Source organism: Pygocentrus nattereri, chromosome 22 (genome assembly GCF_015220715.1).
Source record: "Pygocentrus nattereri isolate fPygNat1 chromosome 22, fPygNat1.pri, whole genome shotgun sequence".
NCBI lineage: Eukaryota > Metazoa > Chordata > Actinopteri > Characiformes > Serrasalmidae > Pygocentrus > Pygocentrus nattereri.
In genome coordinates, this window is record NC_051232.1 from 10,148,071 (window position 1) to 10,200,521 (window position 52,451).

A 52,451-nucleotide genomic window follows, 5' to 3' on the forward strand; every position below is an offset into this window, starting at 1 on the left:
ATGTAAATTGACAGAGCGGGGTCAGCAGATGCTGAGGGGCATAGTGCGCAGAGGTCACCAACTTTCTGCAGAGTCAATCACTATAGACCTCCAAACTTCATGTGGCGCTCAAGAGCGTAGAGAGCTTCATGGAGTGAGTTTCCAAGGCCAAGCAGCTGCATGCAAGCCTTACATCACCAAGTGCAATGCGAAGCATCGAATGACTGGCCTGCACAGTTGAGTCCTGACCTCAACCCGAAAGAGCACCTTTGGGATGAATTAGAGCGGAGACTGCGAGCCAGGCCTTCTCATCCAACATCAGTGTTTGACCTCACAAATGCGCTTCGGGAAGACTGATCAAAAATTCCCATAAACACACTCCTAAGCCTTGTGGAAAGCCTTCCCAGAAGAGTTGAAGCTGTTATAGCCACAAAGGGTGGACTGACATCATATTAAACCCTATGGATTAAGAATGGGACGTCACTCAAGTTCACATGCATGTGAAGGCAGATGATTGGATACTTTTGTCAATATAGTGTATCTGAGTAGGGCTTAATATTAGCTTCTTTCGCGGAACCGAAATTGATAAAAATTAGCAGAGCTTATTAGAAAGGGCTGGTTTATTGAGATTGTAGATGATTTCATAGAAAGCACGTGTCTAACTTCAACAGTACAGTGAATGAGTGTTCAGTAAAATTCTAGATTTGTCCTGGCTACAGGGGCAGTGGTTTGATCTTTGAGACAAAATGGCTCTTAACTTTTGGGTTGCCAATCTCTAAACTGTTCCCTGCCTTCACAAACTTTACCCAGTCTTCAATTGATTACAAGTCCGTTGTCAGTTGGATCAGGTTGTAGCAGACCAGACTTTGTGACCCATACATCTCATAGCCTCTTACTGTCCCATGCCTGCAGCAAGCATCAGTCTCTTTAAGACTAGATTAGGCTGTTTATTATTAGAGTTGTGTATCGAACATATTTGCATTTACCATCTGCAGAGACACAGGGATCAGCTTTTCTCTACAGAGATAACAGTTAAGCTGCACATCTGGCTGTATGCTGCACAGAGCAGTTAAAGTGGGCAGGCTATTCCAAGTAATCTAATCTCCTAATCACTATTTGAACCAGGAGGTATATTTCTGGCCGTGTCACCAGGGACTAAAAACGACACAGTGACAGGACTATTCTCAATAAAACAGCTGTGTACAGTATTAGAAAAATGGCCCCAGACCACCCTAAAACACGCTTAGCCCCCCCTGTCCATGAACCTATAGTGATGCCCCTAGATGGCAGGCTGCTTAAACTGTTTGTGAGTCAGAGTTCTTCCAGTCTGGTCTTGGAAAGCTGGGTTTTATGAGGAAAAACAATGAACCACGTACTGTTGGGCAACAAGTGTTACACTGAACATACATCAACGTTACCATACTAAAAATAAGGAAATTAAATGTGGGAACTTTCAAAATCTAGCTTGACAACAAAACAATGTTGAGTTTATTCGCAGAAAAACAAACAAGCTACAGCTGAAACCTATGAAAGCCATGCTGAAGATTATAACCATTTTTTTAATGAAAAACCTGATGATTTAACTTCCTAACAGGAATTGGCTTGATGGTTGCCAATACAGGCCATTAAGACACAACTGTATCTGGAATCAGTTCCAGGACACCTGATTAAACGATCAGAATGATCCTTTACACTGTGATATTCACCCACCAGGAAAATACAGAACAGCATCAGAGAGTACTGGAAACCACCAAGAACCAACAGACACTTTTACTGGATTCTATACATTCAATGGAATTCTCTAGCTTATAGACAGAAAAATGGATTAAGTGATGTTGTCGCTAAGCAGCAGCCGCCGAAAGTTAACATGCCAGTGTGGCAGAGAGGGCATGTGCACGTGACGCCACTGGGGCTGAGAGTGCATGTCTGCAGCCAGACTCTGTTGGTACTTAAAGCTTTCATCTTTGGGAGAGAGGAGTAAATGAAGCTGTTTCTGTCAGGTGTTTCTGTCCATCTTTCCATTGTGAGAAGAATGACTCGGCACCATCAGTCTGAAAGGATGTGTTGCTGGTGTTATTCACTGAATGTGTTTGGGATTACTGTAATTGTGGAAGCAGAAAATCCAACCAATTTCTAAGACTGAACTATGTGGAAAAATACCCCTGCAGGTTTCTTCAAAAAAAAAAAAGAAAAAGCAAGGTCTCCCAAAAAGAACTGAAGTAGGCAAAGTCTGGAGTCCCTAAATACTGATGAAACTGATTTCATATTTAGTTGTTCAGGCTTTTGAGTATGTTTTGTAAAACAAACACCAAGTGCTTGTAACGCCAGGGAGTGATGAGGTGGACGCACGTGCTGAGTAAAACGAGTATTTATTACAGGCAAATCCAAAAACAGGGTCAAGACGGTCCAGGTTCATGTAGCCAACACGGAGAGATTGGGGTTCAGACATGATGAAAGAAACGCAGACTGAAATACACAACGGAGAAACCCATCAAACAAATAAAACAACCAAACGTATCAAACAAAGACCAGCAAACACAGGGCTTAAATACAAACAGGTGGAACGAATAAGGGGTGGAGTCAAGAAAACAAGGGGGCAGCACTGTGAAAAGCAAAACAAAGAAGCATGTGGACGATAAAAAGTAAACAAAAAGCACACGAGGAGAGGGAGGAGCCAATCGTGACAGTGCTATATTAGGAACTCCTGTATACCTACTTGTTGGCAACAGACCAGCGGTTTGAGTATGTCTATGCTTCTGATCTTCTGAGATGTACAACAGTCTCTAGAATTAACTCAGAATGGTGTAAAGAAAAGCACCCAGTGAGCAACAATTCTGTGGTGACCAGAAAAACATCTCAAAATGCTTAACACATCAAATGCGAGGCAGATGGGCTACAACAGCAGAAGACCACATCAGGTTTCCCTTCTGTTAGCAAAGAACAGAAAGCTGAGGCTGTAGCGGGCAGAGGCTCACCGAAACTAGACAGCTGAAAACGTAGCCTAATCTGATGAATCCGAATTTCCGTTGAGTCACACCAATGACAGGTTGTGAATTTGGCGCTAACAGCATAAATTCATGGACCCAGTCTGACTAGTATCAACAGTCCAGACTGGTGGAGGTGATGTAATGATGTGGGGAATGTTTCCTTGGCACACTTTGGGCATGTTATCATCAACCAATCATCACTTGAATGCCTCAGTCTTTTTAAGTAATGTTGTTGACCTTGCACATCCCTTCATGGACACAATATACCCATCTTCTAAAGGTTGCCGCTACCATGATAATGCACCATGTCACAAACTAACTGTCTTAAACTGGTTGAACATGGCACTGGGCCTCATTCACCAATTTCTACAACAAGTTTTCTCTACATTTTTTTTTTTTTGGAAAAAGGTCCTTAGAAAAACTCTACGGCAGATCCATAATGTGATTTAAACTGCAGAATTGTTTGCACCTTTGTGCTCTTGAGAGTGTGTAGATTCTGTTCTTACTTAAGAACAAATCCCAAACAAGAAAACATTGTGAGAATCAGAACAGGAGATTCACAGGATAACAGTGCACCTGAAAAATCATCAGGAATTTCATGAAGCAGTCATGTCCACATGGACCAACATCTCAGAAGAATCTTCCCAAAATCTTGAGGAATCCATGTCACAAAGAATTGAGGCTGTTTTGAGAGCAAAGGGGCTGACTACCAAGTATTAGTATAGTGGTCCTAATCAGCATTGGGATAGCTACTGGAAAATAACTAGTTGTCCCAAAATTCCCAAAAACATCAGCACATACTGAGACTTATTTACAGCCAAGACGGTAAAAAGGACATAAAATGTTGTGCCTCCCAAGATGGTTTCAGTTTTTGCTGAAAGGACAAAATGGCTCTTCTAAACATTTTGGTTGCGACCCCTGAGCTAAGCTTCCTACTAAGGGGTGATCAGTGTGAGCCCGTTTGCTCGAACTGTCCGCGGCTCTGTCTTAGTGCAGTCACCTCCAGCCCAGTTAACGACCGCATTCTGTGCTTTAGATTTGTGCGGACTGCCTGACGACTGTAGTGGAAATTGCAGCTAAAATGATCACTACAGCTGCACAACAATTGTAGGCGCTACAGCTACTAGCTACATTTGATTGAACTGTAGCAGCTACAAAAATTTGTAGTTACCTACAAAAAGTAGCACACCTCTTAGCTTCTGTTCCTAATATAGTGCTGTTTCTGTGCTATTCTCTGACAAAAAAAGAATATCTTTAATTAATAGCTGTCTAGTCTGGAAGTTAACTAAATAGAAGGGTGTTCTTTGACATTTGCCCAGTACTGAGGTGTAATAATGTAAAATGTAATTTTGCTTGAACAATAATAACTTTAATCAGGAGAAAAGTACATATCTCTGAAGACCACCGCTACTCTGCAGCAGAAGTTCCTCTGCAACTTCCTGCCATCATCTGCATGGCTGCACACTACTTCATATCACCGTTATCACCACACACACACAGAGGCATTTATAGAGCTCAGCGTGTCAGATAGACTTACTAATTGCTCAAGGTTTTATCAGAGCAGAATGGAGATGATGGAAAATATATATGAAAATACCGGATATGTTGTAGATGGCTATGAGAATTCATTCGACAGTAATAAAGGCAAGATACAAACAAACGACCCAACAGTAAATTCAGGAAAGAATGTACAAATCCAAAATGAAGCTGTTCCTCACAGGAATGCTGAGAAAGTGGACAAAACCTCCCATTCACATTCAACAGGTCCTCAATACACAGGTAAGTAGGTTACATCTACCTCTGGATATGAAGGTTGACATGCAGGTTCGTTGGTTGTTTTGGATAGTAACTAAAATAGCTATGTTTGTGTTGTAGACGTTCCTATCACCACCCCTGTAAAGAAATCCAAGTCTGAACATTTCTCTACAACTGAACGCCAATGGAGGGCAAGTCCCTCAAGACTCTAAACGCCAGAGTGGTTAAATCTGTCCAAACAGGGTCTAGATTCAGCGATTTGATGAAACTTAACTCCAGATCTAACCTGGGTGCAGTAGCCAGTCTCAAGTTTCAGATATTCACAGAAGAAATGAAAGATTTATGTTCATGTAATTTACATGTCTTTCTGGAACAGCAGTCTTTTATGTGAATAGTGTGTAAGTCTATGTTTAGTGAAGGAACTTTTGATGACTTTATGAAACTGCCTACTCATGTTAAGGAGACCGTTGCCAATTATGAGTGGGCTTTATAACCCTTTTCCAGTAGAAGAATCTTTGGGGAACGCCATAATTATGGCCGTTCTTCCAACCTCTGCAAGACATTCCCAGAGAGGCCTGCTGATCCAGTCTCTGTACCAAGGCTACAACCTTCTCGAATAGAAGGGAAATGCATTGATCAGTGCAATAATTGATCAGTGCATTGATCAGTGCAATCAGTTTGCCTACAACCTGTAGGCAAACATTACCCAGACTCGGGGCAGTGTCTAGACCAGCAAAGGGGACACGGGGAAAAACCAGGATCAACATGCATTATTAATATCATGACATTGTACATCATCGACATGGCATTATAGATCAGTGATTGTGAAGCATTTGGCTTAATCTAAGCAAATAATGTAGCCATATACACTTCAGAATTACATCATCAACAGGGGGAAAAGGTCCATTGGCAGCAATGCATACCCATGCCATAACACTACCTCCAGATGAGGTGGTATGCTTTGGATCACGAGCAGTTCCTTCCTGTCTCCTTACTCCCATAATTCTGGTACAAGTTGTTCATTGTCTTACCTGTCTGTAAGATGTTTTTTTTACTTGTTTCTAAACTCTAATTTGGTCACCCTGATTTGGTTCACGTTTTGTGATGAACCCTCTGTATTTACTGTATTAATTTTTAATAATCTTGATGATCTTGTTGATGTGGCCATCTGCTGTGAAGGATTTGTCTTCACCTGGTAAAGATTTCTTGTGTTGTTTTCCATCGTATTCTGGGTCTTCATGCTTCTGAGCTTCTGACCAGTGCAATTTCTCTTTCTAAGAATGTCCTAAATAGTTGGTCACACCTAATGTTTTTGCTATCTCTCTGATGTGTTTGCCTTGTTTTGTCTCATGATGGCTTGTTTGGCTGGCAGTGAAGCTCTTTGGACTTCATAGTGAGAGTTAACAGCAACATATTTTAAATACAAATACAACAATTGAAATCAATTCCCAACCTTTTTTTCTGCTTTGAGCCCCTAGAAATGGGCGGCTATGTATGAAAGTGGTTGTAATTCGATTCCAATTTGGATGTAAACAAGAGCTAAAAGTCCACACTTTGCTGTGCTGACCAGCCAAAATAACATACAACTTTGTCAACCTCCAAATATTTCTGGACCTAATTGTACCTAATAAATGTGAGTAATTGCTTTGTCTGGCTGTAAACCTGGAGTAGAACTGTGGTTTTGTTGCATTTTTGGTATTGTTGGTATGTATTGCATTTCTTTTTTGTTTGTGTTAGCCATGTGGCATGCTAATGAGTCACCTAGCAGAGTACAGTGATGAAGTTGTATCAGCAGTGACGTATAACAGATGTTTGTAACTTGAAGTCCAGCAAATCAAATGTTATCATTTTGAAATGTTAAGCATTTTAAAGCAACTGATTACAATAGCTTATAAACAGCTTTGTCCAGCATTGTTTTCATGTTTTCTGGGCAAGTTCTGCTGCTGTAAGTGATTAAGTGATACTTTTTTGATCCCACAACCGGGGAAATTCCACCTCCGTGAAGTGAAACACCACATACACACACTAGTGAACACACACACTAGGGGGCAGTGAGCACACTTGCCCGGAGCGGTGGACAGCCCTATCTACGGCACCCGGGGAGCAGTTGGGGGTTAGGTGTCTTGCTCAAGGACACCTCAGTCATGGACTGTCGGCCCTGGGGATCGAACCGGCAACCTTCCCGTCACAGGGCCAGATCCCTAACCTCCAGCCCACGACTGCACGTTTTGATAAGTAGTACAACCCCATTTACCAAAAAGTTGTGATGCTGTACAAAATGCAAATAAAAACAAAATGCAATAATATGCAAATCATTTAAACCCAATTTCAATGGAAATAGTAAAAAGACCCAGTAAAAAAATGCCCCATTCAAACTTTTTTGGAACGTATTGTTGGCATCAAAGTCATAGTGGACATATATTTTTCAAAAAACAATACAATCTCTCAGTTTCAACATTTGGTCTGTTGTCTTTGTAGTATTTTGCTTTAAAAATGTAGTTTTTTTGATTTGCACATCATTTCATTCATTCATCTATTTTTATTCACGTTCTGCATAACGCCCCAACGTTTTTTGGAAATGGGGTTGTAATAATGGACAATACAATAGACTGTACAATAGATTAGAAGTAAGGCTGAAGTTACTATGTTATAGTAATAATATGGCCATGCTTGCTTGATGGTTAGGACAAATTAATAGAACACCAGTCTAAGTCATTAGTGGTGCACCCACACACTTTGTTTACACTGGAGACTCTAATGGCTAAATATAGATTTCAACACCACCATCTAGCAGTTGGGGGTTCAAAAGAAAACAGAAAATGAACCATGGTCTGACACAAATCTTTGCATGTAAGCTATTATTTAAAAATCAGTGCTTTTTTTTGAGAATTGATACAATATCACAGAACATAATATCGTGATACTCAAATGTATCAATATTTTCTTACATCTCTATGGTGGTACAGCCCATAAGATGGGGGCTTGACGAGGCCAAGTGGATGAAGGCTAGATAAAACCAATATTAAAATGGGGGGCTTCATTTATGGAAAATACTGGCATGTCCCACATCACTCCACCTCATTGAACAACAAATAATTCACCTAGATTTTTAGTATATATGTATCTAACTGTGTTTTCAGGATTCTACAGACTGGCTGCAGTGTGTCTGGGGCTGCTGTGTGTTCTCCTGCTGGCTGCCATCACAGCACTGTGGATAAAGCTCGCTGCAGAGAAAGACCAGTTACAGACCAGCTGCTCCAGCCTGACTATAGAGAGAGACCAGTTACAGACCAGTTACACCAACCTGACTAGAGAGAGAGACCAGCTTCAGCGTCAGCTTCAGAATCAGAGAGAGCGTCTTCAGAAGTTCTCTAATTTGGGTGAGCAGATCATCTCTAAATTGGTTAACTAATCTTTGGAGAAACTCAGTCAAATTCCACTTTTAATCACACATTACATATTATTACAAAAAAGTTGTGGAAGTTATGTGGCGTTTGTGTCTATTCAGTACTGTACAACAGTCAAAGATTACCTTTCATTTATTTAGTTTGCTGTCAAAATGTCCTTTAAGTTATTCATTTCTCAGCATTGGGAAAAAAGAGGAAACCTATGTAACAAGAAGTTTTTTCCAGACTCCCAGGCCGCACTCTCTCTCAGCCACAACTTTGGGTAAAGAAAAACATCTGAATCTGAAGTCAAAAGATCTGCTTTTTCCAGAAGGTTCTGTTCAGTTTATGACTGAAAATAGCCAGAGTCGCTATAAGTTTTGGGAAATCCTACTTTTTTACTCATTTTCCTTTGCCTTTCCCAAGCAGACCTTCGTATGCTTCTGGGAATGCTCCTGTCAGTGTCCCTTGAAGAGGAACATAATGTTAGTGAGATGTTTGTGAGCAGCTTTTGATGGAAGGACAGAGCTGGAACTGATTTGCATTAAGATTGGAAGGTTTTTTTCTGGGAAATATGGGTTTTCTTTTTTGTTAAATATATGTCGACCTTAATGGCTGTTTTGACAAGACATTGAATAAATGAAAGGGTGGGCTCTGAGTTTTTCACAGTACCGTATGTACAGTATGTGTTCTGTGTTCAACGCATAGAGAAGGCAATGCAGCAGGGGTGGAAGGTTTTCAAAATCAGTGTTTACTACTTCTCTACTGGAGTGATGAGCTGGAGTGAGAGCAGACAGGACTGCACAAAGAGAGGAGCAGACCTGCTGATCATAAACAGCAGAGAAGAACAGGTGAGAGAGAGAGAGAGAGAGAGAGAGAGTAGAAAAGGGACCACAACCCACTGTTATTCAGCATATTCTAATATCAATGGCAGGAGTTCATCCTTAACACTCTGGGCAGCAGTCAAGCTTGGATTGGTCTGACTGACGGTGAAAAAGAGGGAGTTTGGAAATGGGTGGACGGATCAGCGCTGACCACTAGGTAGGAAGCAGATTAAATGGGTATTTTCACCATTTCAAGTACCAAAAGTACCTTTCAACAGATAAAGGCATGCGAACAGTACCTGTTTCTTTTGGTAACTGATAGTGTTGTAAACTGTATGAATTTGACTGAACACAGAGAGATTTGAGCTGAAGGAGTAAATGAGCACTGATCAGAGACTGATTGTAATTCTCTGGCTTTCAGGTTCTGGAATCAAGGAGAACCAAATGATCATCAGAAAAATGAGGACTGTGCTGAGATTTTAGGTAGTATGAAGAGCTGGAACGACATTCCATGCCATTACGCATTTCAGTGGATCTGTGAGAAAAGCGTCTTAGTGGTAAACTGATACTTATAAAATGATCATCATTACATCATTGGTCACCAACCCTGATCCTGGAGGTCCACCTTCCTGTGGACTGTATTTTAATCACAGTCTGTCACACCTGCTCCCACTAATGGACTGCTTCAGAATTCTCTGACCGACTAGATCAGATGCAGTAATGTTGGGTAACGGGTGCAGCAACAGACGTAGGTTAGAACTAAACTCTGCAGGAAAGTAGATCTTCAGGAGGAGAGCTGTGATCACTGATTTACATTTACAGCATTTAGCAGATCCAGAATGACCTAAAAAAGTGCTTTGCTGTCCACTCAGATGATGTATATTAGCTTTAATATGTTAAGAGTCTAAACACACAGTTACTGTTTCTTAGTGTCTATAATTGAGTCCTCAGTATGAACTTGGAGCCCTCGTGTCCAGATACTGTTGTGCTAAAGAGGAGGGTCACATAACTGCAGTAACATTTGAGTCTGAGATCCATCAGGGGTCAGTAGGTCAGTTACTGACCATGTGAATTTTTAGGTAAGCAACATGACCATGTAAATATGCTTGGGCTATCATTACAGATATAAAGAGCATGGAATTAGTCTGCCCCCTGGAGGTGACGTTCAACCATTGCAGTACTTTTCTATGGTCTGTAGTTCAGTGTCTATATTTTATCTTTCATAGAAATCAGATCATTTCATCCAGTTTTATGTTTTAGCTTTTTAGAGCTTTTTTCTGAAAAATGAACCAAAATGTTTCTTCATTTGTTCTTTTCACATTTACTATATTTGCATAAATATCCTTTAGAATGTTTCTGTGCAAGGAATTCAAATTGAAATCTGACTATCATCTAATTAGTAATAAATCTTGACCCTGTGTTAGTGAGGCATCATTTTTTATTATAGGAATGTGTTCAATTTCTCTGTTGATGCTGATAATTGGATTTTAGTTGCAGTCGGTGCCTTTGCAGTCTGCATTATTACAGAATGTAGCTTATTAATAACTGCATTAAAAATTCCTATTAATAAAATAAATCCTTAAATATCTTTAATGTGAGTATGTGCATTCATTGAAACGGTACCACAAGTGGCACCAGAAAACACAGCCCCTTAATTTTCAAGTATACTTGAAAGTATAATTTGCCAACTAAAAGTAAGATTCTGGACATTTAAAGAGGGAAACGTATCGGGGGCCGGACATGGATTCAGGATATTTCCATATTTCCGTTAAAATGCTTTTATTACATTCTGAGGATTATAATTCAGTAATTTCTTGGAAAACCATGTGAATTGGCCGAGTTAGTCTTACAGTAGAGAGGAATTCTAGTTCCATACTAGTTTACCTGGTTTAAGCGTTTAAGTGCAAAAATTCCCATGAGCGTTAACTAGACTACATGTGAATCAGGATGTATAAACAATGTAGCTACACCGGTTCAATGGATTAATGTCCACACTCACACAGATGTCCTTTGAAGATATACAGCGCTGCTTAAAAGTTTGTATCACAGTTTGAGGCTATTTTGCTGCTACTGAGCCAGGACACCTTGCCCTTGTTTGATTAAGCTATGAATTCTGGATTGTATCAAGACGTTCTTTTATATTGTTTGTATTTGTTGCACTTGCATTATATTTTTATGCTGTGTTTGTTACACTGCATTTCCTTTTAACTGTTAGTGTTAGATTTCACACTGTCCCATTTTCACAGATGTAGTTCAATTAAAGCAACATTTGTTAAATGCTCTTGCAGAAGACTGAGATGTGATCTGGGAAGCTCACATGAAGTTTGACTACCCCCTTGTGGAAGAATTAAAACTCTGCAGTACTTATCTATGATCTGAAGTTTACCCTGTCACTATATTACCTTTTGGCAGCACGGTGGCGTGGTGGGTAGCGCTGTCGCCTGACAGTGAGGAGGGCCTGGGTTCAATTCCCCGGCCGGGTGACCAGGGTCCTCTCTGTGTGGAGTTTGCATGTTCTCCCCGTGTCTGCGTGGGTTTCCTCCGGGTTCTCCGGTTTCATCCCACAGTCCAAAGACATGCAGTCAGGCCAATTGGACGTGCTAAATTACCCCTAGGTGTGAGAGTGTGAGTGACTGTCTGTGTCTGTCTGTCTGCCCTGCGATGGACTGGCGACCTGTCCAGGGTGTATCCTGCCTTTCGCCCGAAGACTGCTGGGATAGGCTCCAGCACCCCCCCGCGACCCTGCCGGAGATTGATGGGAATACTATACTATACATACTACACACAGGTGAATCACATTAGAATCCAGGAGACCGTGAACGCTGATAGGTGTGTGAGCGAGACTCCAAAGTCATATGGTCTTGTACAGACTCCTGGGAGATGGAGTCTGAGTGGGGGTTCTCTGGATGTGTGACAATGGGTTATTGATTACTTGAATGTTGTACTGAACCTTCCCATCAATTCCGAAGTGCTTTTTTGTCTGTTTGAGAACTCAGGGAGAGGAAAAAAAATGTTTGAACTGAACACTAATGCCGATAAAGGTGTCAACGTTAATGGTGCATGGAGCTCCAAGCATTAAAAATGAGCAAAAGCACAGCAGTAACTATGACGCCTCGGCTCTGACTGGTCAGCCTGCTTATTAATGCTTCCACCAAACACAAAGCTGAGCTAATCTAAAGCTCTGTTTAGAGCTTTTTCACAGCCAGTGAACTTCAGGCTTCATGCAAAGGACAGTGCTAATGTTATAGTGACGGCCACGGGGCACACAGCCAACCAGGAGCATGCAGGGCAGAGGCTCATGGGAGGCGTGCGCCCCAGTAAAAATGTTGATTTATGTTGTTTATGTGGATGATCCAGCAAAAAGGCCTTAAACTCACCAGACAGTTCACTCTCATGTGACTTGTGTGATCCACATTCCTCATCATGTGGCACAAAGACGCAGAAAATTCAGTCAGGACATCGTTAAAGTTTACACAGTTTATCCTGGAAATGAATATTCATTGCCTTTTTTTTTAAATATTGAAACTTATGAACACGGAAAGACTCTCTTCCAGCAGCAGCTCTGCGCTCCCTGTGTGTGTCCAGAGCAATCCAAGTGGGAAAGCAGCCACCACACACAGAAGCGTCTTGTGATTCCTCATAACCGATGGGCTTGCCTTGTGAATGAATAACAGATTGTGTTTTGCCACTTGGCTGGACATAGGTGTTCATAGGTCTGCCTCTGGTTACTGAAAGGGCCACATGCCAGTCAGTAGTGACTCAACAAGTCGTGATTCAGATTATGTAACAGTTCCCACAGATCCAGAGTTGGGCCGTTTGCAAATATGCATGAAGTTGACCCAACACACGTTTCTTTTAAAGTTATATAAGAGTGGTGAGCATTCTAATTAGGCTAAATCTGTGCAACAGCATTACAGGACAATTCCAATATGTCTGCATAACTCAACGGTTAAGATGTAAACAAAGTGACTCACAGTGGTTTGATGTGAAATGCTCCATTTTAGGAAACCTACTTAGTGGTGGTGACCAGATGTCCAAGTGTTTATGCCTCTATAAGCCCCTCACAGAAAACCATTACATGAAATGTTTATGAATACGCCACGTGATGTCTGAAACGTTGCTTTGTGATACTTTTGAGAGAAGCTTCTTACCTAAACCGTGTGTTTTTAGAACGATTCGTGGCAGAGAGGTACATGCAGGATGAAAATAACAACCCCAAACACACCATTTTCCAGATTTACAACTATTTCACCATTATCAACCATGACTCAAAGGTTTACTGGAAGTTTTAGGAGTTTTAAAGAGTGAAGAAAATCATTGCGTATACATCACGACCTCTGGTTCCTACCACCACCACTGTAAGGAAATCTGGGTACACACGTTTCTCTACAATGAGTCACTTCACATCAAACCACATCTCAATGACTTTGTTTACATTTCAACCACTGCATTATGCAGAAATATCCTTCATTATTTGAAACGGACACATTTATCAAATTTCTGTTTCCACATATATCCTGTCCTACAGCACAAGGCATAACATGGTCAGAAAATATTCCACTATCTGTGTATCCGAAATTTCAAGGAATGTTTTGGTAATCGGTTGCACAACACTATTACTGCGAGCCAGGGATTCTTTGAACTGCAGACTGCTTTTATATTGTGATCTCCGGGAATCCTTGCCTGTTTTCCTGTGATGGGCTTTAATGGGGAACAGACATCTTTGGTGCAGTCTTTACAAATAAATGCTTTGCACAGGATGCTTGAATGATAGACAGTTAGTGAACTTATGAGTAATTCAAGATACTATGCCTTGTTTTTTATTCAGAAGGTCAGCAGGGGATAACTAGATGGGCAATGGTTGTGAATGAACTTTACGCTGGTTTGACAAGCTGTTATTATGAAATCCTTGGTGGTTGCTAAGGTTTTGCTAGGCCAATTTTATAGCATCCCAAGTGGTTGCCAAGATGTTGGTAGGCCAATTTTATAGCATCCCAAGTGGTTGCCAAGGTGTTGCTAGGCCAATTTTACAGCATCCCAAGTGGTTGCCAAGGTGTTGCTAGGCCAATTTTACAGCATCCCAAGTGGTTGCCAAGGAGTTGCTAGGTCTTTGCTACGACATCTCAGGTGGTTGCTAAGGTGTTACAAGGCCACTACTATATTGTCACAGGTAGTTGCTAAGGTGTTGCAGGGCCATTGCTATGGTATCTCTGGTGGTCACTAAGTTGCTATGGAACCTTAGATGATTTCTATGGTATCTCAGATGTTTGCTATGGTGTTGCTAGTCCATGCATGAGGGTTGTTGTACTTTTGTGACATCATTTGTAATAGTTAGATTTGAACATGAGAAACGTGATTTGTAATTATATATTAGCATTGAAAAGAGGAAAAAGACAAGTGAAAAAATCAAAACAACTGCTGATATACAACAGCTCATGTACAGCAACCAGTAGGCCTCTGTAGTAGTGCTGTTATTCTGTATTGTTGGTATCATGCTCATATCAGGAACACTCGGTCTAAGATGGACCGATAATTTTTGTCCTACATACATTTTCCCTCTGAATTATAAGATTGTTAAGGAGTCGAAAAATATGAAATTTGCAGAACGTAATCTAACAGTGGTACACACAACTCACAAACTTACCAAAATACCCCAAACAAACCAGCAAGCTTCGTCAAGTGTGTGGCAGTTAAGCTGTAGTAGCAGAATACATTTTAGCCATAGTTGGGATAGCTATTGAAAAATTTGTAGTTGGCTATTTTAAAGCTATTCTCCCAAAATGTGTAGCACGCTACAATTTAGCTATTTTTCCAGAAAAAAAAGTAGTTGCTACTTTTTAGCTACTTTTTGAAAAAAAAAAAAAAAAAAAAAAAAAAAAAAAAAAATTATATATATATATATATATATATATATAATACTTCTTGGCTTGGAAATAAGGGTAGCATACCCTTTGATAGGAGAAAAATGATGATTCTTATGTTTGGGAATAAGGGTATTCTAGATTACTGTGACCTTTAGAGATAATAGTGCAGAAATCAAAAAGTCTTAAATATCTGGAAGGGGCAAGGAGGAGCCAAGTGTTGACCCCTCTTTGCCCAAAAAGAGTATAAAAGTTGATCAGTTGTGCCTGATTAACATGATTAAGGCTGAAAAGAATTCTATGTCTTTTTCTACCAGTCCTGTTGTTTTGAATTTTATTTGAGTTCTGTGTCTGGAGCAAAGCTGCAAGACATTTTTTCCACAACATTATAAGCCGTCTTCTCAGTGCTGGCTAACAGATCCCCTGATGACACAGAGCCTCCGAGTCTGATAACTGACAGGTTAAATGTCCGAATACGGCTGGAATGCGACCAACATCCAGCTCTCCTTCACTTTTCTGGGCTACTGGCTCAGATGCTGTCTGCTATGAGCTGTTGCGTAACATGAGCATGCCTTATATTGTCCAATGATTGTGAAACAGAAGGTAAATAAATGGAGAAAGAGCATCATTTGGATTTTTTACATCTTGGTGATTCATGAGTGGGTTTGGATTGTCATTGAAGTGTTTACAACACATGGCACATCATTTTCAGTTTTTTTTACTTTTATAAGAATATTGTAGAGGTAAGTAGCAGAAGATTAATCCAGGTCCTAAGATCTGACTGGCTGAGCAGTGCTCGAAGCTGTAATAGAATACATGATATATGCACGACTTTGATGGCCTCACAGCGACTGGACTGTTTCACTGCACCACTGAGTGCACTGATGAAGTAAGTACCCATATTTTTGTTTAAACTGAGGGGCTGACAACTTAACTACAACTCACCTGGTGAGCTTACAGGCTAAAAGCTTAAAGAACTCCATCAGTAACACCACAGGCTTGAATTAAAGTATTTATGATGTGATTATATAAAAGACTAAGCAATGTCACTTGAATGTCACATAGGTTTTGGTTTAAATTAGTGTCAACCCCAGAATGAATTCCAAACAGCTCCGTACTGTTTGGGATTCTCCCTCTAAATAGCGAACTAGTTCTGGTGGTTTAGAAATTCTAGTGCACTACTTGTCTAGTGTGGATGTGGCTGAATCCACATCCATTCCTCAGCTACAGTACTTAAAATTCTATGTAGTGGACTAGGGAGCAGGGAGCCGGCTGAGGTTCAGCCCCAGTGTGAGAGGAGGGGCGCTGTTGGATTGGTGCTACATAAGACTCACGGTGGTAATTTGGTGGTATAAAGTACTTATAAAACAAACATTTTTGCATTAAACAGCACTGTGTTGTCATATATGACAACAGCAGTCTATGGTCGCTTGGCAATGATGCCATACTTTAACGGCACTACATTTTTGGCACAACTCTTGTTTGTCAATTATTACTAATAATGACTTAAATAGTTTTCTGAAAAAGTTTGTTTTATCACAATTTATGTGGGCCACCCTTTTAAAAAACCAGTAAGCCTCTTGAGGCCATGCATTACTATGATTTTACCACTGGTATGGGTGTTGTTAGGCCTCACATGAAGCTTATTGCTTTAGTCTAAGTTGCTGACATGTCATAAATGAACCCTAAAGCCAGAACCATACTCAGTGCAAGTGTGTGGACACAAAGGCTCCAGTTCCGTACTGCCATACAAACTCATCATGCAATCTTACGTTGATGTGGTGGTTGAAACACTCGAAACTGAAGGGGGCGATAGTGGACAAATCAGAGAGGGATCTACTGTTACTCCAACAGCCCCAATAATGGACAGTAGAGGAATTCGAGCTACTTTACCTGCTCTTTTGTAATGGAAAGGCAGTAATGTGCCATATTATTTGTTTATGTAAGGCATCTCTAAATGAGACCCAACTGACTTCTTAGACAGGCTTGGCTGTTATTATAGCGCCCCCTGCTGCAACACTCAGAATGCAGCATGTACTTGCGTTCCATTATCAAATGCACGATAGAAAAACGTTTACATTTGTATCCATAAAACAGCAGTTAGTTCAGGACACACAGGCATATTTCTTCTGGCTCCTCCCATTCATTCACTCAGAACCTCTGGTCTCCCTCCTCGCACCTCCCCTTACTCCTTACATCAAGGACTGCCATCTCCTCCAGAGGGAGGATCTCTGGCAAGTCTTTGTGAATTGCTTTGTGATCCTCACTCTTCAGTCACAGACAGAGAGCAGGATGGAGATGAGGGAGAACAAAGATGCAAGTTCAGAGATTATTGCAGACAGTAAACCTACGTCAGATGATGGTGACGTTTCGTGTGAAAACATTTCCGCAAATGAGGAGAACCTGAAGACTCGCGCGACCAGAAGCACCGAGGAATCTGAGACCACAGGTGCAGTATATTCACTTGGATTAAAGACATTTTCCATGAAGTTGAGTTTAGCTTCCATTACCTTTTTTTAAAGCATCTAAAGGACTGTTGTTGTTTCTGTGTCTGTAAAAGTTAAAGGATCTGTACTTTAACTTAAAAGCTCATTTTAAATGCTGATTTTAATATTTTTATCACAGAAACAACTAAAATTTCTGTCCTACCTTTAATATTTGAGGTGTCCCACCTCATTGGCATTGAAATACATCAACATCTTAGTTACACCATAATTATATGGTAATTTGGTCAGTAACACTTTACTTGAAGGGTAACATTCGTAACATATATAAAGAAAAAAACATAAAAATAAAAGCATTAACTAAAACTAACAAAAATGACCTTGCTTTACTTGCTTTTTGGTCTTTAAGTGCTTTGACACTTATTGCTTATACTTTCACCTTGTTTTCAAGGATTTGCTTTTTCTCAAGCATTTGGTTTTTACATGCATTTTTACTATATGGAGAGTAAATTATTCATAAATTTGGGCTTATTGCATGAAAGAATTTTATACCCATAAAATTGATACCCATCCATTCCTTGTAGATGCTGGATCGCCACATGAATGTAAATACACTACTTTACATTGCAATTCAAAGGTCAGTATAACATGCACTTCAGTCTGGTTATGTTCCGGCACTTTTGAGGAGAGGCAAAACAGAATTTATTAATCCTGAAAATGTGTGAATTAAGACAGGAAGAACATCACTAAAAATAAAATAAAACATCCTCAGGATAAAAATCCTAGCATTTAAGCCTTCGGCACAATACAATTTTAAAGAAAGTAGAGTAAAAGAGAGAGAATAACATAAAAATACAAATGCTTAAGAAATAACTAATTATTAAAAGAAGCTGGATGTATAGGCAAAACGTGTCATAGCATTTAATGACCAAAGGGGTAAAGTGAGGTCATTTTTATTTTGGCTGCATACGCTGCTTTTACATCACGATCAGTCAGGATACACTCTGTAGCCAAAAGTTTTTGGACACTGTTCTTACATTGAGATCATACACCACAGTATGGATACGCTCTGTAGCCAAATGTTTTTGGACACTGCACTTGCATCTTGATCATACACCACAGCCAGGATACACTCTGTAGCCAAAAGTTTTTGGACACTGTTCTTACATTGTGATCATACACCACAGCCAGGATACACTCTGTAGCCAAATGTTTTTGGACACTGCTGCTACATTTATCACACACACTCACACACTACTACTTATACACCACACACACACACACACACACACACACAGAAACACAAGTAACACATACACAACACACACTAACACTCTATACAAGACAGATTCCACACACTCTATACACGCCACATAACACACTCTACAAACACACAGGCCTTAGCAACTACCTGGGACACCACGTGTTAAGAAGAGGGGTCTTCTTGGACCGTGTTCTCCCTCAGAAACCAGTGAATGAAGCGATAAACCAGCTCGGCAGAACCCACTAAGGCCCAAGTTAGAGCATGCCCAGTGCAAAAGCCTAGCAGGACCATAGCAACCACTTTAATGTTTTGATGTTAAATGTTTTCTTCAAGCCAACTTAAAGTTCAATTACTTTCCCTTCTAGTTGTATTTTCTCTATTTACACACAAAACCTTGATTTGGCTGCATTGATAAAGCTTGATCATTCAATCCAGTTGCCAAAATTGTTAGGAAAAACAATACATCTTGTTTCAATTCATGTAAACTATATTAGTATATATTAGTAGTTAGCAACATGTCAAGCCAACCACTTCTGAATGGTAACGGGTAATATGATCTCTCTGCTCAAATCTGTTACTCACTTCAACCCTGTTACCCAGGCTTCAACCCTGTTATTCAGTCGTTTTTGGTGAAAATATTTGATCCGGTAGGTTATTTCACCAGAGGTCTCAAATTGGTAACCATTAGTCATTAGTTAACATTAATAATGCAATAAATAAATAAATAAATAAATCACTATATTTTGTTTAGAGAAAAAAAAAACTTCAAAGACAGGTATTGGCTTGATACCGCTCACTCATATTCAACCTCCTAAAAATTCAACAGTACTAACATCTGATACAAGCTGATGCCATGTGATGTAAGCTGCCTGCCCACTCATGAACAAATGACTCAAAATGACTGACTCAGTGGTGGTCAGACACAAAGTCACTGGTCACTTTAAACATTCCTCATTGGCCGATTCCCAAAAGGGCCTTTTTAGCCCATTTTTAAGCACACAAACACAGTCACAACCAATTCCCCAATACAGGTGGACAAACTTAGCAAAAAAGAGACCAGACATTTCTCTGTTTGACTGAATATAATAGCAAAGTGTAGACATTATAAAACAATGTAATAAGCTGTACAGAGACCATACTGTCATACAGTGCATGTTTCACTCCACAGTGTGGTTAACCAAGCTGTTTAGTTTCTCAGCATGTTTGCTCAGTACTGGCTAACCATATATGGGGCTGAGTGGAGCTAAATGGCTAAAAACAAAGAGGTAAACAGTTTCTCACCACTTGTCCAGAACTTTACTTTTTTAAATGAAAACATTCATTTAACTTTAGAAGGTAAAGGGAAGAAAATCTACCTGTACATTTCCTCTACCTACCTGTTCTGGGCAGCATGTTACTAGTGTTACTGCTACTGAGATCTGATTGGTTGGCATTACTGCCAATGACTGCTGATTGGTTAGTATAACTGCTAGTGAGCACTGATTGATTAGCATTACTGATTGGTTATTGAGCTCAACAGCCCATTGGCTGAGTATAGTGGTCTGCACTCACCGACCACCCTTTAGGGCATTTTTTCCAGAACTAAATTCAGAACTGTGAGAAAAGTTCTGTAAAGGCCATCATCACTGCAATCTTGGCATAAGCTAGGCTAATCAACACTCAACCTTACATCCACTGCAAGCTATACAGCACTGTGAAAATGTCAGGAACCACCCTTCATTTATTACTTTTCCAGTCGTCACAGCCATTAAGTACAAATTATTCATTTTTTAGCATCAATTAACAGAACATTACCCCACAACCTTAGAGTACCAACCCTTTGCCTTTATTACAGCTTCCATTCTTTTTTGAAAACTCACTTTAAAATCTGGCAAGTACAAAAGTAGATACATCAAAAATGACTTGTTGTAATGTAATCTCCCTCCATTACAGCTAAAATATCAAAGAATACTTATCTGAATTTCAAAAGAGAAGTTGCTGTACACTTGAGTCAGAATTAAATGAATAACACCAGACTAGAAATGTGCAGCATGACTAGAGGACCAAAAAGAATGCACAACAGATGCAGAATTTGCTTGACGAAAGAAGCTGGTATCAATGTCCTTACAAAATCTGGCAAGAAAGATTAACTGAGTAATAATAAATTTAATTGGTAGTGCCCTCAATTGTCCAGGGTATATTTTCCACCATAAAATGCTAGTAAAAGTTTGGACCACCTTCTGCATTCAGAACTGCCTTAATTCTTCATGGAATACTTTCAACAAGGTGCTGGAAACGTTACTCAGAGATTTTGGTTGGTTATTTGAGTTCCTGTTACCTTTCTGTCATCTGGAACCAGTCTGCCCATTCTCCTCTGACCTCTCACATCAACAAGGCGTTTTCATCCACACAACTGACCGCTCACTGGATATTTCCTCTTTTTCGGACTGTTCTCTGTAAACCCTAGAGATGGTTGAGCGTGAAAATCCCAGTAGATCAGCAGTTTCTGAAATACTCAGACCAGCCCGTCTGGTACCAACAACCACGCCACGTTCAAAGTCCCTTAAATCCCCTTTCTTCCCCATTCTGATGCTCGGTCTGCACTTCAGCAAGTTATCTTGACCACCTCTACATGCGTAAATGCACTGAGTTGCGGCCATGTGATTGGCTGATTAGCTATTCATGTTAACAAGCAACTGAACAGAAATCGAAAGACTCCCAAGATTGGACTACTTTTGATTCTAAGCTGGAGATGTGATCAATCACAAAGCTGTACAGATGTTGTGACCAACAATAAATAATGAAACTAAACACAAAAAGGAATTAATAACTTAATATGAATGGTATGTAACTGAGTTAAACAGATTCCTTCACTCACTAACACACTTGAGTAGAAGTTAAAATATAGTAAACACAGCGCCTGAGTTCTTCTTAAGAGACTAAAGCTAATAGGTTTGGTTCCTCAAAGTCTAAATACAGTCATAAATCTATGATTAAGACAACTCACAAATTCTCTGTTTTACAGCTTCTGTCAGGATCAGACGCTGACCCTGCAGTGTGGTTCTTAACCTCAGACATCAAATTTCTAAACCTGATATGAACTCCACATGCTAATGACCCACCCTGGTTTGTCTGGACCCAATGGGGAGAAAAGGGGAGGGGGGGGGGGGGTCTGGTTCCCATCCAAAGTTATGATGTTACAAAGTATTGGCCAAAGCTCTGATCATACCAGTGACAGGTTGCATATCCCGAACGGACCATGTATACACCACATAGGGGGTAATGGGATCCCCAAGGGTGGGGCATAGTATATAAAACCCAGGGGTTCCTTAGAGAGGGGCTACCTCTCCCCCATGACTGATACTGAGAACACTAGCTGCCTGTAGTGTTTATAGGACTGCGTATGACGCTAGTATGTTATGTAAATACTTTAGTTCTGTTTATTTTTTGTACAGTTTTTGTTTCATGTCTCTCGTTCGTAAATAAATCACCTGTTAGTGCACTCCATCTTTGGCTTTGCCCGTCCTATTGGTCTCCTCACCCCCGCAGCCCTTACCAAGAAGTCACACGTAAACCCAAAAACCTAGAGAGACAACATCACACCTCTGTTTCACATGTTGACATGATGATGTTTAAAACTTCATATCGCTTTTTAGAGATATTTCTTTGCTTTACTTAGTTTATCTGCTATATGTGTCTCTCTTCCTATTGGGGGTTGGTACAAGTATTGATATAATTGAATATACAGATATAATGAACAGTATCTGGATACCAAAATGAACTGCATGCTTATGTCTCTTCTTTGATATGCAGGCTGAGCTCTAGGTAAGATGGTGTTCAAATTGCCTGTTATAAAACAGTCCATTTCTTTTTTTAAACTTATTTGTCCCTGATACCTCCCACTTATCCAGTTATTGCGAATCAGATTTAGTCGTTAAGGATCACTTTAACTGACCTGTATTTGTTAGAGCATAAATAAACACATGGTCACCGATATGTTCTAGTGTGGCATTGGAATGCAGCGGCATTCCTCATTTTCATATGGAATGCATTTGCTAACAGTAGCTTACTAACAACTGTATAACCAGTGACAGCAGCTAGCTTACTGAACTAAGAACTTAACATAAAAGTAAAGGTTTTGTGATTGTCTTGCTGCGTGATGAAGTTCCTCTTGATTAGATTGGATGTGTTTCTCTGTAAACTGGCAGACAGAATGCTTCTGTAGACTTCTGAATTCATTCTGCTGCTACCATCATGAGCTGCATCATCAACAAAGATGAGTGAGTCTGTCCAGAAGCAGACTTGCCAGTCCAAGCCATGACACTACCTCCACCATGTTAGACCTATGAGCTTGTATGTTTTGGATAATGAGCAGTTCACTTCTTTCTTCATACTTTAGCCTTCTGTCTTCTGCAGAATTTAATCTTGGTTTTATCATTCCGTAAAAGTGTGCCTGAACTCTTCTGGCTCAGCTCTGTAGTTTTTTGAGGATTCTGACATCAGTTGATGTTGACAGACATCTCTTTGACAGACCTGTTTGGTGTCTGGTCTTTAGTATATCAGTGTTTTTCTTTCTAACTTCAAAATGGCTTGCTTTTCTCCCATAGGCAGCTCTCTGGTCTTCATGTTGATTTATTCTTTTCAATAAACACAGTCTTCACAGCCAAAACCAACAGTCGACATTTAGAGCTATTAAATGCTTGAACAACCAATTTAACAGGGCATACATGGGCAATGAGAAACACCTGTCAGTCACGTGTTCCAATATTTTTGCTTACTTGAAAAAATGGGTGGGTTCAATTGAAAAATGTCATGTTCTAAGTCATCACTAGATGTAAATAACAGGAAGTCTAAGCTGAAATTTTATGATCTCTTATTCATCTTGTGTCCTGTTTTAATTGGATTTAGTGCTGCATAATATGTGCAAAGTTTTTGATTGTCACAAACTGCTTCACATGAGGGGCAGGAGTCGAGTGCAAGTTGAATTCCGGATGCAAGGTCGGTAATAACAAGCAGGGGGTCAGAAATAAAAAAAGCATAAACATAAACGCTCAGAATTGTGGAAAAACCAAACAAGACTTCGCGATGAGCGCCTGCAAATGCAGGGTATATATACACAAGATGGCAGACTAAAGAGGTCAAAGGATCAAGAAATGCCTAGTATTCGGGAGATGGTGACCTCCTGTGGTGGGGAGGAGAATGGCAGGCGGCAGATGTGACATTGACATCTGTGGTACATGGTGGTGGGCAGGAGTTACCCCTCCCCACCGCTCCCCGCTGCTTGCCGACTCCGCTCCGCCCCCCCCCCCCCCGGGGTATGGGTGCCCTGTGGGTCCCTGGGTGCATGACTGGACATCTTGGCGTGGTCCCTGCCCTGCTCCCTTGGCGGTTGTGTCCTGAGGGTGGTTTGGGCCTCTCTGGCATGGGGGGGGGGTTTCCTGCCGGGGGTCGGCCGGTCTCGGGCGCCTGGGCCCTCGGGGGCCGCATGCTCAGCTCATGCGGGCGCTCTGTCTGGGGCCTCCATTCTTCGTCCTCTGGGGCGTGCACGCGGTGGCCGTCGGAGCATGTGGCCTCAGGTCTCCTGAGTTCCTAATGGGCTGTGGATGGTCCGGGTCCCCCGGGTCCTTCCCTATCTGTCTCTGGACCACGGGGGCATGGTTGCGGCTTCTTGCCCTCATTGCTGAGCACATTCCATGACACATGACACGTGAACGCATATACACACATATATACATTGCTGCAAACAGTAGAATTGTGTGTGGTGGGTGGGTGTATATGTATAGAGGCATATGTATAGATATGTAAACATGTGTATGTATGTAGCAGCAAATAGTAGAATTATGTCTGGGTGTATATATGTATATGTATATGTGAATATGTATATGTATGTATATCTGTATAATTTTTTTTTCCCCTCCCTTTTTTTTTTTTTTTTTTTTTTAACTTACTTATTTATCTATTTATTTTTATTTAGTTGTCTGTTTATTTACTTATTTTATTTGTTTTTTCTCTCTTTTTTTATTATTATTATTTTTTTCTATTTATTTATTTACTTACTTAATTATCATTATTATGATTTATTATTATTATTATTATTATTATTTTTTTTTTTCTCTCTCCTCCCTTCTTCTCTTTCTTTCCTGTCCTCTTTTTTATTGCCTGTCAGGCCTGGCCAAACAAATAAAATAAAAACTTTAACAAGAATAGGCTTTAGTAACCTATAGAGCTTTTTCTTGTGAAAACAAATATGTTTGGTACATCAGTACATTCGGATTACCATTCCGATTGCAAAAATGGCCAGATATGACAGGTTAAAAAAAAAAAGAAAAAAAAAAAAAAAAAGATGTGACATTGATAGTATTATCAAATATGACACTATACTTTGTCTGATCCAGCTTAACAGATGTTAGAATAAAATAAATATTGTGACATGCCATGTTTCACGAAAAAAATGTTGCCACGTTGCCCACATTTACCTATATTCTATGAGGAACTGAATAATGACGTCAGCATCTTAAGTAATCTTATTATTTTGTGTAGAGAGAGGCACAACCTAAAACAAACAAACAAACAAACATACAAACAATGTGATTTTTGTGAAATGATTTAAGCAAAAAATTTATATTTTCAATTAAAAAAAAAAAATCTAGCATCTACAGTTTAACCAAAAGCAGCACAAATGTGAATCTTACATCAGGGACTGGACTGACAGGCTAGATATTATCACTAGAGAAGTCTGGCAAATTTAGGCAAACATCATTGATTTAGTATATATATATACATATATATATGATTTTGATTCAATCACATGACTTTTCCAGCTCAGCTGCATTAAAATATATGTCAAGTGTGATTAGTGAAAAGGGGTTGTGCCGAAAACTGCCGTTTTTTAACTCGCAAAAAAATACTTTCATAGACGTTTTTAAGCCGCTTATCCTTCTGGGTCACGGGGAAGCCAGAGCCTATCCCAGTAGTCACTGGGCAGAAGGCAGGCAACACCCTCGACAGGTCACCAGTCAGGTTACTTTACTGGTCCAATAAATATTTTCTGGGTGAATCTCAATAAATATCCGTGTGATGGCTTTAAAGGTTGCGATGTGAAGTCCATGTTGTTGTCTGAACAGCTGCCACATTTGACAAGTCTAATAGTTGAATGCATTTCTTTCTACCTTCAGGAAATAAGACTAAAAGGAGCAGATACTACAGACTGGCTGCATTGTGTCTTGGGCTGCTGTGTGTTGTCCTTCTGGTTAGCATCTTTATTCTGATTACAGAGAGAAACCAGATATGGACCAGTTACACCAACCTAATTACAGAGACAGATCAGTCACAGGCCAGTTACAACCTGACAATGGAGACAGACCAGTTGCAAACCAATTATACCAACCTGACGATGGAGACAGACCAATTACAAACCAATTACACCAACCTGACGATGGAGGGAGACCAGTTACAAACCAGTTACACCAACCTGAATACAGAGAGAGGCCAGTTACAGATCAGTTACACCAACCTTACGGTGGAGGGAGACCAGTTACTGACCAATTACACAAACCAGACTACAGAGACAGAACAGTTACAGGTTAAAATTCAGCAAATAGAAAATGAAAAGGAAGAACTACAGAGCAGCTACAACACCTTGAAAAACCAGATGGACCTCTTGCGGAAGGAGAAAAACAGATTTGAGGAGAAGCTGGATGACTTATGTAAGTAAATACTTTCAAAAATTTCACATATTTAAGGTTCACATGCTTGTAAAGCCTCTTTCTCCTCTTTGAGTACTCAATGATACTTAGACAAGAATGTTAGTAAAGTCAATAAAATCAATAAAGATGAGCAGAGAGTGGAGGTTCAGCTCAGTCAGCCTGAACACAAGCATTGTACAAATATTAGTCGCAAATTCAGAATATATTTTGTAGACGGACTCATATGAGAAGTAATTATATTCAACTAAATAAATCTCCATAGCAGCAGGTGGCATTAAAAGCTCTACAGAGGTGTGGACTCGAGTCATGTGACTTAATGATAAAATCAAAAACAACATGCGAACTGACATGAACACCAATGACTTCAGACATTGATTTGGACTTGACTCTTATGACTTGTAAAGATGAGACCCAAAAGGGAAGAAACGTAGAGGAGCCTGACTGCAGAAGTGCAGTTTTATTTGAGAAGTGAAGATTAAGTGACCCTTATTAGTCCCACAACGGGGAAACTTCACCTCTGCATTTAACCCATCTGGGCAGGGAAACACCACATACACACTAGGGGCAGTGAGCACAGTTGCCCAGAGCAGTGGGCAGCCCTATCCACAGTGCCCGGGAAGCAGTTGAGGGTTAGGTGTCTTGCTCAAGGACACCTCAGTCATGTGCTGTCGGGACTGGGGATCGAACCGCCAACCTTCCGGTCACAGGGCCAGTTCCCTAACTTCCAGCCCACGACTGCCCCCAAGTGTGAGAATGCAAGTTTGCCTTCATAAGCTAGAAACTTACCAAGCTAACATTTTCCTGATAGCAGCAAAACAACAAAAACAAAAAGTGTCAAAGGTGGCACAATCAGTGTAACAGAGCTCTTCAGTATGACATTCTACTGCCAGTGTTTGTTTAAGAAGATTGCATGACTATGTACTTTATTTTATGCACCTGTAAGCATATGTCCATGAAATGAAAATGTCTTGTGAATTCACTGCATAGACAAATGTATGAAGCAAAATGGAGGTGTCTCATCATTTTGTGTTTTAACAGATACGCACAATAAGATGGGATGGTTGTACTTCAGGTCCCGTTATTACTATATCTCTAATGAGAGAATGAGCTGGTATGATAGCAGACAGTACTGCAGAAGGAGAAGTGCTGACCTGGTGATCATAAACAGCGGAACAGAACAGGTAAGAGAGGACCTCTCTTTCTTTGAAATCCAATTCTTCATTCATTTTAGTATGAATAAATGGTTTAGATGGTTAAGTCATTTGGAGTGCTCTGAAGTGAAATGGGCACAATTGTTCACAGTGGTGGTTAAAGGAACCAGACATCTGAAGAGTTTAATGTTTCAAAAAGCTACCTTACAAAGTTATTACACAAACTGATAAATATGTTTCCAGATGTCCGATACTATAGGCCAGATTCATAAAAATGGTGGTAACAGCACTACGGCATACAAAATGTGTGGCACTGTAAATAAGAGCTATTTTAAAGTCACTGTGGTGACTTTGCTGCAGTATTTTCACCCCATCCTAGTTGAGAGCCAATCAAAATCCCTGTATTAATGAGGTCATACACAATAAAGACCCAGGTCAAGTGAAGCTGTTTAGCAAAAATTAATAAGATGCATCAAACTAAAACAATTCTCAAAAACAGAGCCACAAATATTTATCTGTATGGCATTTAGCAGATGCTCCTATCCAGAGTGACTTATAAAAGTGCTTTGTTGTCTATTCAGAGAATGTGTCATAACTAATAAAAAGAAATTCCAAAGTACCCTTCTAAGACACTAAGACACTGCCAGAGACAAAAGCCAGAAAGAAAGATACAAAATGAAGACATGTTATAAGTGCAATACAATGCATTTTAATAAGTGCTAGATGGATCTTCAGTCTGTGTTTGAAGCCAGCAAGAGAGTGAGCACAAGGACAGAAGAATCTGAATCCTTGTCTTCCATGCATCCTGAAGGATGGCAGATCAAGCCGAGGCAAAGAGAGGCTGGAATGTAGCAGTGCAATGATGAGGCTGACGACAAGCTGTGCTACTGCATGCTGCATTATCCATAGTCAGGGTGTATAAAGGTCCTTTTAAAGGCTCATCCCCAACAGTTAGTATAATAGAGGGCATTCCAAAAGCTCACCGTCATTTGTGATCTGTCTGCTGAGAGGCCTATAACGGCACCACAAGGTGCACAGTGCTTGGACCCCTATGATTGCCACTTGCGTGTCATTTGCAAACTTTCACGGGGAACGTGAATGTCTTGGTTGCAAACAGTGATCATTTACAGCTATTAAAGAGAGATATCATTTGTGAAAATGAAACTAATCGCTCAAGAAACGTGTGCTGTATGTTACACTCCCCGAGTGTAAACAGATTAAACACCTGTAAAGAGGGTGGAAAAGATGAGACACCAGGCAGTGTGGCTTGTCTGTTCAACAGCTTCTCAAATCTCTTCTTTATTAAACAATAACAGCTTTTTAATAGTCTCTGTCTCGTGCTTTCTGTCCGTATTACTCCCAGTTCTAAATCCGTCTCAATAATAAGCATATGAAATACAACAATACAGTTATATAGACACACGCATATATAAAATATACATTCAAAAGCGATCACAAATGTAGCTCTTATGCCACACCATCATGAATTCTATGAATTCTAAATGTTAATAGTCCATTAGACCCCAACTGAACATACTCAGTACAATCCATGTGGACTAGCTTGGTGAAACAGTACCATATTTAAACACTTTTAGTACAAATAAAACCAATATCCTCTCAGTAAATGCACATTTTCTGTGTTAAGAGCCTTGCAGAGCTTATACATATATATATATATATATATATATATATATATATATATATATATATATATATATATATATATATATATATGTTGTGTCTGTTTAAACATTACATACAGGGTCACAAGAGCAGAGAAACAGATTAAATGCTAACATGCTGACAATTTTACATTGAACTCTATGGGAAAAACGCTAACAATGCTAACTGAGGCTAGTACTGCCTTTTGACCATCAGTGGATCAGAAATATAATCGAACACAGGCTACTATGGCTAGGATTTCGATTTATACAGCCTCAGAACTACAACAACAAATATAAAAATGTGAAATGACAAGGGGTTGTGCTTTAAAAGGCTAACACCTTGAGCTAGCCACCATGTCATAACTTCAGCTCTTTCTCTCAGAGAATTATAAACTTCCACTTTGCTCAAACTTAACTCACATGTAAAAATACATGTTTATACAATCGACAGATCGAATAAATGTTCATTTTGTGTACTTCTATCACATTTCTCAACTGTAAACAGGGTGGAAAAGATGAGACGGTACCTTTAAAGTACTGATTTCCATTAACTTTTAATATTAAAGATCATAGATAATATAAGATAATAATAGAATAGAATAGAATAGAATAGAATTCAACTTTGTCATTGCGTATGTCACAGGTACAAAGCAACGAAATGCAGTTTGCATCCATCCAGAAGTGCTTAGCAGCAATATAAATATTTATCTTACAATGTACAGTAATTATAGTATATACAGGTTAAAAAAATATGAGGGGGTATGAACATGAAGGAGGTTATACAGGTTATAAACAAGAATGTACAGGTTATAAATATGAGGGGTATAAGTACTATGAACAGGTTATAAATATGAGGGGGTATAAAGTACTATGAACAGGTTATAAATATGAAGGGGGATAAGTATGTACTTATGAACAGGTAGAGTATTTACACAGTATATACAATAATGGGCAGTATATACAGCAGATGTAAGTGCCGGTAAGTGGTGTTGAGTGGTGTGTAAGTCTGTGTGTACAGTCCATTGTTATTTAGATGTCAGGAGTTAGAGTTCAGGAGTGTGACAGCTGTTGGGAAGAAGCTATTCCGGTACCTGGTGGTCTTAGTCCGGAGGCTCCTGTAGCGCCTCCCAGAGGGCAGGGGGGTGAAGAGTCTGTGTGCTGGGTGACTGGGATCTTTGATGATTTTCCCAGCCCTCTTCAGACACCGCTTCCTGTAGATGTCCTCTATGGCAGGAAGTGGTGCACCGATGATGCGCTGGGCAGTTTTCACCACCCTTTGCAGCGCCTTCCGGTCTGAGGCAGAGCAGCACCTGTACCATACTGTGATGCAGTTGGTCAGGATGCTCTCAATGGTGCAGCGATAGAAGTTCACCAGGATGTCTGAGGACAGGTGATTCATCCTCAGCCTCCTCAGAAAGAAGAGGCGCTGGTGAGCCTTCTTTACCAGCTTGGAGCAGCTGGTCGTCCAGGTGAGATCCTCGGAGATGTGGACACCAAGGAACTTGAAGCTGTTCACACGCTCCACTGCCGTCCCCTTGATGTGGATGGGTGGATGTGGGTCAGCATTCCTTCTGAAGTCCACAATGAGCTCCTTAGTTTTCTCAGCGTTGAGCAGAAGGTTGTTAGTGTCGCACCACTCAGCCAGACGATCCACCTCCTCCCTATAGGCTGTCTCATCATTGTTTTTGATGAGGCCAATCACCGTGATGTCATCCGCAAACTTAATGATGGTATTGGAACCATCGACAGGCTTGCAGTCATGGGTGAAGAGGGAGTAGAGGAAGGGACTCATCACACAGCCTTGTGGTACACCGGTGTTTATGGTGATGGTGGATGAGCAGTGGTTGTCCCACCGGACATGTTGGGGTCGGTTGGTCAGGAAGTCCAGTAACCAGTTGCACATGAGAGAACTAATACCCAAGTCTGTGAGTTTTGTGATGAGTTTTGAGGGGATGACTGTGTTGAATGCTGAACTGAAGTCTACGAACAGCATCCTGATGGAGGTATTTTTATTGTCCAGGTGTGAGAGGACAGAGTGCAATGCTATGGAGACTGCATCTTCTGTGCTCCTGTTCTGGCGGTATGCAAATTGGTGGGCGTCCAGGGAGGGGGGGAGACAGGATTTGAGCTGTGCTAGGACCAACCGCTCAAAGCACTTTGTGATGATGGGGGTGAGGGCTACCGGGCGGTAGTCATTCAGTCGTGATGGTTTGGAATAATAAGAGATCATATCCAGGAGCATTCCTGAAAATCTTCCAATCGACACAGTTCACATTCAAATCCAGGAATTTCACTAAGGATACAATAATGTGACAAGATGTGCCAAGGGTCTGGAGGGGAAACTTAGGGGGCCAGTCACATTTGTTTTGTGGCCCCACTCCTAGATCCTCCATTGCTCTGAATGACTTTGTTTACGTCTCAATGGTAGATTATGATTAAGCAGAAAGTTAGAAAAATTGGTGGAATTTACTTTCAATGTTGTGCTCACACTTTCGCAGGATTTCCTCTCAGGTATTCTACGCAATGAAGACGCCATTACAGCTTGGATCGGTCTGACTGACAAGGACACAGAGGGCAGATGGAAATGGGTGGACGGCTCAATGCTGAACTATGGGTAAGACCCACTGTAAACCCACTCTCATCTGGTGAAGTAAACATTACTGGGTAACACTTTACCATAAGGTTCCTTAGTAACCAAAGAACGATGTGTAAATAGCTCATTAAGTGATACAGCAATTATTTTCTATGAACAATGTGAAATGCTTTGTTAGTGATGAATGAACATGAGAAGAAATGACTTGTTCCCGCAGTAGTAAACATGGGATAAAGTACATGTACAGAATGAGCAGGCATTAAGTAATACAGTAATTAACCTGAACTAATATAGTAACTCTAAGATTACCTAATCCATAATATTAACTCATATAACATTAACTGGGAATAGATCATGAAGGAATGGTATTAAATCAATCATTAAGAAACAGTTACCGATATTGTAACAAAGTCATGTGTTTCGGGCGTGGCTTAACATACAAACAGAACAAAAGCAAACTAATTAATAAAGGATGGCAACAAAACACTTTAGGAGCGACAGTGATAATGAGCACATGCATGACGAAATGAAGCACTTACATTTTCTTCACGCTCTAGATGGTGAATATTCACGGTCTCTGGTGAAGTCGATGACATCAAGTTCGATTTTTTAATGTTACATTTACATCACGTCTTCTTCTGTGAGTTTCTTTGCACAACGCAAAGCAGAAATCCATTTGCTGCCTGACTCATGGAGACAAGGGCATTTAAACATGGTGAACAGACTACTGACAAAATCTGATTTGACATGCACTTAATAATCCGAAAGCTGCACTCATTCTTTAGCATCCAATCATCCATAATTACACAAATTTGCCTACATTACTTGGACAGCTTGTGGCCGTTGTTGTCATTATTTAGCCTCGAAATGTTTATTTAGAACTAGGAATGAATAACTTCTTGAATTAAATTATAATTGATCTGTGTACACACAATAATTCAGAAATTGTTTTGTGTAGTGTAAACCAAGTGTGGCGGCAGGTTGGGTAGCGCTGTTGCCTCACAGCAAGAGGGGCCTGGGTTCGATTCCCCAGCCGGGGAACCAGGGTCCTTTCTGTGTGGAGTATGCATGTTCTCTCCGGGTTCTCCGGTTTCCCCCCATGGTCCAAAGACATGCAGTCAGGCCAACTGGACATGCTAAACTGCCCCTAGGTGTGAATGTGTGTGAGATTGTGTCTGTCTGTCTGCCCTGTGATGGACTGATGACCAGGGTGTATCCTGCCTTCCGCCCACTGACCGCTGGGATAGGCTCGAGCATCCCCTGAGGGAGAAAGTGTGTGTGTGTATAAACCAAGTGTGATATAGTTGTAGGAGAGCCGGGTGCAGTCTGGAGGCAAGTTGTCATTATGGTGTGTCCATTAGAACATAAAAGGGATGGGTAACCATGCAGAGAGATATCAATAGCTGGTCTGTATTAAACCTGATGTCATTTAACAAACCAATTATGATACAATTGACCAGTAAGAAAAGATTCACAATGAGATGAGGATGGGGTGGAGGATGAGAAGGATGAAGATGTGGAGGATAAGTATGGTTTTAACTACAAACAAAATACATAAGAGTTCAGGAAGGTTCCACAATAAAGATACAGACTTGGATGAAAAATGGGGCATACAACTAACACCTACAACTAACAAAGGCAATACAAACCAACATGGCAGTGACATACAAAGCAGAATAAGAAGGTGAAGTTCATTATTTAAAATAAACTCTATAAAGAAGCACATTTACACTTTTACACAGGCAAACAAATGTAACAGCTCCACAGGATTAAATATTCCACAGTCAAGCTGCAGTTGAATTTATGCCTTTAGATATACATTGTTGGCAATTTGAATACTGTTAATTGTTCAAAGTCCTATTACTTAAGGTTTATTAATGAAGACAATACATACTGTTTTGCAGCTTATTTTGCTTAATGTCCGATGTATCCAGATACCTCTGTATTTACCTGATTGCGTTTGGGTTTCAGGTACTGGCGCAATGGAGAACCAAATAATTTGTTTTTTAATGAAGACTGTGCAGAGTTGAATCCAGACATTAATAAGTGGAACGACAGGACATGCTCTGCTTATCAGCGGTGGATCTGTGAGAAACGGGCTGATTGATATACTTTCACATTTTATTGTTTTTTTTTAAATATCGCCTCTCTTTTTCAGTTTATATAGCTAATTTACTTTCAATTTGTTTTCCAATTCATGACTTGTGAAACCTCTCACAAATAAACGATGCATGTCACATCATCATCACACACACACACACACACATGAAATATACTCAGGCACATATTGCTAACAGCACACTGCATGTACCAACCTGTACTAAAATCATGATTATTTCTGTTATGAGATACTCAGAATTTCATGTAGAAAGTCTGAAATATTCTCTTAAGCACGACATATACAAAGCCAAGTAATTACCATTAATCAGCTGTTGTTTTTGAATTATAATCATGGTATGTCATATCATTATCTGTGCTTTAAACTTTCTCGCCCTTTCGACTTTTGCCGCATATGAGGAGGCAGGAAGATGAGGGGAGAAGCAGGATCTCAGTAGCCAATACGAAAAGGCTGTTTTATTTCTGTTATGATTGGTTACACAAAAAAAGTATTCTTGTAATAAAGTCTTTCTGTTGGTTATAATTTGTAGTAAATCAAAGGATAAACTATTTGCTTTTAGCATTCATGACAAGTCATTTTTGCCTATGGGAAAAATAAATGATTCTTGAAACTGACCCATCAAGATTTGTGGTTCCCAAAGCCTTTTTTTGTCTGAACATTGTCATTTGAATTACAAGGTTTATTAATCCAATCCGCGTCTGCAAAATAAAACCCAGAGCAATTCAGAGAGATTCCTGGGCACCTTAAAAGAAGTAGAAAAGTGGAAGGAGAGGAAAAAATTTAAATGGAGGGAAATCACTATCCTCATTCAAGCCAAAGTTGTAGCTTTAGGAGTTAAAAGTAATTTCCTTAATCTACCACCTCATCTACTGGACTTTGGATTAACCTCAGTGGCCATCGTTTGACAGCACTCACCACATCTAGAATTGCCTATGGGCCTCTGCAGCCATGTGTCCTTCCTAACATAAAAATGATTTATGTAATGTGGGACTAGACAAAGCATTAAAGCAATGAAGTTATTTTGAGAAGTGACGGCCTAAATTCAAAGGCAAAAAATAAATAAATCAACAGAAGATGTTCATTTATTCAGAGTTCATTTGTACTTCTAACATATTCAGGGTGTTTATTACTCCCTTTTTTCTCTCCCACAACATCATTCCTTTATTCTACAGCTTCATATACACGCAAATGGACTATGCAAATTAGGCAATGACATCATTTGGTGATTTCTAGGGACTTTTAGGACAGCCAATAGCTACTTTCCTTACTGAGGAGTTGGCAACAGTGGACTGAGCACTTTGAGTGTTGTGGGACGGGGCTCACGGCAGCACCCGCTGCTCGCTGAGGACAGTAACTGAAGAACATGTGTGTTCACCTCAGAGTCTCCAATAACACCAGAAAAAGTTGCTAGAGGGCACTGAAAAGTCGAGATGTAAAGATGAAAGACAAATTGCATTCAAGGCCTTCTAGTTCCCCTCTAGATATCCGTCCACCCCGTCTTCTCATAGAAAGTCTTCACATTCTTGGGCCTAGTATTTTGCTCATTTTAAATGAGGCTGTGTACCAGCTGCCTTCAAACAAGCTGTTGTACAGCCTATTATCAAAAAGAAAAATCTTGAGACAAATGTTCTATCTAATTATAGGCCGATCTCTAAATTATCATTTATGTCAAAAATATTGGAAAAGATTGTTCTTAACCAACTTCAAACCTTTTTAAATACCCATGACGTTTGTGAAGAGTTTCAGTCTGGTTTTAGATCTTACCACAGCACTGAGACAGCACTCTTAAAAGTTTTTAATAATCTTCTTTTAACTGTTGACTCGGGCTGTCCCGCTGTTTTGATTCTGTTAGACCTAACTGCTGCCTTTGACACAATTGATCACAGCATTCTTTTGTCCGGACTTGAACACGTTGTGGGCTTCAAAGGCACAGTTTTATCATGGTTTAAATCTTATTTATCTGATAGGACCTTTTCTGTAGCTTTGGGTAAATACTCCTCTTCCTTAGCCCCTATTTGTTGTGGTGTACCTCAAGGGTCCATTCTAGGTCCTGTCTTGTTTTCATTATATATGATCCCTTTAGGGGGGATTTTTGGGAAATATAATATTCCATTTCATTGTTATGCGGATGACATCCAAATTTATTTTCCTATTAAACTGGATGCTTCTGTCCCTCTCCAGCCTCCAGCCTTAACTGTCTTCATGATGTTAAAGACTGGCTAACTCAGAATTTTCTTACATTAAATGAAAACAAGACAGAAACCATTGTATTTGGAAGTCGTTTTGCTTTGGACCTCTAGGTTGGACTACTGTAATTCTCTTTATTCCGGTCTTGATCAGTCATCTCTCTATCGCTTACAGTTAGCCCAAAATGCTGCTGCACGTCGCTTGACAGGTACCAGAAAGCACGATCATATCACTCCAGTCTTAGCTGCTTTACATTGGCTTCCTGTCCAATTTCGTATTGATTTTAAGCCTCTTTTACTAACTTTTAAAGTTTTAAATGGCAAGGCACCCAGCTACCTTGTTAAGCTGCTCAAACCATATAAGCCTCATAGATCACTGAGATCATCTAGTCAGATGTTGCTGGAGCAGCCGAAATCTCATCTTAAACACAAAGGGGATCGGGCCTTCGCAGTTATTGCCCCTAGACTCTGGAATAAACTGCCACTTCATATCCGTACTTCAGAGTCTACACAGTCTTTTAAATCCTCTATTTATCTATTTACCTTAGCTTTTAATTCAAGTTCAGTCTGAGCCTTCAGGTTCTTTGTCAATGTCTCTGATGTCATTTTATTGTACTCTATTTATTGTATTTGTTGCTTTATATCATGTTTGTTATTTTATTGACCTTTTTCTAAACTTGTAAAGCACTTTGGTCAACTTTGTTGTTTTTAAATGTGCTCTAGAAATAAAATTGACATTGACAAATAGCACAACAATTCAGGAAAAACATTTCTCAACGCAGAATAACAAAGAACTTTTACTTTTCATCATCTATAGCACATAATATCATTAAAAGATTCAGGGAATCTGGAGAAATCTCTGTATGCAAGGCACAAGGCCAAAAACCATTATTTGCTGGTCATGATCTTTGGGCCCTCAGGCAGCACTGCATTAAAAACACGGTTTATCACTGCATCCATAAATGCAATTTAAAACTTTAAAATGCAAATAAGAAACAATTTATAAACAGAATCCAGAAATGCTGCCACCTTCTCTGGACCCAAAAAACTAAAACTTAAAACTAAGGAGAAGCGGAAAAAGTGCCCTGTGGTCCAACAAAAAAACAATTTTTTTTTCTGAAAATCATGGACACTGTGTCCTCTACGCCAAAGACCACTCTGCTTGTTATTGGCAAACAGTCCAAAAGCCAGTATTCATTATGTTATAGGGGAGCATTAGTGCACATGGCGTGGGTGACATACATCTGTGAAGCCACCATTAATGCTAAACAATAACACAAGGGGGCAGTGTGTGTGTTCACTAGTGTGTATGTGGTGTTTCACTTCACGGATGGGTTAAATGCAGAGGTGGAATTTCCCCGGTTGTGGGATCAAAACAATAAATAAATAAATAAATAAATAAAATATACATGTTTTGCAACATATGCTTCCATCCAGACGACGTCTTTTTCAGGGAAGGCCTTGATCATTTCAGCAAGACGATGCCAAGCCACATTCACAGCAGTGCTCCATATAAAAAGAGCCCCGGAGCTAAACTGACCTGCCTGCAGTCCAGATTTGTCATTACTGATAACATGTGGCACATTATGAAATGAAAAATACGACAAATGAGACCCCAAACCGATGAGTAGCTGAAATTCGATATCAAACGAGAACAGGAAAACATTTCAAATGTTTCAAAACTACAGCAATTGATCTCCTCAGTTCTCATGCTTACAGAGTTTGTTAAAAGAAGAGATGATGAAACACAGTGGTAAACATGACACTGTGCCAACTTTTTTGAAATGTGCTGTTGACATCAACTTCAAAATGGGCATATTTTTTATTGACATTCTGCACAGCATCCCAACGTTTTTGGAAAAGGGGTTATAGCATCCTGGCTGCCTGTCGTTGTGAGGGGAAAGAGGCTGAGGAGCTGTGCCAGTGAAGGAAAAGTCTGGATAGCAGGAACAAACAGGAGACCTTTTAACCGTCTCCCACCAGGACGACAGTTAGGTGAAGGATGAATTGTGTAGTTTTGCTCTTGACCATTTTTGAGAATCGTGTTCTAAACACTATGATTGTACCAAGCGGGGAGGGCTAGTACAAGCTTCCTCTGAGATATTTGAAGTTCTACTCCATTCCTTTAAACTGCTGATAATACAACACTATTAGCCATCTCAGCCTTCTCCTCCAAGCTTGTTAAGTGCTATGCCAACCGACTCTAGAACTGGCTATCGCCGTGCTGAATCATGCAGAAGGAGAGCTATCCCACCCATCCAGAGATCCTGCCTACAACATAGAGACAATAATAAGTCACCAGAATACTATGAGACAAACCAGGGGGAATATAAGCTTGACTGGCATTCTATTGTATGACCTACACATCAAGTCACCAGAATGAATTTGATATGAATCAGACCTTGCATTCCTGAGATAAGAGGGGAGGGATATAATTTCGTCAAGGTCCGTTTTGTTTTCAGGTTGATTTTTTTCTGTGGGTAGCGTGGCTGAAAGTCCAATATCTCTACAATATTACATTTCTGGTGTTAAAGGAAGTTACAGTGCAGCTCTTCTGATAAGAAACTGTGTGTAGTAACATCAAGATGTAAACCAGAAACCCAGATATCTAATGCTTACGTGATCACAAGATCTAGTGTATGCCAATGCTTATATGCAGGATTGTTAACGTACTGTGCGAGTGGAATACATTTAAAAAATAATTTAAGAAAATTAATAGCAAGTGCTACTTTGGGTCAATCCACAAGTGTGTTAGACTCACCAAAAATAAAATGAAGGACGTAATGTAAAAAAGATACAGCTATGAGTCTTTTGCATGATGACGAAAGTGTAAGTTGTCCACATCTGTTGGGAGGGAGCTCAGTTATGTAGTGTTATACTGATATTTTAACCCCCTCACCAGCAGCCCCAGGGCCCACAAGCAGGTTAAATCCCCTTTGACAGTAATCAGAAGGCTGGGCATGCTGTCTGTTCTTAGCAGAGTAATTCCAGAGTAGTTTCCTGTGATCACTAACTTCAGCTTCATGTACTCACCTAATGTTATAGGGGAGCATTAGTGCACATGGCGTGGGTGACATACATCTGTGAAGCCACCATTAATGCTAAACAATAACACAAGGGGGCAGTGTGTGTGTTCACTAGTGTGTATGTGGTGTTTCACTTCACGGATGGGTTAAATGCAGAGGTGGAATTTCCCCGGTTGTGGGATCAAAACAATAAATAAATAAATAAAATATACATGTTTTGCAACATATGCTTCCATCCAGACGACGTCTTTTTCAGGGAAGGCCTTGATCATTTCAGCAAGACGATGCCAAGCCACATTCACAGCAGTGCTCCATATAAAAAGAGCCCCGGAGCTAAACTGACCTGCCTGCAGTCCAGATTTGTCATTACTGATAACATGTGGCACATTATGAAATGAAAAATACGACAAATGAGACCCCAAACCGATGAGTAGCTGAAATTCGATATCAAACGAGAACAGGAAAACATTTCAAATGTTTCAAAACTACAGCAATTGATCTCCTCAGTTCTCATGCTTACAGAGTTTGTTAAAAGAAGAGATGATGAAACACAGTGGTAAACATGACACTGTGCCAACTTTTTTGAAATGTGCTGTTGACATCAACTTCAAAATGGGCATATTTTTTATTGACATTCTGCACAGCATCCCAACGTTTTTGGAAAAGGGGTTATAGCATCCTGGCTGCCTGTCGTTGTGAGGGGAAAGAGGCTGAGGAGCTGTGCCAGTGAAGGAAAAGTCTGGATAGCAGGAACAAACAGGAGACCTTTTAACCGTCTCCCACCAGGACGACAGTTAGGTGAAGGATGAATTGTGTAGTTTTGCTCTTGACCATTTTTGAGAATCGTGTTCTAAACACTATGATTGTACCAAGCGGGGAGGGCTAGTACAAGCTTCCTCTGAGATATTTGAAGTTCTACTCCATTCCTTTAAACTGCTGATAATACAACACTATTAGCCATCTCAGCCTTCTCCTCCAAGCTTGTTAAGTGCTATGCCAACCGACTCTAGAACTGGCTATCGCCGTGCTGAATCATGCAGAAGGAGAGCTATCCCACCCATCCAGAGATCCTGCCTACAACATAGAGACAATAATAAGTCACCAGAATACTATGAGACAAACCAGGGGGAATATAAGCTTGACTGGCATTCTATTGTATGACCTACACATCAAGTCACCAGAATGAATTTGATATGAATCAGACCTTGCATTCCTGAGATAAGAGGGGAGGGATATAATTTCGTCAAGGTCCGTTTTGTTTTCAGGTTGATTTTTTTCTGTGGGTAGCGTGGCTGAAAGTCCAATATCTCTACAATATTACATTTCTGGTGTTAAAGGAAGTTACAGTGCAGCTCTTCTGATAAGAAACTGTGTGTAGTAACATCAAGATGTAAACCAGAAACCCAGATATCTAATGCTTACGTGATCACAAGATCTAGTGTATGCCAATGCTTATATGCAGGATTGTTAACGTACTGTGCGAGTGGAATACATTTAAAAAATAATTTAAGAAAATTAATAGCAAGTGCTACTTTGGGTCAATCCACAAGTGTGTTAGACTCACCAAAAATAAAATGAAGGACGTAATGTAAAAAAGATACAGCTATGAGTCTTTTGCATGATGACGAAAGTGTAAGTTGTCCACATCTGTTGGGAGGGAGCTCAGTTATGTAGTGTTATACTGATATTTTAACCCCCTCACCAGCAGCCCCAGGGCCCACAAGCAGGTTAAATCCCCTTTGACAGTAATCAGAAGGCTGGGCATGCTGTCTGTTCTTAGCAGAGTAATTCCAGAGTAGTTTCCTGTGATCACTAACTTCAGCTTCATGTACTCACCTAATTTTGACTTCGTCTGAAGCCTTTCCTTCTGTGATTGTCCCGTTATATTCTCCATGGTGTCCTAATCAGCCTGTAGGGTAGTGAACTTCAACCACAGCACTGTGATGGCAGCCAGCAGGAGAACACACAGCAGCCCCAGACACACTGCAGCCAGTCTGTAGCATCTGCTCCCTGCAGTGTTGATAACAGAAACTAGTTTAGTAACTAGATATATGGATACTGGATTTCCTGAGCGATATGCCTCAGAATGTCAGGATGGAAGATCAGACACCATCCACTCATCCTGTGTGTCCTCAGCCCCCTCTTTCTACTCCCCCTTCATTCATGACTGCGCCCATTCATCCTACCAACACTCGTGTCAAACTTGCAGATGATATGATGATTGAAGGACTGATATGAGGCAGCCTATGAGGAGGAGGCCCAGCATCTGACAGAGTGGTGCTGTTACAATAATCTGGACTTAAACACCACAAAAACCAAGGAAATTTTAGAAGATTTCAGAAAATCAACGTGCACAGAGCACTCTGCCCTCTGCATACATGGGCAGGAGGGGGGACAGGGCAGAGAGGTGTGTCTAATCACCTGCTGACCAACTTCAAATCAGTCAGCAATAGGGAACCTACTGCTACAAGGTGTGGTTTTGCCAGTGGGTAGTGAGGGTGGCAGAGCAGGCCATTGGCACATCACTACCCCACCTTAGAGATACTTCCACTGGCAGACTCCAGAGGAAAGCCAGGGACATAACCTGTTTCCCCCCTGCCCTCGAAGAAATTCAATATCAGTCAGATCACCCCCATCCCCAAGAGTAAGTAAGTTTTTCATCTTGCAATATATTTCATTTCATTTTGCACTAGTATGTCTGTATATATCACCCATTTGTGTTTATTTTTACATCTTTGGCCTCATTTATCTTCTTTTTTTCTTTATTTATGTTCTTGCTGTCTAAATGGTTTTTCACTGGTGATCACATTAGAATTAGCAAACACAGCTATGAACAGTTTCAGGGTTGAGGTCTGGAGACTGGCTAGGCCACTCCAGAACCTTGAAATGCTTTTTACGGAACCACTCCTTCGTTGCCCGAGCAGTGTGTTTAGAATCATTGTCATGCTGGAAGACCCAGCCACGTTCCATCTTCAATGCTCTCACTGATGGAAGGAGGTTTTGGCTTAAAATCTCACGATACATGGTCCAGTTCATTCTTCCCTTAACACGGATCAGTCGTCCGGTCCCCTTTGCAGAAAAACAGCCCCAAAGCAAGATGTTTCCTCCTCCATGCTTCACAGTAGGTATGGATGCAACTCAGCATTCTTCTTCCTCCAAACACGATGAGCTGAGTTTTTACCAAAAATTTCTATTTTGATTTCATCTGACCACATGATATTCCCCCAGTCCTCTTCTGGATCATCCATATGCTCTCTGGCAAACTTCAGACGGGCCTGGACATGTACTGGCTTAAGCAGGGTGACACGCCTGGCACTGCAGGATTTGAGTCCCTCTCAGCGTCGTGTGTTACTGAGGGTAGCCTTTGTTACTTTGGTCCCAGCTCTCTGCAGGTCATTCATCAGGTCCCTTTGTGTAGTTCTGGGATTTTGCTCATCGTTCTCATGATCATTTTGACCCCACGGGATGAGATCTTGCGTGGGGCCCCAGATCGAGGGAGATTATCAATGGTCTTGTATGCCATGCATTTTCTGATTATTGCTCCCACAGTTGATTTATTCCCACCAACCTGCTTGCCTATTGTAGATTCACTCTTCCCAGCCTGGTGCAGGTCTACAATTTTCTTCCTGGTGTGCTTCGACAGCTCTTTGGTCTTGGCCATGGTTGAGTTTGGAGTCTGACTGTTTGAGGCTGTGGACAGGTGTCTTTTATACAGATAACGAGGTCAAACAGGTGCCATTAATACAGGTAATGAGTGGAGGACAGAAGAGCTTCTTAAAGAAGAAGTTACAGGTCTTTGAGAAAAATCTTGCTTGTTTGTGGGTGACCAAATACTTATTTTCCACCATAATTTACAAATAAATTCTTTAAAAATCCTACAATGTGATTTCCTGGATTTTTTTTCTCATATTGTCTCTCATAGTTGAAGTGTACCTATGATGAAAATTACAGACCTCTCTCATCTTTCTAAGTAGGAGAACTTGCACAATCAGTGGCTGACTAAATACTTTTTTGCCCCACTGTATAACCAAAATGCTAGATAAGCCATGTTAACTGGAGATGTGAAAACAGCCTGCTAAAAACAGCTAGTTCCTCTGTGCCACTGTAGATGTTTCACACAACCACCAGCTCTAGAGAACTAACATCTACTAGCTGAGCACTCGTGCCCTCAGCTGCTGACAGTTTTTTAGGGGGAAAAGTGAAAACTGTTCCTCTGAAAGCGGCTGTAGCAGCAACTTTAAAGCAAGCATGAACTACACTCTGACGTTAACATTAGTCAGCAGCAGTGAAATGCTGACACATCTTATTCGTTTGTTAACTGCACAAGCTCATTTTTCCCTGATTCGACTTCATTTGAATAGTTGACACACTTAGATGTCTATTCACAGTTCAGTGCAAATACTGTCTCTGTTTGGAAGCTAATGAAGAATTTACTGGAAATGAAAATGATTACAAAAACACACAAAAGAAATCTGCACCATGAGGTCTGCAAAAAGTGCACATTTAGGATCCAGTATCCTGGTTTCCATATAGGGAAAAGGATGTATTCCTCTGATGCTGCATCTCACTAGTGGTGATTGAGAGATCAAAATTAGTGGTTTTTCCTGGAGAAATTCTGAAAAATGAGCTGCATTTAAAAGTTCTATTGCATTTTGTTGTATTTTATCCTGAAGCAGCTGGTGCTGTTTGAGATATGTATGTCAGTTTTTCTCATCTTATTCTATGAAACTGTTAGAAATTCAGCTTTCAGGATTCAGAAGTCAGGAGACCTTCAGCATAGACTTGATTTTATTGACACACAGGAAATGTGGGCACAGCTTAGTGGATCGCAGCCAGTCTATCACAGCCAGTCTGATTAGGGATATTTTAGGAGGACCTTATATACACTGGAAGTTGTGGGAGGAGGAGAAAGGTGAGGAAGAGGAGTTTATGGGGGGTAAGTGAGGGGGATGAGGGTGATAAAGAAGAGGGGGTTAAGCAGGGGGATGATGATTACCCTATCAAAAGGACAGAGGTTCCGACTCCCTGCAAGGATGGCGAACATCAACAATCCTTGATGCTTGCCACCCTGGAGGGTTATTGTGTGACCTTATGGTCAGCAATCAAAGGGCCAAACCAACAATGCAGGGAGTTGACCACCTCAGATCAGCAGATAGGACGGACAATGGAGGGAGCTGACCATCCTCAGGTCAGAAGATAGAAGCTTAATTTCTCTCAAAACAAACATGCAAGAGAATGATTGATTAAATTTGTAGGCAGTGTTGCCTCGACATCTTGGTCCAGTCATAGACATTGAGATGGTGCCTCAATGTTGTTCATTAGAAAAGCAACAAGAGAACCATAAACACGTTGCTGCACTGTAACAGGTGTTAAGAAACCACTCCGCACTGCATTTTATAAGAAAATAAGCAAAATTCATATTCAGCCATGCAAACCCAATATTCGTGACAACATAAAATAGTGTGTTTACCAGGCATACTACAGTTTCGCTTTTTATGAAAGCCCATGACCAACCATTACAAGATGGTAACCACACGTTAGACATGCAAATTCGATCTGCCAAGACCTCATAAGCAAGGTACATGTACAAGACACTTTGACGTGGGAATCTTTTGCCACACAACTTCTGTAATGCTCCTATAGCACTTCCAACAGCACGGTGAGTCTGAAATATGTCATGGATAAGATGTTAGAGTGTGTAATGTTTCAAACATACTAATACAGATAGCAAACTGGCTGAAAATGCTTCATACTTGCAGTGTGCAAAAGCATTCCATACAATCCTATTCAGTTTAATTCAACGCAATGTTAACGGCTGCACCAAGTGAAGTTCCTTGTAGATTTGCTACTTGGTAAATACAAGCTTCCCAGACAAAACGATACTCATCTTGCATGTTTAAGGTGGTAGTAACTTCAGGCTCCTGCAGATGGCATTGCACGAGAATGATCGGGCTATAACTGTGTGCGGAGTGTGCGACGGGATTTATAGATGAGGTGAATGTGTGGAAAATGGGTCGCAGAGCAGATGATAATGTTTGGCGAAAAGGAGTGGCTGCATTTGGATGTGCCAAAAGCCATAGTGTGAAGGAAGCAGCTGAATTTGTAAGTATATTGCAGGTAGATTTTACCACATGAGTGGTAAAAATCCCAGTCTACAGGAAATTCTTGTCAGAATTGTGGCTGAAAGATGAATGAAAATGTTCATTGTTCTGTTCAGAAGAGACACTGACACTTGTACAGGTTTCCGTCTCTTCTTCTTCTTAATTCTATCTCCACACATTAAAAATATGATGAGCTATTTACACAAGAAAACATTGTTTACTGTAATGAGTTTGCAGAATTCAGACGCTTGCGGGAAAAAAAAAACCCAAAGGAGGCTTTAATGATGAAATCAAAATCCAAGGTCGTAATCAAGAAACAGGCAAAAAGGTCAAAACACAATAAGTAGAGATCCAAGGCAAACAACCCAAAGGGCAGGGCAAGAACAAATTCGAGGAAACGAAAAATGCAGGTCATACACAGAATCATACAACAGATGCACCGCTCAGTAGATCGTAATCGAAACAGTACCTCGCAACTGACCGTGGTCAAAGCTCATAAGCTAATCTAAGGAGGTTATGTGATCAAACACACAGGTGTTACACATTAGAATTCTGGCGATCGAGAACACTGATAGGAGCATGAGGAGAGGTCGGGAGTCAGCTGATCAGTCCGTTTCCTCACCAGGACTCGTGACACATCATGAAAGCAAACATAATTTCACATAAACTGTTTGCTAAATATGGGCGGCACGGTGGCGTGGTGGGTAGCGCTGTCGGCTCACAGCAAGGAGGGCCTGGGTTCAATTCCCCGGCCGGGTTCCCGGGGTCCTCTCTGTGTGGAGTTTGCATGTTCTCCCCGTGTCTGCGTGGGTTTCCTCTGGGTTCTCCGGTTTCCTCCCTCAGGCCAATTGGACATGCTAAATTGCCCCTGGGTGTGAGTGACTGTCTGTGTCTGTCTGCCCTGCGATGGACTGGCGACCTGTCCAGGGTGTATCCTGCCTTTCGCCTGAAGACTGCTGGGATAGGCTCCAGCACCCCCCCGTGACCCTGACGGAGAAGTGGCTTAGAAAATGGATGGATGGATGTTTGTTAAATAGATTAACCAGCCAACTTGCATTTACCTAAGACCTCTGGACTATAACAGTGGGCAAAACCAGCTCTAACTAATGTTAACTGTAGGTAGCTTAGCAGATATAACTAATAATGTAACTGAAACTACTCACAGCAGACATTTAAGTACAACCGCTTTAACTTAACAGACATTCACAGCAACGTAAACTATCATCTGACTAATCAAGACTGTTTAATCACAATTCTATCCCCACCAGAGAATTTGTAAAGGTGAGAACTACACAGTGGAGTGACATTATGTAAACAGTACCTATGCTGGTTTGGCTGGTGACCAGCCATGTTGGTCTAGGCTTGTTTTTCTAGCAGAGACAGCTGTTTGCTGACTGGTTCACTTTGGTGCCGTCTCATCGTCTTGATTATCAATCAAGCGTTTACATTTATTTATTGTTAAATGCTGCTAAGAGAGAGGATCTGGTTAGCATTAGCTTAGCTAGCACAACAGACACAGTGATGCCCCAATTTACAGTAAGTTACTGGCAGCAGAGTGTCTAGTAAAGTACAGTAAATTTTGTATTGTGTATGGTAAAATACTGTAAAATATGTATGATATGCAATACTTTACCATCGTCTCCATTACCAGTAAATGACTAAGTTCTAAGGTAATTTGCCAGACGTTTACAGAGCAGCTACATCACAGCGCTCCTGCGCACCAGGTGACTGGGGGGCATAAAGCTACTAGTTTGCTGTTATTCGTTTGTTAAAATCCATCCATCCATCCATTGTCTAAGCCGCTTCTCCCGCAGGGTCGCGGGGGGGTGCTGGAGACTATCCCAGCAGTCATTGGGTGGAAGGCAGGACACACCCTGGACAGGTCGCCAGTCCATCGCAGGGCAAGTTTGTTAATATAGTACAGTAAATTTCTGTGAAAATGTCATTAGTAGCCAGTATTTACTGTAATGCTATACTGAATTTGTATAGTGCATACATCTCCAGGTGTGTGTGGTCATGAGTGGGTGGAGCTGAAGCCAATGAGGGCCAAAGTAAAATGGAAGAGCCCATGTTTTGTCTTCCTGGAGCAGGTGTTCTGTGATAAACCATGAATGAATGAATGAATGAATGAATGATAATAATAATCTTTATTTATACAGCACTTTTCATGATGGTGGCAGCTCAAAGTGCTTTACATACAGCTGCTGAAGCTTAACAGTAATAGAAGAAATTATGAGTATTAATTTAAAATCATATAAGACAATAAAATAATGACACAGGTCAAATTGAAAAGAGGAATACCAAGAGATGTGGAGTTCAATTTAAACTCTACGTCAAACATTTTTAAATGATTCTTCAAAGTGCACCTGTAAACTAGTCTGTTCTCCTGCACAGCCTCAATTTAAAGGTCTCTCACAGACCCAAACCAACAGATCACGACAGGGAAAATCAGCCCAGGTCCTTAAAACACCAATGTCATGGCCAATTACAGCACAGTCTTCATTTCCCAAGCTGTTGGGCTCCCCAGATGCCCAAAACCTGAAAGAGAGAATCAGAGGATCTGATCTAGAGCAAGCAGTGAGGAGTCGGAGTCAGCAACTGCATCATGACCACAGCTCAGTTCAGAGGTCTCTTACTCAGTGGTCAGTGATGATCCGTCCACCCATTTCCAGACCCCCTCCATTTTGCTGTCAGTCAGACCAATCCAAGCTCGACTGCTGCCCAGTTTACTAGTGATAAACTCCTGCCAGTGTGATAATACAATAGAAAGAATTAGTGCTGAACAGTCACTCACTCACTCTCTCTCTCACTCTCTCTCACTCTCTCTCACTGTCTCTCTCTCTCTCACTCTCTCTCACTCTCTCTCACTGTCTCTCTCTCTCTCTCTCTCTCTCTCTCTCTCTCTCTCTCTCTCTCACTCACCTGTTCTTCTCTGTTGTTTATGATCACCAGGTCTGCTCCTCTCTGTCTGCAGTCCTGTCTGCTCTCATTCCAGGTCTTCCTGGTGGAGATGTAATAAAGACTGGAACCAAAGCAGCTCCATTCCTCCTGTTTTGCTTCTTCTATGGACAGAATTTCCAAAGACAAAATGACTTAAGCTTTCACATCATTACTACACTGGTTACTAATATACACTGTAAAAAATAATCTATGTATTACTTCCATTGTCAGAGTATCAGGTAGCTACTGTAATTAATCCTTCTGTACTGTAAGCAAGTATACACACTAATGTTTGGTTACAGTGATGACACTGTTTACAAGACAACATTCATACATATTTTTTTCAAATGTACAGTTATTCTTTTGAAACCCACTTGTTATCTGACTGCGTGACGCACAGATCACAGCATGTTAAATATCTCTGCACCTTATTCCACCACCTCATGTCCAGAATGAGTGTCGTGTCGGTGCTGCACTGTCCTGTCTGTTAACTGTGTCTAATGTCCGTCTAATTTATCATATTTATTATATTGTTTCCAGCCCATGTCTGCACGTTTGCACCGTGTTGTTCCTGGAGGATCGTAATTTCACTCCACTGTGTACTTGTACAGAGGAAATGACAATAAAAGCCTCTTGACTTGACTATCAAATAGAGGCAGATTATTTTTTTTAGTGTTTGTGTATTTGCACCCATGTTGTAAGGGGGAGCGAGGAGGCGGACGCACATGCTGAGATAAGCGAGATTTATTATGGGCAAATCCAGGGTCACAGTCAAAACGGTCCAGGGTCAAAGAGCCAACACGGAGAAAACGGGGTTCAGACGAGAATACAATGAACAATACAGAGATTCAAACGAAGCCAACAAACAGAACGATACATCGAACAAAGGCCGGCAAACACAAGAGGCAAACACAGGGCTTAAATAACAGGGAAAACGAGGGACAGGTGCAAACAATCATGGGAGGAGTTACAAAACCAAAACACGAACACATGGACAGGACTGGGAGGGGCCAACCGTGACACATGTAAACAGAGGCCGAACCCTACCAATATGGCAGAATGACCCCTACTGTCAACATATTCCAAAAAGGTGGGACAGGACAGCTAAAGATCTTGTTATGGTTGCTGGATTCGGATCATCTGGCTATATGAAACTTAATTTTATTAAGGTCTTAATATAAACTTCACACACAGACTTAAGTAAAAAATTTACACAAAGCTGGTGCAACACCGGCCTGGAGCTGAAGTCCCTGCATTTCTATTAAAAAAGACCAGAACTGGATAGTAATCTGTTGCCTTAACTCAGTTTATCATGTACTCATGTAAAGAATCAGTGGTTTGATTGGTTTCATAAATCATTCAATCAAAATCTACTCCGGAATATTTGTGAGGAAAATAATCTACTGTTCACTCGTCTGCTTCAGTTCCGCGGCTGAAAGATGTTCCACTGAAGTTCTACATGGAACATAGTATTTAAGTAGATTTTTTTTGAGTGTGGGTTTACGCTACTCTACACACCACACAGAAATACACCTGAAAACATTAGGAGCGTATAAAAATCCACTAACCCAGTTCAGAAAGCCTCCTCTGGAGTTCGTGTCTCTCCTTCTGTAACCGATCTCTTTCCACCATCAGGCTGGTGTAACTGTCTTTAGTTTGGTTCTTACAGATGGTCTGTTCCAGGTCAGTCACTGAAAGAAATTTTTTTCAACACAAAGATTACAAATAGAAAATGTATGGAAAGAGGCAAATGAGAGTGTTTATCAGCATTTTGTAACTCCTCCTCTATCTTTCATGACCACCTCACCAAAACCATCAGATTGCCAGAGAACACGTCTCCACTGCTCTAGAGTCCAGTGGTGGCGCTTTACACCACTGCATTCCACGCTTTGCATTGCACTTGGTGATATAAGGCTTGGATGCAGCTGCTCAGCCATGGAAACCCATGTCATGAGCCTCTTTACACTGTTCTTGAGCTAATCTGAAGGCCACATGAAGTTTGGAGGTCTGTAGTGACTGACTCTGCAGAAAGTTGGTGACCTCTGTGCACTGTGCACCTCAGCATCCGCTGACCCCGCTCTGTCATTTTACACGGCCTACTATTTCGTGGCTGAGTTGCTGTCATTCCCAGTTGCTTCCACTTTGTCATAATATCACTGACAGTTGGCTGTGGAATATTTAGTAGTGAGGAAATTTCACAACTGGACTTGTTGCACAGGTGGCGTCCGATCACGGTGCCATGCTGGAATTCACTGAGCTCCTGAGAGCGACCCATTCTTTCACTAATGTCTGTAGAAGCAGTCTGCAGGCCTAGGGGCTTGGTTTTAAACACCTGTGGCCATGGAAGTGATTGGAACACCTGAATTGAATGATTTGGATGGGAGACTGAATACTTGTATACACATCGCTGCTGTCAGAAGAAATCTCCATTGCATCTCCATTTCTGTCATTTTTCAGTTTTGGCCATATTTTGAAAATGCCTACTGTCCTTTACATTGTGTGTAAAGGACAGCAAAAGAAACGGCCCAAAATGACTTGGAAAAAAAGTCTGGTTCCACTGACTTACATTAAAAATATAGTCGTTTTTTCCCTTCTCCTTTAAAGTTCTCATTTTGGAGATGAGGTTTTGTTCTGACAACAGTGATATATAATGTATACACACACGCGCACGCGCACACACACACACACACACACACACACACACACACACACACACACACACACACACAGGTATAAATATTATAGTATTATGTTATAAATATATAATAACATCGTATATTCAGATGCTCTGACTTTTGTATAATACTCTAGCAGAGGTCTCAGGTTGGTTGACCTCATAGACACATGGCAGGGAGTTTGTATATCTAACACACCGGGAGTTTATTTAGGGGAGTGTGTGGAACAACCTAACACAGGTATGCATCTTTCGGTTGAGCGATCTGTCTGTCTTATAGATTGATAATATATAGCAGTTTGGTTACATAGAAGGTTACACACAACATAGAATTATATTGTATTAAGTTTGTAGCAAGTGTTACAGCTTTGTTTCAACAAAAACCAGACAACGTTAGTTTGGGCCTCACTCCCCTCCTTTAGCTGAGCAAATATTTTTGACCACCGCTGTACATGGAGCAAATATCAGTGTGTTCCAGTTCATAAAGTGTTCTAAAGTATAAAAGCTGAACTTACAGTACAGTCTCAGGGCGATATTGAGAGTTGCCTGAAGGACACACATCACACCAAGACACAGTACAGCCAGCCTGAACACCCCTAAACAAGAAACACACACAAATACACCTTTAACAGACTAGTGAGGTGAATGAAAGTGCCCATTCTCTTCTGATATGGCTCTCTGTGTGTGGACGTGTGGGTCAGTATGTGAGCACTTACCTCTGTGTTCTCTCTCTCCACATGAGTGAGAGGTCTTGTCCACTTTTTCCGTGTTCTGGGACTGAAGAGGTTCATTCTGAATGTCCATTTCCATAAGCATGACTATAATACACTGGATCACTGCAGCACTTTAACCTTATAGAATCATAACCATGAAGACTCTCCAGACGGGACGCGTCTCTTGTGCGTCTTGCTTTTTTATTGGAGAGAGATTGTGTGAGAAGTTGATAAAAGAGAAATGAGAATTTCTACAGAAACTGAGGCAAAAGTAAGTGAAATAAAGACAAATCAAACAACTCCACATATTTCATGTAATCATATTTTGGGAAGTGAATTTGACAAATCTACTTTGTTCAAATGAGAGTTATTGATTATAGGCAGATTTAGGCTTAAATGATTGATTGACCTGATGTAGTGACTTCTACAAGCCTCTGATTGGCTAATTGCCATAATAAGGAGTTACCCGAGTGCACATATGGCGGTATTTATGGGCCTTAAGTCTAAGTCTAAGTTTCTTTCCAATTATTTTGAACAGAGTTGGGTAATTCTTCCACCTGGAAGTCTCCTCTTTGGCCGTTTCTTTCCCACCTCTCCTTCTTGACGATGCATGGAGTGTAGTGTGCAGCCTTCTGCCTTGCCCCTGTCTTGTGCATAAGCACTAATGCAGGAAACACCCTGGACAGGTTGCCAGTCCATCACAGGGCAGACACAGTGACATATATAACTGCATTCACACCTAGAGGCAATTCAGCACATCCAGTCAGCCTGGCTGCAAGTCTTTGGACTGTAGGAGGAAACTAGAGTACCTGAAGGAAACCCACGCAGACACAGGGAGAACAAAGAAAGGACCCTGGTCACCCAGCCAGGGAACTAAACCCAGGCCCTGCTTGCTGTGCTGCAGTGTTAAACCGCAGCACTACAGAGTATGATGTAGTGCCAACATTTGACCACAAGATGTCTCATTTTGCAAGGCACTCACTGACCAGCTCTCCAGCACTCTATAGAAATATACATACTGATTCTCCTTTAAAATGACTTTTAAGCCTGAAATTTGCATGAGATCTGAAAGGTTTGGCATTAGACGGTGACAACTGGC

At 40.8% G+C, this 52,451-nt stretch overlaps 2 protein-coding genes across 2 annotated transcripts in view; one reads left to right on the top strand and one right to left on the bottom strand.

Annotated features, from left to right (window-relative positions):
* The first annotated feature begins 15,552 nt into the window (after nucleotides 1–15,552).
* Nucleotides 15,553–34,334, top strand: LOC108410919 (C-type lectin domain family 4 member K-like). Its single transcript, XM_017682236.2, has 6 exons — nucleotides 15,553–15,681; nucleotides 17,067–17,241; nucleotides 25,655–26,185; nucleotides 27,224–27,366; nucleotides 31,499–31,614; nucleotides 33,565–34,334. The coding sequence occupies exons 1-6, from the start codon at nucleotides 15,616–15,618 to the stop codon at nucleotides 33,698–33,700; spliced, it is 1,167 nt and encodes a 388-aa protein (XP_017537725.1). The 5' UTR covers nucleotides 15,553–15,615; the 3' UTR covers nucleotides 33,701–34,334.
* A 12,873-nt stretch (nucleotides 34,335–47,207) lies between these two features.
* LOC108410917 (hepatic lectin-like) overlaps nucleotides 47,208–52,451 on the bottom strand; it is a 12,486-nt gene continuing 7,242 nt past the window's right edge. The window contains exons 2-7 of the mRNA XM_017682235.2: nucleotides 51,356–51,548; nucleotides 51,155–51,235; nucleotides 49,534–49,656; nucleotides 47,948–48,087; nucleotides 47,662–47,768; nucleotides 47,208–47,563 (exon numbers count right to left, since the gene is read on the bottom strand). Coding sequence (XP_017537724.2) covers nucleotides 47,422–47,563; nucleotides 47,662–47,768; nucleotides 47,948–48,087; nucleotides 49,534–49,656; nucleotides 51,155–51,235; nucleotides 51,356–51,455 — 693 coding nt within the window. The 5' untranslated portion in view covers nucleotides 51,456–51,548 and the 3' untranslated portion in view covers nucleotides 47,208–47,421. The remainder of the gene's footprint in view (nucleotides 47,564–47,661; nucleotides 47,769–47,947; nucleotides 48,088–49,533; nucleotides 49,657–51,154; nucleotides 51,236–51,355; nucleotides 51,549–52,451) is intronic.

What these genes read in the sequence shown, in the direction of transcription:
- LOC108410919 (XM_017682236.2), top strand. Translation starts at nt 15,616, where the DNA reads ATGCACGACTTTGATGGCCTCACAGCGACTGGACTGTTTCACTGCACC. An exon ending in CCACTGAGTGCACTGATGAA is followed by an intron (nt 15,682 to 17,066) that starts GTAAGTACCCAT and finishes CTCACTCTTCAG; the next exon opens with TCACAGACAGAGAGCAGGAT. An exon ending in GGAGAAGCTGGATGACTTAT is followed by an intron (nt 26,186 to 27,223) that starts GTAAGTAAATAC and finishes GTGTTTTAACAG; the next exon opens with ATACGCACAATAAGATGGGA.